Consider the following 72,089-nt stretch of genomic DNA (forward strand, 5'->3'; position numbering starts at 1 on the left):
TATGGGACGGATCGGGGTTGGGTTTGATATTTTCTCATCATTTGGTTGACGAGGGAGAGGTTCAGGTTAATGAAGCTTTGGGTCTGGTTTTAGTTGAACCAAATTAGTGTCGCATCAGACCCATTGACACCCCTAGTCTCCGCCATGGTTTAAAGTACCAATGCATTGAATATTGGGCGTTCAAAACCATATACATTTTTTTTCCCGTTCACTTCATGGTTTGATAAATTACTCAGGAAGTATTCTAATGTCATGCAAATGCTCTTCGTTAAAAATAATTCATACAAACCCCGTAAGTCAAAACAATTCATACATCTTGTCTTGCAAATCAAAACAAAATCTATTTTACACTAGGGATAGATTTTCCTCATTCCCGACGGGGACTTGACTTCCCCAACTCCATTGGGTAAGGGATGGGGATTGTTTTGGCAAGACGGGGATTAATAGAAATCCCCGATCAGGATCAAGATTGGGGATGGGGATTGAGATCTCTTGCAAGGGTTAGAAAATTTTTTGAAATTTCACCCAACCATATGGCATGGTTCATCCATCCATATGATAAATTCTAAATCCTTCAAACATTATAATACCCAAAAGACATGATATAAAAAAAAAATTACAGCCAATCAACCAGTAATAGGTGACCAACATTCACCAAAATTCACCGAGGTGATTTGATTTGTCAAAGCTCTTCTAAAATCCTGTCTTTTCATTTCAGTACAATAGATTTTCTCATTAATATATTATCAATTTGCTTGTATTTAAATTTTAACTAAGCAGGCTGAGCATGTTACCTGGCCTAGCCTCAGTGAGCCGAGGTTGTAAGTGTGTCTCTTAGGTTTAGCAGTTTAGCTTATTGATAGCTAAGCATTTCATAATTTTAATTGGCTGTAGTTATGCATGACTGATAACTTCATATATGGAGCCGTTTGTTAATGGCTGAAATGACTAAACTGAATGATTTATTGTTTTGTCTTTTGGTGAAATACACAAAATGATATACTATGATTGTAACATATTAATTTGCTCTTCCATTAGTTAACTGTTCAGAATTTGAAGCTAACTAATTTTTTCTTCAATGTCATTTTATAAATGCTATATTGTCTTTGTATATATAGAACCTTCCCTTTGAATTTGTTTACTGGATAGTAAGCCTTGCTGACATTATTATGCTTATTTTCCCAAAAAGAAAACACAAGTTAGGACTAATGCCGAAAAGACGTGATACTGGAAGACCTTAAAAACTTATAACCAATCAACTGGAATCTTAAAAGTGGCAACGAATCAAGTGGGTTTTCACCCATGTTTAAAACCGAACTGTTCACGGGTCCGGTTCCAGTTTGAATTGTCTAATCGTTCAGGTCGAACAATCGGCCCATTTTGACAAAAAAATAAAAATTTAAAGAAATTTGAAAATCGGTCAAAATGGTTCGAACGATTAACTGGCCAGTTCAACGGTTTACTAATCAAAATCAACAGTTTTGGGGAAAAACAGAACCGGTTGAATGACCAGTTCCCAGTTTTTCTGATCCAACCATCTGGTCCGGTCCGATTTTGAAAACCATGTTTTTATCAAAATTTCACTTGGGGGTATTGATTTATCAAATCCTTTTCCAATATCATGTCTTTCTGGCATTATAGATTTTTCCTTTCAAATATCAAAATGGATACCCTTTTAAGCTTGTTTTAAAATTTCATCGAAGAAATGCTAGTAAGTAATATGCTGTTGCGTAGAAGGTAGAAACTGCCTAATTTTGTTTTGTAGCCTTTTTTCATGGGCTTAGGGCCTTTAGGCATCTGAAAATTTCATAAATTCATTATTTATTAAAATTCCTCCACTTATACAAGGAAAAAATAAGAAAGAAGTTTTCATTGATCTTGGAATATCATCCGGTATTTTTTTTGGCATTAATATTACAGATTATATAGTGTGGTGCAAGTCAGTTTGGCCCGAGGTAATAGTTTATATTGTTTCGGATTCGGGTTTCAGTTTGGACCCAATGGAATTTTGACAAAAAACTAATTGCACCACTATTTTAAGGGGTAGGAATCAGAGTGTACGTAACATCCACTGTCCCTACTATGAAGTACATGCAACTACACAGGTTTGATCGCATGCCTCCTTATTCGCTAGCAATTTATAAATTCTAAACAAAAAAAATGGAATACAAAGGATCCGTTTGGTTTATGAGAATAAGGATTTGAGATCAGTCCAACTATTTGACTGAGCAGAATCGGAATCCGATTCTCATTTTTGGTGGAATGGTGTTCTTTTGAGGGAATGGTCATTCCCCCCCTCCCTCCGAGCAGTCTGAATCAAACAGGGGAACAGACCATTCTAATTCTAATTCCAACTATGAATCAAACGGATCCTACCAAAAACAGTTGACTTTTTTTTTTTTTTTTTGTTTCTAGTCAAATTGCTTGACTGTGTTCTATTCGACTCTTACTCCCTGCTTATTTTGTGATGATGAAAGGGAAGGGAGAAGATTTATCATATTTGTAGTTACTTTTCAAAAAATCTAACAGCTTTTTTCTATTCTTATCTTCTTTAATTTATGTTTTTCTATTCCAAATACTTGAACCAAAATTGCTTTAAATCTGTTTTTTTCCTTGTCGCATATTTGTTAAAAGTGATCATGATTAATGAGATACCTAGAGGTGTAAATCGGGTGTGCCGGCACGATTTTGAGCCAGCCCGGCCCGATCTAGTGGACCATGGGCCGTGCAGTGGCCCGGCACAATTGTATGGGTTGATGGACCATGTCGGGCCAGCACGACCCATATATATATATATATATATAATATAATATATAATATATTATATAAATTATAATTATATAATAATATATAGTATATAATATATTAATAAAAAGCTTTTTTTCAATTTTATTATACTATTTTATTTAATTATATATATAAGCAATTGTATGCATCAAAATTCATATAAAATTAAAATTTTAAGTTTTTTTTTCAATTTTTTAAAATAAATAACTTTGGCCAAATGCACGGTCCAGCCTTGCCCAAGGTTTGGCCCACGGACCAGCCCGAGCCATCCCGACCCAACACAGGCCCGTGCGGGCTCAGGTCATGGGCCATGCTAGGCCGACCCCGAAAATATCATATGGGAGAGAAGCACAGCCCGAGATGACCCGTGGCCCGACCTGGCTCAACTTGCACTTTACACAGGCCACAAGAGGGTCATGCCGTACCAGCCCAGCACGACCTGTTTTACACCTCTAGAGATACCTCTAGGCTTTAATAGTTCCAGTCATACAAAGAAATAGGATTTCATTGCTAACCATCCACGCAACTTACATTGTGCTTGGATCGGTGTATCCAATGAAAATGGACCAAAATAAAATAAAGAGGAAGAGAAATAGGGGGGCATTGAAAAGAAATTTCTTTTTCTTTTCTTTCAGATGAAGGTGGGTCAATTTTGGTTCCTCTTACTCTCTTTCTTAATTTCTTTACTTTTTTAAAGAAAAGGTATGAAATGCAAATGAAAGAAATAGCCACTTTTTTATCAGATTTTCTACTACGGCTCAGTTTGGAAAGAGTACAGATGCAAATATGTACAGTGCAAATATATATAAAATAATATAAAATATAAGGTTTTGTACTTTACATATTTGCATTTATACTCCTTCCAAACTGAATTTGAAATGAGTATAAATACAAATATACAAATATGTATAATATAAATACATATAAAATAATACAAAATATAAAATTTTATACCCTACATATTGTATTTGTACTCCTAAACTGGGAATTGAAATCCTGCCATAATGAAAATGCAAAATAAAAAAAAAATGCCATTGGAGGACAAGAGACGTTGAGATTCTGATGGATCCAACGCCAGAATGAGATTGAAAAGATACCACAATCCGATGGGATATGAGAATCCATTAACAACTCTAAGCTTTCACATGTAGCATGTGCGGCCACTACAACAACATTGGACCTATCCAACAACTTATTACTCATAATCGTACCATGAGATGGGATTAATTTATTGGGCCAAGCAGATCACGCAATTGGGACCCATCCATTCCATCTGATTTCCATTGCCCTCTTGTGGGACCCATGTAATTGTGGGTCCATCTGCTTATGTTAGTGCACGTGGATGAGCCTATTAGACATGTCTTATTGTCTAAGTGTTACTCTAGAAATATAAATGGTCATTTGCATTCACACCCTTACAGTTTCCCATTAAAGCTACCTCTGCGTATTGCTATCATATGAATAAGGTCAATTAAGTAAAGCGGTTGCAAAGTATAGGGATGTTTTAATAACACCCTAAACTATAGTGTAGGAGATATAAAAAAAAAAAAAAAAAAAAAAAAAAAAAAAAAAAAAAACTTTAGGGGTGTATAATAAGTAAGTGGCCCCTTTTGAAACCCTTGCAATCGTTTGATGAGAATCGATAAAAAATAGGACCCATTACTTTACACCAATTAGATCCCTTCTTGGCAGAGATGCTCTCTTAGTGGGACCCTTACTACATGAACATGGGCAATGATATTATTAGACTTGAAACATTTCCCCTTCCAATTGATTCCAACACCTTTCCACAATGATGAATGAAACGTTTAGAGGGTGGGAATGGGATTTGCATAAGGAATGAGCCCCCAGCCCATGAGCCCATGTGGGAGCTCCTATCCTTCACTTTCCATGGATTCGGAAACAGTCCCAAAACATCACTAAAATATTAGAGAGACTGTAGCTTGGCCACGGCCACAGTACACCCTTAATAATGGGGCTGAGGACCTTCCCTAAGAAGCTGTCCTTTCACATGGCCCCCATCTTCTTTTAATGGACCATTGCACCATTTTTCCTTTCTATCTGAACTCCTCACATTTTAATAAGTTCCTAAGTCACATGTGAGCATGTGAGAGCAAGAGGTTGTTTTTTCTTTTTCTTTTGTGTGGATCAATGGCGGTTGGTGGGCTCACAGACTTTAGCCCACCCCATTATTGTATAGGGTTAGGGGATCATTTGCCCCATTTCTCCCTATTTGCTTAATCTCTATTTTTTCATATCCCCTCTCATTGCATTAAACAAATATTTAACAAGTTAAACAAACTTGGGTTTTTTTGTTCTGTTTCCATTTTGGGTGTACCATACAACATGGAAAGATTCTTTCTTGTTCATCCATGTTCGTTTTCATCCTAGCCCTCTTAATTAATGGTAAATTAGTGTCCTTTTGATGGGTAACCAACCTACTTACTGGGCTAGATGGGCTGGGAATAGGATGTTTTTAAATCCCAATATGAGATTTTGGGGCCCACATGGTCTGCATCTACCAGATTTTTGTTCAATTAAGGACCAATTAATCACTTAATTTGCTAGCCTCGTTTGAGATTTGTCATTTTGTCCTTACGGGTTCTTGGTTTAAGGCCCATAATCATACCAATCACAATTGATAAAAATCATTTGATGGTGTGGTTAATAAGTTGAGGATGTACATGACTCATGACTGTCCAATGATGTCTCCACACTTGGGTATGATTGAATGGTGGTGGGGCCCTCCCTAAATCATGTTAAGATCTTGACTTGAGAAGCCAGTGATGAAGTAAAATAGAATTTAAGTTGCAACAGTTTATCAGTGTTTTACTTAGAACTGATTCTTAAATCTTCATTAGTGGGACATATTACTGATTGTCACTTAGCTTAATCAGAAAGAATAAGCTTATACACCTAAATCATTTGACCTTGCAACTTTGGATTCTGCACCCATGTAGAGTGCTTAACTAAGCATTAATAATAATAATCTTCTAGACAATTGAAGGCTAAAGGTTTTTGCTGAGAGAAACTACTTCATTGACTATATATGGTGCACACCTTCCTCAACCGTCCATATTTCAGATGATTATCAGATCCATCCATCTTGGTTGAATGGGTGGCCCACCAATTAGAGAGAGAGAGAGAGAGAGAGAGAGAGAGAGAGAGAGAGAGAGAGATTATCTCATGAGTAACTTAAGGTTGACTATTAAGCATGGAAATGGAAGGAGGAAGAGAATAAATGAATCGGTGAGTTAACACATTCTCCCCATGCTTAATGTCGGAGGAGTTTTCAATAAGTCCAAAGTTTTCCCAGTCATTAGATGCAGATTAACAGCTGTTGCAGAACCCGAGACCTCACGAGCTTATAAACTAATCCCTTTTTAAATCACCATCAAAACTCTCATAATTAATCTTCCATCTCTCATTTCTGATCATATATCACTAACTCCTTTCCTCTGCGACCCACCTCCTTAGCAGTTAGCACCTCTTTTCGTCCCCACAGAAAACATGGCCCGAGGCCGAGAATAAGCCCAAAAACAGAGAACGAGGAAGAAAAGCAAAATGCAGACTCGACTGGAGGTGTTTTTCTTCTGTTTCATTTGCTTTTCTCTTGTTTATGCGAAGGCAACTGCACCCGGTGCATCGATCGAGCAAGTGTCAGCCTTGTTATCGATAAAAGCGAGTCTCGTCGACCCGTTGGATTACCTTCGAGATTGGAAATGGCCGATCAATGGGAGTGTAAATAATCCCAGCCATTGCAAGTGGACTGGAGTTTGGTGCAACTCCAATGGCGCCGTTGAGAGGCTCGATCTCTCCTACATGAACCTCAGTGGCCGTGTCTCCGATGACATCCAAAGATTACCAAGTCTAGCAGTTGTCAACATTTGCTGCAATGGGTTCTCCTCGCCATTGCCAAAAACGGTATCCAATCTCACTCAGCTGAAGCATCTCGATGTCAGCCTGAATTCTTTCGTGGGTGAGTTTCCGGCAGGTCTTGGGAGGGCAGCAGGATTGACTAGTATCAACGCTTCAAGCAATAATTTCGTGGGCTTGTTTCCTGAAGACCTTGGGAATGCAACGTCACTTGAGAGCCTAGATTTCAGAGGGAGCTTCTTTCAAGGTTCAATTCCTACGTCTCTGAAGAATTTGCAGAAGCTTAAGTTTCTTGGTCTTTCCGGTAATAATTTCACTGGTAGAATACCACCAGAGCTTGGGCAGCTTTCATCTCTGGAGACTATCATTCTCGGATACAATGAGTTCGAAGGTGGAATTCCGGTGGAGTTTGGTAACCTCGCCAATCTTCGGTATCTTGATTTGGCATTCGGCAGTCTCAGTGGCGAGATTCCGGCTGAACTGGGGAGGCTAAAGCTACTGAATACAGTGTTCTTGTATAAGAACGAGTTTGAAGGCAGGATTCCACCCGAAATTGGAAACATTACATCCTTGGTGTTCTTGGATCTCTCGGATAATCTGTTTTCAGGTGCAATCCCGGCCGAGTTAGGAGAGTTGAAAAATCTTCAGCTATTGAACCTGATGTGCAACCACTTGACGGGTTCAGTTCCTAGAAAACTTGGTGAACTGACCAAGTTAGAGGTCCTTGAGCTATGGAACAATTCGTTGACAGGTATTTTGCCAGAGAGTCTCGGCCGGAACTCGCCATTGCAGTGGCTGGACGTATCGTCGAACTCGTTCTTCGGTGAGATCCCGGCTGGTTTGTGTGGTGGCCGTAATCTCACCAAACTCATTCTCTTCGACAATGCTTTCTCAGGTCCAATCCCCATTGGTTTAACGACATGCCTCTCATTAGTCCGAGTTCGTATGCAAAACAACTTCATTTCTGGGATAATTCCTCCTGGATTTGGCAAACTGGCCAAACTGCAACGTCTGGAGTTGGCAAACAATAGCCTCACCGGCGACATACCGGAAGACATTGCCTCTTCGACGTCTCTTTCGTTCATCGATCTCTCTCGTAACCGCCTCCAATCATCTCTTCCTTCCAGCATATTCACCATGCCCAATCTTCAGACTTTCATGGCCTCCAATAACAACTTGGAGAATGAGATTCCTGACCAGTTCCAGGACTGCCCATCGTTATCTGTGCTCGATTTATCGACAAATCATTTCACCGGCAACATTCCTTCAAGCATTGCGTCATGCCTGAAGCTGGTGAATTTGAACCTTCGGAACAACCGGCTTACAGGAGAAATCCCGAAAGCACTTGCAACCATGTCCACATTGGCCATTCTTGATCTATCCAACAATTCTCTGACTGGAGAGATACCATGGAATTTTGGAAGCTCACCAGCCTTAGAAACGTTCAATATTTCCTACAACAGGCTTCAAGGTCCTGTTCCCGCCAATGGGGTACTGAGGACTATAAACCCAGATGAACTCATAGGAAATGCTGGCCTGTGCGGAGGTGTTCTACCTCCATGTTCTCCGAGTGCTGCCATGGCATCTTCCAGGCAAAAGGTCCACATCAAACACATTGTTGCCGGGTGGCTCCTTGGAATTTCAGCTTTAATGGCTTTAGTTTTCGCAGTTTTTGCTGGACGATTGCTATACAAGAGATGGTACTTGTTTGGTAGCAGCTGCTTCCAAGACCAGTTCGACATGGGCAACGGAGAATGGCCATGGCGACTGATGGCCTTCCAGAGACTAAGCTTCACAAGTAGTGACATACTGGCCTGCATCAAGGAATCAAATGTGATCGGTATGGGCTCAACCGGGGTTGTCTACAAGGCGGAGATTCAACGCCCACACGCAGTTGTGGCAGTGAAGAAACTGTGGAGGTCGGCAACCGATATCGAAGCTGGAAGCAACGAAGATCTGGTGGGTGAAGTCAATCTCCTAGGGAAGCTACGACATCGAAACATCGTTCGATTGTTGGGTTATCTTCATAATGATTCCAGTGTGATGATGCTATACGAGTACATGCACAATGGCAACCTTGGGGAGGCTCTGCACGGGAAGCAAGCAGGGAGGCTGTTGGTCGACTGGGTGTCACGATACAGTGTAGCAGCGGGCGTGGCCCAAGGGCTCGCCTATCTGCACCATGACTGCCACCCACCCGTCATCCATCGAGATGTCAAGTCCAACAACATCCTGCTTGATGCAAACCTTGAAGCTCGGATTGCTGACTTTGGGTTGGCCAGAATGATGCTCCGGAAGAACGAGACTGTGTCGATGGTTGCTGGGTCGTACGGCTACATCGCACCAGGTGAATTGATCTTACCTAAAGTTGATTGTTTCATTTCACCAAACTATTTAACTGATTTGGGTTGTTTTTACAGAGCCTGATTAATTTATATATTTGGAAGTAACCGTTGCTCGGATCAGTACTGATGAGCAAGTTGGCTGTGGTGTGAATATAATAATTTAAGTATTTAAAAACAAGGATGGCTGTCTGTCATCACCTTACAATTTTAAGACAAACTAGGTGAATTATTGATACCCAGAATCAATGGATCTATCCTTGAGTAGATTTGCTCAGGCTTAAAGTCAATGTGACCCATTATTTTAAGCTTTTTTTAGTTCCTTCTGCCTTCCATTGGATGGTTGAGATCTGCTAATGGGTTTGGGATGAAGAACAGCTTAGTACTGCTTAATCAGTTGCAAATAGACTTACAGGAACATATATGGTAGTTTATTCACAAGTAGCAATTCTAAATTTGCATTTTTGTGTGACAGAATATGGATACACGCTGAAGGTAGATGAAAAGAGCGACATCTACAGCTATGGAGTTGTAATTATGGAGCTTATTACTGGAAGAAATCCATTGGACCCAGAGTTTGGAGAATCTGTGAACATAGTTGAGTGGGTTCGTGGAAAGATCAGAGACAATAAGCCCCTGGAAGAAACACTAGACCCCAGCATAGCGGGTCAGTGCAAGCATGTGCAAGAAGAGATGCTCCTCGTCCTTCGAATCGCACTCCTCTGCACTGCTAAGTTCCCAAAGGACAGACCTTCCATGAGAGATGTCATAACAATGCTGGGAGAGGCAAAGCCCAGGAGGAAAAGTAGCAGCAGCAACTCTATCAAAGAGAAACCAGTTTTTAGTCCCTCACCTGTAACAGGCCTTCTGTAGGAACAAAAATGTGTTCCCCTGGCCAATCTTTCTTTTTCTAATTCTTCTTTTGTATGTAATTTTTTTTTCTTGTCAAATTCTGTATCATGGTTCAAGATGGTTCTGTTCAGAGAAGGATGAATATATGGAAAATAGTTTTAGTTTTTTTCCATGATTATCAATAAAGCTCCATTTTTTTATGGGTTCAAGTTCTTAAAGTTTAAAGTTAGACTTGAGGCGAAGAATTAAAATCAGAGAACACAAATAATATTTGGGCGCAGTTATAATAGAAGAGTAAACTCTATCTTAGATAGAGTCCTAGATAACAACCAACAAGGATAACAAACAGATCTCATCTCATTAGGATGACAATTATCCTAAGGATGGAGTCCTAAGGATATACACAATTGGGTATACTAGATATACTCTAATACGCCCCCTCAAACTCCATGCTCATCATGAACATGGAGTTTGTCTCTCAAGAAGCAGAAGTGATCACCGGCAAGAGGCTTGGTGAGAATGTCAGCAACCTGATCTTTGGAAGAGATAAAACGGATAGTAAGCTGTCGTGCAAGAACCAGATCCCGGAGAAAATGGAAGTCAACCACAACATGCCAAGTCCAAGCACAGAACACAGGGTTGGCAGCAAGATAGATGGCACCAATGTTGTCACACCAAATTGTAGGTATCCCAGAGAGTGTAACTCCAAGATCTCGAAAGAGAGATGAAATCCAAAGCATCTTAGTGGCGGATGTGGCACAAGCACGAAATTTAGACTCGGTGCTGGAACGTGCAACTGTTGCTTGTTTGCAGAAGCTCCAAGCAATTAAATTAGGGCCTAAATAGATAGCAAAGCCTCCGGTAGATGTGCGATCATCTGGACACCCTGCCCAGTCAGCATCAGAAAAAGCATGAAGAGTAAGAGAGGTTGAGGATGTCCGTGAGAGGTTCAGACCATGCATAATGGTATGTTTAGGTAAAGCAAGATGCATTTCATAGATGCCCAGTGATCATTAGTAGGAGCCTTTAGGAACTAAGAAACTTTGCTTACTACAAACAAGAGGTACAGACAGGTGATTGCCACATACTAAACAGTGCCAACAATACTTCAATACTTGGTATGATCAACAAGAGGAGAACCATCATGTCGAGCGAGCTTGGGATGAACCTCCATAGGAGAGGAAATAGATTTTGTAGCATCCATGTGAGATTGATGCAGCAAATCAGTGATGTACTAGCGCTGACTAAAAAGACCCCATTAGAATGCTAAATAAGCTGAATACCAAGGAAAAAGGCAGCAGAACCTATATCCTTAAGAGAGAAATGGCAAGAGAGCTCCTGAATGAAGCTATGGATAGCACTTCGGGAGTTCCTAATAAGTAAGAAACCATCTACATAAATAAGTAGATAAAGAGTAATGTTCTTGGAACAGAACACAAAGAGAGAAGTATCAGTTGTAGAGGCTCTAAAACCCATATGTGCTAACTGGTGAGTGAGACGAGCATACCAAGCCCGTGGTACCTGTCGAAGTCCATATAGAGCTTTGTGCAATTTGCACACATGGGTCGACTTGGAGGGATCTTCAAACCCCTTGGGCTATTTGATATAGATATCCTCTCGAAGTACCCCATTCAAGAAACAATTATCAAAATCAATATGATGTATACACCACTAATTCATCATAGCAAGAGAGGTAATGGTACGGATGGTTACGGGTTTTACAACGGGCTAAAAGTAGCTATAAAGTCAACCCCGAGGATTTGAGTAAAACCTTGTGCTACCAATCGTGCCTTGTATCTGTCAATAGTATCATCTGCCTTTTGTTTTACCTTATAGACCCATTTGCTCCCTACCACATTCATGTTAGATGAGTAGGGAACAAGACTCCAAGTACCATTAGAAACAAGTGCATTAAATTCCCTAGTCATGGCATCACACCAATGAGTAGATTTGACTACTTCTGAATAACCAGAGGGTTCCATAGTATCATCTCAAGACTGAACTAATACTGATTGTGGTAAGGGATACCTGGTCGTGAGATGAGAACGGGGAGGAAGAGATCCATCCATGGAACGAGTGACCATAGGATGTTGGCAAGAATGCTAAGAAGCAACTTGGACTATTACAGCAAGAATATCCTGCATAGGACGGGTCCCACGAGGTTCGACTTCAGAAGAAGACATACCTATGGAGGAAGCTACCAAATGGTGAGGGCTGTCAGTCGGCGGTGGAAGATTTGAATTATCCTGTAACAGTGACTCAGAAGTTGGGGAATCTATAGTGGAAGCCAAAGGCGCAGCTGGAGGTGCAGGCGGCGGTTGCAAATAAACCTCAGTTGGCTGAACCGATTCGGTGGGAGCAGTCGCAAATTATCTTGGGAAATGATGTTCATCAAAGATAACATGTTTAGAGATGTATTCTTTCCCAGTTTCAAGGTGCAGACAACGATACCCTTTGTATTTGTTGCTATAGCCAAGAAAGATGCATTTCTGGGAACAAAAATCGAACTTGTGCCAATTGTATAGATGAAGCAAAGCAATGGATAGCAAGTACACCCAAAAATTTTGAGGAACCTATAATCTGGAGGGGAGACGAACAGAACTTCATATGGAGACTTGTGCCGGAGAGTAGCAGTAGGAAGTCGATTAATTAAGTAAACTACCGTAAAGGCGGAATTTGCGCAGAAGGAGAAATGGAGTGACAAGGAAGCCAATAGAGACAAGGTTGCTTCGATGACATGACAGTGTTTCCGTTTAGCATAACCGTTATGTTCATGTGTGTGAGTGCAGGTGAGTCGATGAGCAATGCCAGCGGACTCCAAGTAAGAAGAAAGTTTCCGATATTCTCCACCCTAATCAAATTGCAGAGCCTTGATTTTTGTATTAAATAGATTTTCAACATGACACTTAAAGGATAAAAATACATCAAAAACATCTGATTTCCATTGCAATAGAAATAACCAAGAAAATCTACTATAAGAATCAATGAAAATTACAATATCAAAACCCTACATTAGATAAAATTGTGGTTGGCCCCATACATCTAAAAATATCAAATCTAGTGGACAAGAAACAACTGAAGAAGACAAGAGGTAACCTATGACTCGTACTGACTTGACACGACTCACAAGGTAAATTAGAGCTGAAACAAAATTGACCTTCATAAGGTAGATTGAACCGAGTAACAACTTGCTTCACAATTCGCATGGTTGGATGCCCAAGACATTTGTGCCAATCATCAATAGTAGCACTTTCGCCAATCAATGTAGAAGACCGATTTGTATTGATTACCTTGCCCGGAAACTGATACAACCTACTAGTTCCTCGTAGCAGGATGTTCCCCATATAATTCTTCACAAGAAAATAATCACCATGAAATTAAAAAAATAATTTGTTATCCCGAGTAAATTTCTGAACAGATAACATATTTTTGGAGAGCTCTGGTAAATGAAAAATATTATTTAAAGAAAATTGACGAGTAGCAGTACGTAGAATTGAACCAATATTCTTAATTTCCAAACTTGAACCATTACCAACTTTGACTTGATCTGACCCACCATATTCAGATTGAGTTTACAGATTGTCGACATCATGTGTCATGTGATGTGTTGCACCACTATCCGGGTACTAGGTTGGACCGAGTGTAGACTGAGAGGGAGCAATATTGTTATTGTGGGCTACTGGTTCTGCCTCCTCATTCTTGTAGTTGAGATCATATCGCCGATGACATTTAATCACTACATGTCCTGGCTTATTGCACAATTGACAGACAATTGTATTTTCACGTCCTCTATCGCCATTATTCATGTGGTTTTCTGAAGAATCATGCCTCCTGCCTCTCCTGCGGGTGTTCCCGGAAGGGGAGTATTGATTATTAGCCATATTGGCCGCATGGGGTGAATCAACTGTGGTAGCATTCTATTCTAACCAACCCTCATGGCCAAGAAGAATGCCTAAAACATCATCAATATCGAGGTCCTCTATATCGGACCTATTAGTAATGGAAGTAACAACAGATTCATATTTGGATCCTAATCCAGCCAGTATATAAAGAATCAAGGCTATCGGCTATGGATTTAGCTTTTTGGACATATTCAGAAATAGACATACCTCCTTTTTTGAGACTTTGAAGTTGTCTTTTGTATTGCATCAGCCTGGACCATGAGTAATTTGCAAGGGATTTAGTCAAAGCGTTCCAGATGTTACGAGAAGATTGATGTTCTACAGCTTGAGTGAACATGTTCTCCATGAGCGATGCAACGATCCAGGATAAGATCAATTGATCTTTCTCAAACCACTCTATATGTGCTGGATTGAGAATCATCCAACTTCCATCTGTCGGATCTGGTATATACTGAGGAGGTGCAACAATAGAACCATCTATGTACCCCATTAGTATGTTGGTGTAGAGAACTAGCAGGAGTTGTGCCTTCCAAAGCAGGTAGTTGTCATTGGTGAGCTTGATAGGAAGATAATGAATCCCACTATGGGGAACTAAATTGGAACCTGGTATGTTGTTGGAGGCTGACACACCTGTTGATTGTTGTGACGTAGAACTAAAGCCGTTGGAAGCCATGGGATCAGCAGAGCTTTGATACCAAGTTAAAATCAGAGAACACAAATAATATTTGAGTGTAGTGAATTGGCCACTGGCCTTGAACTGTATTTATAATAGAAGAGTTCTACAAAGAGGAAACTCTATCTTAGATAGAGCCCTAGATAACAACCAACAAATATAACAAAGGGATTTCATCTCATTAGGATAACAATTATCCTAAACCTGTAAGGATAATTGTTATCCTAAGGATGGAGTCTTAAAGATATACATAACTGGGTATGCTGGGTATACTCTAATACGCAGAAAGATGCACATCAGTTAAGTGAGATTAATTTACAGAGATAATGATTGATCACCTCAGCCTATGGCTGGTAAACCTAAGCCGGGATAAAAATGCTAAATGGCAGCACTTGTACACAACCAGACTCTTAGGCCTGGTTTATTTGCAATCTAGTTTCCTATGCGTTGGTGCATAAGGAGGGACTATAAATGATTTGAGTAAAATAAAATATGGAGCAAAAAATGAAAGCAGGAGCAAGAGTGGACCAGAATTTGCATTCAAACCATCTTCTAGTGATTGTGATGTCCCAGCTTAACATTCACATAAAGAACATTCCCACATGATTAGGGTTGGGGCATATGAAAGAGATTTTCTCATTTAAATTAGTTGAAAAAAAAACTCAAGAGAAATTCTCATCTTCCAATGATCTGCATTTACTTGTTTAAGGCTCAGTTTGGAAGGAATACAAATACAAATATGTACAGTGTAAATACATATAAAATGATACAAAATATAAGGTTTTGCATTCTACATATTTGTATTTGTACTCCTTCCAAACTTAGCCTAAGGGAAACTGGGGTGGGGAAGAGCAGGATGCACATGAATCCCACTAGACATACCACACAGAGAGCCCGAGGTTCCATAGATTTTATCCCCAAGTGACCATCTCGACTACTGGATATCAATTGTAGAAAAATTGATCATTAAATAGTTTGGCTGTGTGGATAGTTACCAAATATGCTAAGAGACACAGTAGAGTAATAATAATATATCAGGTTTAAATGGCTAAATTGATTATTTTGGATATAAGTTCCTAAAATGGACTATGAACATGTGTTTCCCTTTTCAAATCAGAGGGTGAAATATATTATGGACCATAGCACTCCATGTATCTTGCATTGTGTGGGTAAGTTGCAGAGCTTGCACACTGAGCTTGTTATTACACCAAACTGTTTAGCTACTGGCCCAAAAGAACAGGAGGGTCAGCTATGAACTATCCTAAGTAAATCAACAGGGTTTCTCATGATGAGCCAAAACTTTATTTATTCCCCATCTGAGATGTAGGCTACCCCAATCAAGCATTCCATATAGATTGAACCTACAAATGGTTTATGAGGGTTTATTCCCCATCTGAGATGTAGGCTACCCCAATCAAACATTCCATATAGATTACTGGATGAACCTACAAATGGTTTATGAGGGTTTATCACATAAACCATTGTCCATTGGTTTTGGACATTGGTTTCCAATATACAAGGTTCATTTGTTAGATTAATGAGCTTGTTATTGATAATACAGGTTTAGGTTTAGTTCATGAGAAAAATATTGGGTCCTTGAATTCACAAGTAGATGAAGAATGTTACTCGCTTGATTAACCCAATTTGCCAGTTGATTTATATATTAAACCAAGGATCCAATAACTCTGTATTAGTCATGGAAGTGATGATGAGAAGCTGGCCAATGATGTCCCAATACTTGGTTAGCTTCTAGAATCCGTGCTATGAATCATTTATATGAAAGAGCTAATATGGATTCGGACATTAAAAGGAATATACACATATTGGAAAGCCATACAATGGGAATGTGCCCCCGAGGGATGGATCAAAGTCAATGCTGATGGAACTAGCAAAGGAAACCCAGGGAAAACAGAAAACAGGTGCAGGACTGTTGCGAGATAATCAAGGTCATTGGACAATGGTAGGCCGATTCTCAATTAGGGGTGTCAATGGATCAGTTTTGGGTTGGACTCTGTCTAAATCAGAATCCATTTGGACGGATTGGATGGACCAATAAGACATTGAATTTGGATGGACTGGATGGACCAATATGACATATTGGATTGGACCTGGTCCATCCATAATGAATTTATATTAGATTGAGCCAATATCTAGTCCATTGGTAGAAGATAAGAACATAGGTGTCTCTGGACTGGTCCAAAATTGTCCAGAACATTCATTGGACTGGAATGGACCAGGTCTATTTGTAATGGGCTCACATTGAACTGAATCGGATTGGACCAAATCCAGTCCAATTGGCACCCCTATTCTCAATTCAGGTGGGTACCACACTACCACCACCATTGAGATTGCAGAACTATGGCCAATCACACAAGGACTGGAACAAGCCTGGAGGCAAGGACACCATCACGTAAGGCTGTCAATAGACTGGATTTTAGTCCAACTCAACCCAGTATGAGTCCATTACAGATGGACCAGGTCCAATCCAATCCAATGAATACTTTGGACCATTCTGGACTGATCCAATTCAAAGTCTGGACTATCCAGTCTGACCCAGTCCAATATAAATCCATTACATAAGGACCAAATCCAATTCAATCCAATAAATACTTTGGTCCATTAAGTTTGGACTGCTCCAATTCAATGTCTTATTGGTCTGTGCAACCCGTTCAAATTGATTTTGATTTGCACAGGGCCAACCCAAACTCAGTCGATTGACATCCCTACTAACATGTCATCCTCGAATCTGACTCCAGGCGATCATGCTTCCAAGTCTAAGCAATTCAAAAGAAAGAAGCCCCAAACTGGAGAGAAACCCACATCTTTCAGAAGAACATGAAACATTTCCAAAGACCGGAGAGTCACACCACGCACATCTTTTAGAAATAAAGACTTTGTAGCCTTCAAAAAGAAGTTAAGACTTTGTAATAATAGTCAGTTGCTTAGCTTAATATAATATCGGTTCAGATCAATAAAAAGAAAGAAAAGAACAGAAAAGAAAAGTGATGATGAGAAGCGTAGGCAGTCAAAGATTGAAATTTGAAAATATTCCAAGGCATGCTTCTCTTAAACGGAGTTAAGATTTCCCGTCAAAAGAAGCTTCAGAGTTGCAGAAGATGTCCCCAAACAAATGGTACCTATCATGTTTTCCACTGTGATGGTGCTGGTCCCATTTTGAATGATAATTGTTCTACCTAAGGTCATGCATAAATATATAAAAAGAGTGAAATTTTGATGGTGGGCTGCTTTCAACTTTCATCAATGAAACGAGTAGATGGGAAGGTACCAAACAAAACTTGTCCCTTCGTTTAAAGTGAAGCATGAAAAGTTCAAGGAGACCTTTATTTCTGGGTTTGGGTTTCCCTGCCAGCAATGAAAGCCATGCGCCAGTAAAAGGAAAATTATATCAGAGGACAAGAAACCGTTGGCGGGGACCAAAGGAGTCAAGCACTAGAATTGATCTTTTTTTTTTCTGCAGACTTCAGGAGCTTCTTCATCAATACTGACAATGCTCAAGTTCCTAATTTAGAAATTGACCAACCTGCAAACTGCGAGGAGCTGGGCCCAGCATTCAGTGGTCGTACAATCAAGATATATTTCTTCTCAAGTTCTCATATCAACTGATGAGATTTGTACGCCGAAACAATCAAACCCAGACCATGAAAAAAACCCAGAATCAGAAGTTGCAGGCTCTGAATCCTGACCTAGTGAATTTTCTTAAAAAATTGCAGGCCCTGGATCCTGACAAAGGGGACACTAGTGCAATTAAAAAGGGTCAGTCTACTTTCATACAAAGGCTAACAGATCATAAAAATTGATCGATCCATGGTCACAGACCCACAGCTACAGTAAAGCAGCAAAGTCCAACCAAGAATACACGAACGAATGGGTCTTGAAGAAGCTAGTGCCACTCTGCCAGAGGACAAAAGCATTGATGTCACAGCTGGAGCTGTACTTGGTAGCTCCTTCAAGTTCCACAATCCAACTCAGTACATGGGTTGCTGCACTGTTCAGTGGTTTCACAGGACCCTTGGGAGTCTCTTTAAACCATCAAAAGTGGTTATATATATACTACAAAACCCAAACAAAACGACTTAACTCCCACTGTTGTATCATCTATTTCAGTTCACACTAGTTTCCTCACTCTGATATGGCGTCTGTGCTTTTTTTCCTACAATTAGCCATATCTATTTCCTTTGACCAACAAGAAAATGTAAATAAAGAATGGTGACTCTGATAGTAGTGGGTAGCTCATCTTTCTCCAGTCAGAACCATGTAATATAACATAAAAACACACAAGACAATGGAAATCCCAAGCATTAGAAGCTATGCAAACTTTTTTCATAACAAGGAAATGCTGAATACACTCGGGTTGAATTAAATTCAAAACCTTGAAATCAAGCAGTCGCATATTTACAGTATGAGAAAGCAGCATTCAGCCAAGTGTGTATGTATAACAAAGACACTACATAAGATATGCGAAACCTAAGACAAATATGCCTTACAACAAAAAAAAAAAAAAAAAAGCTATAATTCACAGAGAACGGGTAAAAAGAGACAAGGCAAGCAAGTGATGGCAGCTGACTGATCTTTACTGAGCTATTTTTTTCTTTTTGATTTTTACTTTTAATTGTGGGTTTTTCTCCATGTTACTGGGGTTTACCAAGATAATTGAAATGACTGCTAGATGGGCTTGGAGCCTCGAAGCCTTGGAGCTGGGGTTTGTCTCTGATCCCTTTCTTGAAACCTTGGAGCTGCAAAAGCAACAGCTAACTCTTATTTTCAAAAAAAAAAAAAAAACAAAGAAAAAGAAGCTAACTCGTAACTCCTATCTTCAGAAAAAAAGAAAAAAAGTAAATCTTAACAATAAAATGTGCACTCAAGGTTGATATGATATCTACACACCAAGTCCATTGGCCTCGGAGGTCCTCATGATTCTAAGCCTCTTCACAGTGTTTAGAAACATCCTGGACACAAAACATAACAGTCATATACATGGCAATAATGGAGTATTAGTTAACCGTGTCAATAGAAAAGTAAAACGTGAAATTGGTGATATATATCATCTACCCTTCTATTTTTTCACCTTACTATGATTCTAAAATTTACTAATTGGATTCCCTATATGATGGGGGTTTTATGTATATAGATGAGTCCCCTGGATTCCAAAATAGTGGTTAACCACTTCCCTAGGAGTAAATAAGGTTAACTTTGGCCATATTATCCAGGTAATCCAGGGCATTCAGTTGGAGGGTTGTTTAGAGACCATGAAGGAGACATTATGGTTAACTTAAGTCCCACTAGAGGGCATTCTATCAGAGGAGATTCTGTCCTTATATAAGGCCTGATATTGATGCATTCTCTTGGCTCTAAGGTGGAGGTAGAGGGGAGGTGGTTCAGGTGGTTCACTGGGTGGACAAGAATGTAGCTTGGCTGCTTCAACATCACATCAGAAAGATTAAAGCATTGGCTACTAGAGTGAATACCATATAAAGAGTAACCAATTTGCTAGCTGATAACTTGGAGATAGGAATTAACAATAAGCATAACTGCACATTCACATGACCTTTGCCAAGAGATGGGAACATTCAATAGAAGTGGTGAACTACACTTGCTTCTGGATAGATGTGCGGGACAGAGGGCATGTGGTACCTTCTGCCCACCCTTCCTCCTCTGGTTTGAGAACCAAGTGAGAGAGTGGGCAGAAGCCAGAAGGGATGGAGGTCCTCATATGGAGGACCATACAAGCCTAAGCAATGAAAATACATTGGGAGTCAACACGACCAGGTTTCAGGTTATGGGATTTCTTGTCATATTTCTCCTAAAGTTTAGGTGGCAATAACAGATTCTTGACCATTTAAGTTTTTATGGTCTCATCCCCTTTATGTACTCTTTCTCCTTGATTTTTATCTTCTAAAAAGAATTTCTTCACCCATCCAATGAAATAAAAAAAAAAATAACTTGATTTTGTAACCATATACATATGAATGCCCGTAATTATTTATCTACAGTCAGCAACAGGGGCCTGAGGACAATGTATGGCATTATTTTCTCCATGCTATCATAATTTTCATACATCATGCTACATCATTTGCATTTTTTTTTAATCCCCCCAAGCAATTATTTATTTATAAGGATCCCTTTGTGTTTATCTGATTGTTTAAAGGTGCATATTTCTAAATTTTATTGATAAACTGAAAGGATGTTATGTGAAAACAAAGCCGGATTTTTTGAAGATAAGCAAGATAAAGGCAGATCTTAAGGTATTGTAGACAATGGGGCGTGACAGGTATTAAATATGCAAAATAAACAAAAATGTTGTAGTCTATAAAATAAAATCTAACAGTACCACCATACTAAAAACCATAAGACTGTATTTGGATTAGGCTGAAATTTGCAGGTGAAGACAATCAAAATGCATCCAGAAACCGCAGATTAGTGCATACAATTCCACAAGTATCTGGACTCTGAACAACATTTTTTGAACCCAGCAGCAGGATATAGGAACTGTTCACAATTGGGCTACTAATTTATTCCCCATTCTGTATCCACCCTAATCCAAACTAGGGATGATCATTTCTAACCTGGCCTGCAAATTTCCAGGCTTGGGCCTAGGCTTTGTGCCCAGGCCCAACTTGAGCCTGCATGTGGCCAGGTAACTTGCAGTTCAGGCCTGGGTCTGACACTTTAAGACTGCCCGGATTATAAATGTGCACGTATTATATATTATATTACATCTTATTGGTCTGGGTTTTGTTGTATTAGTTCTCATTTTCTGTGTTGAATAAATTACCTTACCTTATTCCAAAAAATTATATGTATAAATATTGTAACATGATACATATAATATGCGTTATAATATTAAATGTAATATTTTGTACTACATTAAGCAAACATCATCACCATCATCGAAACTTATCTCAACTATGCGGGGTCAGCTACATGAATACTGTTATGCCATTCCATGGGCTATGACCCTTATAATAGATGTAAATGCCTAAGCCTGGACAAGCAGTCCGAGCCCATGATTACCCCTAAATACACCACTATCAGTGCAAGGCACATAATGTCCTAAACCGCTACAAATGTCATGTGGTGTCTACTGTACAGAGTGTTTGTCATGAACTGAATGAAAGGGACACATACCCCCAAGGAACATCTCCGACAAGCATCCAATCACCTTCCTTGTCTTCATAAGTCAGCACAAACTCAGATGAACCATCCAACAGTCTGGAGGATTTTGCTGCTTCTACCATCAAGTTGTGTTCCTTTTCTCCACTTGAACCTAATTATACAAAACACATTACAATAGCCATATATGAATAAAGCAGCATCAGAACACCAACTGATGACCAGTCAGTAAATCACACAATCCGCACCAAGATGCATAAATATAAATAAAAGAAATCAGGTGACTGAGCAAGATAATTCATGTGCTGATAGTGCCCAAAAGAATTAAATCCTTGGTCCACCAGTCATTTCTATAATCAAAGAACAAAGAAGAAATGCATGAGAACTCACGATTAGCATTAACAGTTGTGGTGGGTCTATGGAACATATCCTCCAATGTTTGTGCAAGTGACTCATAGCAGGAATGAGCATTCAGATCCACCTTTCTCCCAATTGGTACTCCATCCATATTCACCTTCACAAATAGGGAACTCCTCCGACACCCTTTCTCCTGAATGTTGCTATTGTTCTTGTTGTTACTATTGTTAGTATCCTTTTTGGCAGAATTCTTGTTTTTATCATTCCCAAATATGGAATGATCATCTTCTTCAGCGGTGGATGCCTTCACCTGGCTAGCCAAGCTGTTGATCCTATAAGCCCTTATGGGTGGCCACCCAACAACCTGACTGCTTCCAAATGGAAAAAAAGAAAAAAAAAATTACATAGATGAAAACTAAGACCAACCAAAAATTGCAGATTGTCAAACACCAATCCTCACTAAAAGCATAAAATTCGAGAACAAGATATGACAACGCAAATCAGGGATTGAAATGGTACTAAATAAACAGCAAAAATAATAGTATCCTAGGCACAAACTTAGAAAGACTGAAGGAGTGAGTGCAAAACAAAGAAGCAGAAACTTATCTACCTTAATCTATCATAATCATTTCAACCCAATTAAGGTTCACCAATTTTCGCCTGGGAAAAGAGAATAAATAAAATATATACAAAAGAATGAATAAAAATAAAGATGAAAATAAAGGGAATAACCACACCAGCAATTACTGGGAGAGGGGAGAAGCTAAACAGCACCCAAAACGAGGAAATAAACCCCACTCAAATCATCAAACCAAATAACTAATATCGATTCATAACTAACAATCAGAACTCGAGAACCCCATCAAGGAAAATCATGTAAAATGACTGCAATCTCTGATCAAAATCCACTAACCTCGATAAAAGATAATAAAACCTCACGGAAAAAGGGAATAAAAACAAACTAAAACAAGGAAGAAAAGAATAAGAAAACAAACACCTTACCCTGCCGAAGAAAAAGGAAAAAGTAGAGAAAACCCAAAATGAGGAAGTAAAATTTCATTCATACAATGAAATTAAATCACCAATCCGTTGATAACTACTAATAGAAAATCAAGGAAACATAAAGAAAAGTCAACTCATGAAACAATACCACGATCTCTGATCCAAATCTATTAACCTCAATAAAAGAATAGAACTTCACAGGGAAAAGGGAGGAAAAAATCAAAAACAAGGAAAACGAATAGCCTGCCAAGGAAAGACAAGGTAGAAAATACACAAAATGATGAAATAGAATCCCATTCACATCATGAAACCAAATCACTAATCCATTTACAACTGATAATATAAAGCATTAAACACATCAGAGAAACAGGGTCAAATCATGAGATACCATAGCCAGAAATCCAAAACATAGAAAACTAAGAATACATTAACATGGGGAAAGTCAAAGGCCTAAATTTCTATATGTTCATGTCTTACCTAGCACCATTAGCATGCCCAACATCCTGAGCAACAGTATCAGCAGTTCTCTTGGTTCCAGTAATAGCAGTCGTAGAAGTACCTCTACCAGAAGAAGAAGAGGAAGAAGCAGAAGAACCACGAGAAACCACAGAAGGGAAATCCTTAGCGGTCAAGATCCTACCATACTCCCTCCAGGCACAAGGCTTAGCTTTCATTGCAACACCAAGGCTCAACCCAAGACCCAACTCAAGCTCAGCCTCAGCTGGGTAAGAAGACACCTCAGACATCAACCCCACATAGTCCTGCTCCACCACCTCCGCCTTCGACACCGTCGACATCGACCCATCCGTCGAGCCGCCCGACGAACCTCCTCCACCACCACCACCTAACAGACCCATAGCACCGTCCATTAAAACTTTCTCTGATAACAAAACAGCACTTAGATGCTAACCGAGATACTGAGAAAGAAGAGGAAGATGTCAAGAGAAAAAAAAATGTTTATGCAAGTCTTCCGAGAGAGAGAGAGAGATTTGAGAGGTTTAAGGGGGGGTTAAGGCTTAAAGAGAGGCGAAAATGGAAGAGGGAGGAGACAGGGAAAGAGATGAGAGGGCGGAAAGAATGTATTCGGGGGGCGGGGGAGGGGTCTGTATTGGACAGCAAGCATTAGAAAGGTAGGTTGTGTGGTGGAGGTAGTGATGATGGTGGGTCCCATGTGTCCGGTGTTGGGGTACATTATTATCAGCTTCTCGACCGTTTGGTTCGTGTCTACCCGTCATCTCTCTCTCTCTCTCTCCAATTTCTCCAGTCTTTTTGCCTTTTCGGTATCTGATTTTCTTGGTGGTTAATTAACTATCAAGCTTAGGTAAATTTTAAGTGATTACTGATAATGATAATCATTGAGCAAAGAATTACAAAATTAAGACTTGACCCGACGCCGTCAACCAACCCTTGACGCAATGTTTGTTTGCGGTGCAAATCTAAACTGGATACAAATTTTCTACTCGGTTCAGTTTTGCATTCTTTGATTTTCACTCTTCTGTGTAAAATTTGCATATTTTATCCCATTTTCAGTTCAAATATTGCTTCTAAAAGATTGATGAAAATTTTATTCTACCTTTACTCTCATATAAAAGTGGCGACCACCTCATTTGCTTAGGACCTTGCTCCTCCCAAATAAATAATCTTTTTCATGCCTCCATTCTCATTTATGTAGAAAGAAAATGTAAAATAGGGAGTTAGTGACCACATAGTTTACTTCCTTTTCTACTTCTCATATGCAAACAAGACAAAGCCAAACCTAATTACCTAAAGCAAATGTAAATTAGAATTTACGTTGAGCCCATTTATTTGCATCAATGTAAATTTTGTAATGAATAATGGTAAAATGCCCAATCCGAATCAAAACCAATTCAAATCCTTTTTTTCTTAAATAATAGAACGCATTTTCAAGGTTGTGTGCTTTTTATGTGATTAACTAGAAGAGAAAATAAATCAACCAACCCTAATTTGTTTGTTTCCAATGCAATTTTGTTTGCCCTACTACAAATGGTTGGGAATGCAAATGGGAAGACTGCAATTTTTGGTTCACTTTTGTTTCAAGATTCTTTTTGCTTCCTTCTAGGTTTTATGTTACTTCATTTACACTAACTATAAAACAAACCAAAGTAAAACTTTAAACAAAAGAAAGTCAAAATTGCACTTCCTTCTCCACTGTGACACACTCTTGTTTCAGTCTTTCAAAGGAAAAAAAAAAAAAAAAAATAGAATAAGGAGCACTAACCATGAAGATTCGGTTGAACTTATGAAAGATAAAGAGTACTAAAGAGTGAGGGCTCATACTAGGAGAGTGGGAACTAACTGGAAGAATTCTTTAAGGAAAATTTCAACACTAGGGATTATACTTTTTTTTTTATTTGTTTTTCATTTTCCTTACCAGACCCACTAATTGTGACTGTAAGATCTTAAAAGGATCAAAACTCAACATAGTACATATGTATCAAGCATGAAATGAAACTAATTGTTCTACATAGAAAGCCCTATGCAAGTAAGTGTAGTAATTAATTACAGTCTACCAGCTCAATTAGAATATATTTCATATGCACTGTTCTCATTTGCATTCCCAGTCTCCAATGCATTTGTACTAATACAAATAAAATTGCACTGCAAACAAGGAAAGCAAATTAAGAAAGCAATTCACTATGGAACCAACTAGATGAATAGATGAATAGATGCAGGCCAAAAATGGATGCAGGCTACCGACCAATAATAGCTTGTGTGGAATTGTAAGAAGAAAATCAACACTAAGTGATTTACATTCTTATAATTTGCAATCCTTAATCTATACCAAACACTAGCCCACTTGGGTGATTCAGACATCCAATCAGTAGAAATAGTCTTCATATTAGGTATATCTAATCACTGGACTATTGGGATCATTTGATATAGATGAATGTTGGATCAAACCCAATAGTCCCAATAGTAGGGATTAAGAAAAAGTTGATATAGATGAATCCAAGGAGGTGCAATCTGACCATCACAAGCTAGCTAAGCTATATGAATGTCAATTCATGTGAGACTCCTATGCCACTAAACACACCTTCCTAAGAAAGATGACCTGCAGTCATAATGTTCCAAAAGGATTGTTCATATCATATATAATATTTTATAATCTGCATTTCAGCAGTTCATTCATTCATTTATCAAGAATGTATTATTGAAATCCCTCCCAAACTACAAGAAAAAAAAAAAAAAAAACTTATGTTTGATAAGACTAATAGATACATCAGAATTGAACACTGACACAGACCCCAGTCCTGATCAGCATTGTTGCCTTTTTTTAATCCATCAAACAAAGGGAGACATGAGATTCACTTGCTCAACATCAGCATCGACCATTGAACTCTGGTAAATTTATGGGTCATCCAACTGTTGCTTTTTTTTTCCTGCTTGACATCTATCAAAACATAAAAAGGACCACAGCTCCCTTAATTAGCAATTCAGCATGGGACATTAATTCCATGTCTTCCTTCTTGGTTGTTGTGTTTCTGATTCAACTTGCTATCCAACTGCTATTTAGGCCATCAACCTTTTTTTTGTTGCCAATACTTTATTAACATTTAATAAATTTGCTTAGTGACAACTTTATCTGTACATCAGATAATGGAGCAGATATTTTGATGTTAAGTTGCAGAATCAATATCTGATCTGATAAGTTTATGGGGGATAGGAAGAATAGTTGAGAATGACCCACAAAGCAATATGTTGTTCATAGTTTATTTGATCTTGGGTTTATCTCTATATGTTAAAAGAGCTAGAGCAAAATCCCCATATCAAGGGATTCTGTCAGCCAGTAATATTCCTCCAATGCAATGATAATTTATTGTGCAAACTACAAGGCTGTACTGCAGAAAAGCAATACAAATGAAATTATGATGGAAATTATGAGAAAATAGGACAGGAAACATCGCCTCAATTGTTGAGGGGAATATCCCTAAATCAATCTTAGAAAAGGGTTTTGGCTGCCAAGAACTGAAATTGCTTTGGTCTTACAATTTCTAATCATGCCAACTCCCAATAACCTAATGCTTGATCAGTGTTAACACAGTCTAAGTTGTTAAACCTTCTCCAAACATTTAGTAATTAATAGTGAACCAAATTAAAATATCCCTAAAGAGAAGAATGGACCTCCTATCTAGTTGAGCTAAACCAAAGTGGTCCACAAAGTGCATTTCGTATTGCCTTGGAAAAATGGAGACAAAACCCAATAAATTAAAGAAAAAGCAACCTACTTGAGGTAGCATCCAAGGAAGCTGAGGGTTGAAAAATACTTGTATTATTTTTGGTAGGCCTGCCAAACCATGGAAAAGTAATAAGGAGAAATTAATTCATAGAAAATGCTTTTTTCCTTCTTTTTGGAGGGTGAAAGAAAATATAATTGCCAAAAAAACTCCATCACGCTTTAAGGCTATGTTTGATTTGATAGAAAATAAGAGAAACAGAAAAATGAAGAAATTTTCTTACCAAAATTTGTAAAAGGGATGCATAAAAATGTCAGCTTACATGATTTCTATGTGCCAAAACTGGATTGTCATGTCTCATGTGCTGTTTAATCAAATCATATATACAAAAAAAAAAAAAAGGTAGAATAATTTTAATAAAAAAATAGGTGCTTGTAAAGCATCGAATCTTTGGGGGATTTAAGTGTCTCTAACTTTAATGGAAATGTTACTTAAAGTATAAAGGCCGTGTCTTTCCATATAATAAAATATATTTTAATCTTTGCTTTGCTTTTGTTTTGTGGCTTGTCTGCTTTTAATGGAGGAAAAAACCAGAAAACCCTGTCTTAGAAAGTTGAGAACCTAAAAGATATCAAATCGTACCACTTAGCAATTGCTTCTTGAGACGAGCATTACACCCTTGACTGTTTTCGTCCTGGCAATGGACCTAGTTGGTCCCGTTTTCGGGTCCTAGTTGGAAAATGACACCCTAAAACCAGCTGGAGCTTAAAAATTAAAATCGATTGAAGAAGGAGGAAGCCATATATAGAAGAAGAAATGAGACATGTAAGCCTGGTCAAATTGGCCAAGAAATGGCAGGATCCCATGTTAGGGTGCAAGTGAGGTCCATTAATCTTACCACAAAGAGCCCACAGTTTAGAGGGACGCCGAGTAACCATCTCGATGATCTGGTAATTGAAATAGTCATCGGACATTACTCCTCCCAAAGCAGAGACATGGGGTCAGGCAGTTCGAAGGCGCTCCCCTATGGAACCCATATTTCCTACTCACACCTCACCCATAATACACTAAAGCCGCATATCCCACAATACAAGATGGTAATGAATGGCTGTAATTCAAGGCGGATAAAGTGTGGGTAGGAAATCCAATTTGCTCCATGTGACACATTAGTCCATACAGCCACACTTCCAACACTAGGTCCATTGCATGACGTTCATATTAACTAACTTGTCATTACAGGGGAAATACCTGTGGACATCACAAGCTAGACAGCCGATTCTTTTTTTCCTGTAGAACTGATGGAACCGCAAGCTCTATGATATGTGAAATGATGGAATTTTCTACATGCAAAAAGTTTGCACACACTCTGCAAGTATAAGAATCTAGTCGTATATTGGAAACATCTTCCATGAATTTAGCATATATGTATAAGAAATATTCCCAACATGCAACCGTCCAAAGCTTTTGTTTGCATCCTACTCTATACTCAGTCCCAACTGACCTCTACTAACTGGTAGACCCGACTATTATAGTACTATAGAAATAGAAACTTCTATAATTAACTGGCCAACATGTATTGAAGTTGACAGGTTGGCAACCAAACCAACAACACAACTCTAAATTCAAATTACCATCTTATTTCACATAAATAATTGAGGATGAGACTTGATCTAGATCAGATTATAAAGTTGTAATATTTGTTACCAAGGATGGATTTAATGGACAAATTACCAAGCATCTTGGTGAACCAAGAACTTCCCACATAGTAGCCTAATTGTCAGCCAAGAAGGCTCTACATGTTGAGAATAAGGGTGTTAATGGACTGGTTTTGGGTTGGACTCCATCCAAATCAAAGTCCATTCGAATGGATTGGACGGACCAATAAGACATTGAATTTGGACGAATTGGATAGACCAATATGACATATTGGGTTGAACCCGGTCTGTCCATAATGAATGTATATTGGATTGAGCTAATATCTGGTCCATTGGTGGAATATAAGAATATAGTTGTCAATGGACCAGGTTTTAGTTGAAACCAATCTAAATTAACTGGAATTTGAACAAACTGAACAGTCTCTGGACAGATCCAAAGTGGAACAAAATATTCATTGAACTGGATTGGACCAGGTCCATTTGTAATAGACTCGCATTGGATTGGACTGAATTGGACCAAATCCGGTCCAATTGACACCCCTGGTTGAGAATAGTGCTTTTTCCTCAAGAATTTATAAATTAAAGGATTGAAAGCTCAACAGCTAGTGTTAATTGAAGGGTCCCCATCCTATATACCAGACCAGAGGTTGTCTAGGGTTGTATTCTAAGATTGTGTTTGGATTTAGCAGCAAATTCTTGTTGTTGATTCAATGAATATCTTGATTCCATCATTTCGGGTCTATTCTCCCAACTTGGTACGGTAAATTTAGTGTTTGTCAATATATATGATTTTACTTTTCAAAACAAAAGTAAATGTTACATCAGTAAAATCAAATATAAAACTCAAGTGAATTGGAAGCTAGTCATTTCACTTTTCCAAGGAATCCAGGCTGACATGGAATTCAAATCCAATTTCACCCTGACAAATTAACTGCGGCCTACGAGGATTTTAAAATACCAAGAACTGAATAACTTATTCCCTAATCGCGGAAGTAATTCAGACTTTTTAATTAGAATATCCAATTATCTAAATAACCCATTATGTGTCATGATCATCTAGAAGCTGCCTTTGATCATAACCCCCAACCCGGTAATTAATACCTAACAGACTTGTTGATCACAATTCACAAAAGTAGCATTTGCCATAACAATATCGCGGGAATTTGAAATTACCGTGATTTGAGATTCTGGCCTTTTTAATTTTTTCCTTTTTTTTCTCCCGGGACCCACCTAACTGTCCAACATAGGCGCGACAGGCCGACAAGGTGGAACCCAAAGTCACGTGGCTCGACACAATGGGGCTGGGGGGCCAAGTAGGCCGACCGGCTACGCGGCAGATGCGGGCAAAGCAAAGGGTGGGGACCACCGGTCACGGTGGTTTGGCCCGAGACAGCTCGGCGGTTGAGGGAAAAAAAAAGATTCATAAAAGGAGAGAGCCAGAGACGGAGAGGTTTTCATTTGAGGGAGCGTTTGGAGTCCGGAGTTAAGACCGCGCTTTGGAGTCCGTGATGGCTCAGTCTCTCTCTCTCTCTGAATGGCGTACGGCGCTGTTCTGCGCCATGGGGACAGCGCCACCGCTCCCTCTTGAGTGGGGCCCGCTCAAGTGGATATTCCTCATAATTAGGTCTCTGAAGCAGTAGATACGTTGGAATGATTACATGTTTCCACGCCTCCTTACTCCTTAGGATGCTTGAATACCCCATTCTGTGCATCGAACCATCACCCATTTTCGGTGATGGAACATCAACAACCGCCAGATTAGAATCCATCATCTTGATAGATCACAGACGTCATATGATACGTCATGTCATCCGTCATCATCTACCTCACCACGATGAACACAAGATTCCAATTTAATGGATGCCACTAGGTAGCTAATTTAGTCACTGTGGAGATGATGTGATGTGGTCATGTTCACAATTTTTGCGTAGAATCTACGGTCGAGAGTCCTGAATTGGAAAAACCAGGTCTGGATGTACTAAACTTAATGTACTCTACGTCTGTATATATAGGCAGTAGGGTTGTAGGTGATAGCACAGGTGTACACGTACGTTGGACAGTTACAACGAATGAAGTTCAATCAATCAATCACTGGTTGGATTGATTTTGCACGTTTGGTGGGCCCTCGGTGGTATTTGTCAAACAAGAAGTTGAAAGAACGTTTGCTCCCTGGGACGGTAGATGCCAAATCCACGTTGAGTAAGGTGATGTAATTTCATTATCCACAATAGTTCGGGTCTGCTGCCATAAATTTGGTGATTAATGCTTGTTCCTCCATCTATCCCAATGCTGTAAGAATGCTTTCCACGTGTATTCATTGATGTTTTGTTTGTTCTTCCCTCCTCGTCGGTCACGATTCACATGAAGCAGCAAGAGAAAAACATTTATTATTTATTTATTCATTCATTTGATTTGGATTTTTTCTATGCTCTCCACTTCCGTTTATTAATGATGGAGAGAATAGTTATATTGTATAATTAAATTTAGGGATGTTAAGTTTTTTTTTAATAAGTGTGTATGTGATTTGCATGCAGAAGTTTAGATGATGAAAATGATATTAATAATGTTTTTAATTTTTTAAAATTTTATCTATTTTTAGTTTTTAGTTTTTTTATTATTAATTGTATGCGGATTGTAAAATCCAAATTTGATTATATAAATATTCATCTAAATATGTGATAATTAGATCGAATTGTTAAGTTTAAAATATTATTGACAAGTATATCTTTACTTTTTATTTGTAATGTTTTATCTTTTTGGAGTACGGACAAACCCATTGCAGATTTTTTATTTCCACTGTAGAGCTACAAACATTCAAATTGTCAAAAACCCCCACTTTGCACACCAATGTCCGCCCGTGAATTGGCTTCAATTCCGAGCTGACACCCACCCCAACTATACTTTGGGCCTAAAAATTCCGATCCTGGGCTGAACTGTCATTCTCCCTTATCTTTTTAGTTTATTTTTTTTTTGTTTATTTATAAAAAAAAAAAACTTATAATATTTAAATAGAGAAAGTTGAATATGGTAAAAACTAGTAGTTCAATTTACAAATTAAACCTTACAATTAAATAGAGACTAAATTAAAAATGAGTATTTTAGTTAAAAGAAAGTTCCAATCATATTCGTATAGTGTAAATATAAAATTATAGACATGTTCAAAATTTTCTACATTTTTTGGTATGCAAAAATAATTTTGATGTCACACTTGCTTTTTGTTTAATATGATAAATATATAATATTATACATGTACCTAAATGTTTTTATAAAATTTATGTATTTTATATTTTTATATTTTATTAATTTTTATTATTTATTTATGACATTAAAGGTTAACACATTTAACCCAAAAGTTGAATTATTTATTATTAATTTTTATATTTCATTTTTGGTCAGTTCTAAATTATGTATTTCATTTTCATTATCAATAAAAATAATTATTGTTTATTACGTTTATTTTTTAAATTTAATTAATAAAAATATCATAAATGTGTCTAATTTTTTCTATATTTTTGTAATTTTTTTTGTATTAGTTTCTATTTTAAACATTTTATTACCTAACTATGACTTCATAGGTTAATCAATTTGATTTGAATGGTTGAATTGCTTAGCCATCATTTGGATAAAGAATAGTTTTGTTTTTTAGTCAAATTTAAAATATATGGGTTTATATTGTTAAAAATATTGATATAGATCTATTTTAGTAGCATTTATTAGTAAAAATAACTCAAAATGTATGATTTAATAAGAGAAAATGGGATTTAATACCTTAAGTGTAAGACTTAATAAGAGATGATTAAATAAGGTGAAAAGTAATAATTAAAGTTACATTTTCAACCCTTACAATTAGAGATGGACTAAATACTTAAATATGAGCATTTTAATAGCCATAAAAGATAGCATTAAATCTATAATAAAATGACTTCTATACACTTTTTCTAAAACAAAGAAATAAAAAGTAATTTTAGTCCAAAAAAAGTTTCACACTACATCCATACTTTTATATATAGTATAGATATAGATATAGATCTTATTCTTAACAATCGGCTCCTCTCTAAATTTGTACCCACAACAAAATAAATGAATACAAATCTTGCTTAGTATTAGTAGTTTCTTGAAATGTACACTTGTTTAGTGATGAGGATGAAAATTGGGCCTTGGTTGACTGCCATGTGGATTAATATGTGGTAAGGATTGATAAGCCTCAGACGAACAAGACAATGTCAATGTGGCACGCTTCTATTTGGCACGTTGGCGAACACTGCATGTGTGGGATGATATAAGGACACGTGGTGAACTTCAATGCAACTTGGCCTTTATGAAGATTGGCGCCAATGGCCCTTGAACACTGCACATCTGCCAATCACTCCACTAACGACTCAATCGTTGGCCACCTCGAAGACTAACACATATTCCATCCACGAGCCTATTCTCACTTGCTCAACATAGTTGACCACCACACTTGTTTATTGATTTGAGCATCAAAGTGCTTCTCTCCAATGAACCACCTAAGGACCTCTAAAATAATATGCATGCAAGTCATCAAAATGCATTTGCTCATCATCATGTTCATCTGCTACTCGTCCATCTCGACTTAGACAATATCACTAAAAAGACTTAGATGTATATGAATTGTACTGATTTACTAGTAAGTAGTAACAAATAAAAATATCTTCATGTGAGAATTGTGAAATTAAGTCTTAGAAATAAAAAAGAAGGAAAAAACACAAAATATTTGTGTGAAAACATGGTGAAAATATTATTGCACCTTTGAATGAAGAAGAAGAAGAACAACAACATCATTACAAATGTGTCTCCTACCTCTTATGATCTTTGAGAAAGCAAAGTATTACATAAGGGAGTACGGAGAGGTTAATACCGTATGAATTGAGAATAAGAAATTAATTGTCGAGTAGTATCTTGGTTCTTCCAAGAGGTGAAGTTAAGATTAATTCTGTTGCCTCTAGGAGTGATGATCAATTACCATATGGTATTGTATCTAGAAATCATTTGGGGATAGTTCTTAGGAAGATGAATACAGATATTGGGCACATTACCATCAATGTAGGTGAAGCTTGGGCCTCACTGTAGGCCCATTTTACGGAAAGGGTGTTTCCAAGACATAATATCATCAAACGAGATTCCAAACTTGTGGTTAATTATCTGAGAGGGAGAATCCAACATTCTTGGAACATAACTTTTTCATTGAAGGCTACTGCAAGTTTGTAGAAGATTTTCATCTCAATATCTGTTGCATGCACGTGTTTCATGATGGGGAACACGTGCATGTAATTCAAGGCAGTTAAAGCGTGGGTAGAGAATAATGGGTAGGAAAACCAATTTGAAAGAGAGTTTAAATTGATTCACTAATGCCTCACAGCTCATCTTGATCATGTATTAGAAACATCTCCCAATGGTAAATACAAAAAATATGCACACTGAGATGTACATGTCCACAGGCGCCGATGTAATTTATTTAAAAGAGGTTTGGATGGACATGGTTGGAAATGTGCCACACTGTTAAAAATGTTCGTTTGACTGATGTGTGGTACGTTTCCAACCACACCATATTGTGGACAAAGGCTGAATATATCATGGTAAATATTCCATGCTTATTTCTCGTTGTTTGTTTTGCACCACACATCGACTAATTTAAAATAGTTCTTGATGTAAAACGAGCCTACCATAAGAGAGTAATACATCTTGGTTATTAATTTTATATGAATTTTGTATTTAGTATTTACATATTTTAATAGGTTTTATTATTTTCCTTAACCCTTTATTTAAATTTTAATGATATTTATTTTATTAAATTTAAAATTTAATTTCAATTGTGACGTTTTTTTATTAATTCTTGAGGTTATTAAAAAAATTATTGTACTGATTTCTTAATGACTTTTATTAAATTTTATCAATGTTAGATATTTGTATGCTTTAATTTTTATTAATTATTGATAGATGAATTTGTTTCATCTTTCGCTGTTTTTATTAGCTAACTTTATAACAAATAATTTTATAATTTTTCATTTTAATATTGGTTAATCTGTATTATTTGTTCACTAATTTTCTTACTTATAAAACATTATAAGTTTTATACTAAATTTACAATATAGATCATCTCACATAGGGCTGTCAATGAACTGGTTTTGGGTTGAATCCCATCCAAACAAAAATCAATTCAGACAAATTAGACAGACAGATAAGGCCGGGCTGTTCTGGGTTGGACCCCGTCCAAGCCCAGCCCGGCCCTGTTCTGCCTAAACAAAAATCAATTTGGCTGTCAATGAACAGGACCGGGCTGGGCTTGGAAGAAAAACTTGTCTGGCCCCAAAAATTATCAGGATGGACTGGACCAGGCAGAAATAATCAACCCTGCTGTAAGTTACTTGAAGCAACTAAACCGTTACTCTCCAAGCTAGTGGCGCACTAGTTTGCTTTAATCGTGGAAGCATATGTTTCTAATGCGTGGACCAACTTTATTTAATTTAGGGTTGTCAATGTGTCGGATCTAGGCAATGTTAAGGTACATTTAGTCCCAGTTTTGATCCAACTGGGTCTAACAGTCTAAGTATTAGACCTAGAACCGACCATATGTCTGACTCGATTATAACCCGAATCCCATTATATTTGACAAGTATTTTGACAATAAACTTGTTAATTCTTTTCTTCAAACCCAGATTTCTTATTCACTTTTTTTACCCACATTTTACCCGCCATGAATTGCAGTCATACATCTTCAGGCTCTGTTTGTTTTTCGGTAAATTATTTACTTGGGTATCCAGGTAATTGCATTTATCCATGTTCTTTTATTTGTCATGTAAATAAGGTAATGATCATTTTAGTCATAAAAATCCATTATTAAAAAGGGCATTTTTGTCCCATTCAAGTATTGACAACTTTCCCCATGTGGGAAAGTTATTTACCCACATAGGAGATGGGTATCACATAAGTGATACCTAAGAAATTAAACTTTCCCTAATCCCCTCTCAAAATCCAAAAAAAGAACGCCCCCCCAAGAAAAGTGAGTAGGAAATCCCTTTTGTTCTTATTCTTCTTATAATATTGTGCAAATTTCTTGAGTCTGTGTTTGATTTGAAGGAAAAAGTAGGAAAAAAGAGAAACATGTGCAAATTCCCTTATATAGGTTTTCATTCAAACCGAATACAGCCTAAGAGAATAAAAAAAAATTAGGTATTTTGTATCAAGTTATTACAGGTAAACTATGAGAAATATGTATAAAATGTAGTGGATATCTATGCCACTGCCATGTAGTAATAAGAATATGTATTTACATAATTCAGACTATATAATCATTTCTCAAAATGCATACCTAAACCCTGTATAATACAACTAGGTTGGTTATGGTTTATTGGGTTGATCCGAACCATTGATTTCTGATGGTGCGCGATCTGGTCACTCCTAGCTGGAAGTGGATGCGCTCCTATTTGACGACGGACGCAAGATACCTGTGAGGAAGAAGATGAAGGAACCCGAGTGCTCACCCGGTGGGACACTTCTGATGCTGCGCGATCCGGGCACTCCTAGCTGGTTGGAACCTGGCTCCTAGTTGTGATTGTCGGCACCTGAGATGAAGAGGAAAGCGAATAATTCCCGGGTAGCTCTCTGGCGGGAACACTTAGATGCTTAAGTTAGAATTCTGAGAAAACTTGAGGAAATGCAGAGAGAAAACTAAGAGTGTTGATTGTGCTAGCTTCAATACCTTTCTCCTCGAGGGTCTGAGGTCTTTTTATATTGAAGATCTCTCAAATCAGGTGCAACCAACTCTACCACAGCCGTTACTGCCAGAGCCGAGGTGGCGGATGTGGGTAGCCATTGCAGGGCACGGACCTGTCAGGCGTGCTACATCTGGCAGAAGTGGTAGGCACGATGCCGCCAAACAAGAGACATGGGTACAACCTCCGTATTCGGCAGGAAATATTGTCAAGCAGATCTTTTATGTAGGTTGCCGAGCTACTTTGCACCGAGCTGCCATGTTTGAGCTACCCTACACCGGGGTGCCGGGGTAGTCGAGGTGCAAGTGCTTGAGTCAAGCCTTAGGCAAATATGGGCAGGAGCGTTAATGGGACTATCCCAAAGTGTCCTCACTTCAGGGTACTTCCCGTAGACTGAGGTGTTCCCTTTTCAGGAAGGAAAAGTTCGAGGCCCACCAGGGGGAGTTCGGGTCTCGTGAGGAGCTCGGTAGTCCTCCTCCCTTTCTGCTGGATCTTTCTACTCGGTGAGCTGTTACATCCGTCGAGCTACATTGTTGGCCTCTGGCGAGTTCAGTACACCGAGTTATGGTCAGGCTGCCATGCTGACTTGTCACTTATGCCAGGTTGTACCCACGTGTCACCATGCTACGAGGTCAGACCAAATCACCCTCCATCAATTGCCCCCCACTCCCCGTGCTGGGGGTTCTAACCCAGTGCGGGGAGTCCGCGGTGTGCCGGGTGGATTTGGCTCGGAGCTCTGGCCTCCTGGTCAGGCGGCTTATGGGTCAGACCAGTTCAATGCTTGGCTCGATCAAGGGCAATCTGAGTCACGTACAGCTGCTTTCCTTGGTGAGTCTCATTTGCTATTCTTTCAGATTCCTTTCCTTCCAGTTCGTTTCTTTCCTTTACTATGTCTAGTTTTGATAGCCGATTGGATGAGCCCGAGGTAGGTACCTCAGCTCAGGGTGACCCCACCAAAGTCTAGTCTCATGAGGCGCGGAAGGCCTCGGGTAATCTGGCAACCACCTCTCACCGAGGTCGGATGCCGGATAGGTTCGGTCCCTCCATTATGACCCTGGAGAGGCTCCGATACCTCATACGGCAATACAATTTGCCTAGGGAGTATACCTACAATCTTCTTGCGGAAAACTTCCCATGGGAGCACGGTCCTTACGAGATCGTGATCTTTCGGGAGCGGCTTATAGCTAGGCTCTGTCTTCTTTTCCACCCTCTTATCGTAGAGGTCCTGAACCACTTCAACATCACAATAGACCAACTTCACCCGAACTCCGTTCGTAACGTAGTCGAAATCATATCCTTGTGCTTCGAGTATGTCCTTCTTTTGAACCTTTATATTTTCTACTCAATCCTCTCAATAAAGAAGAGTGCTTCAAGCATTCTCCCCGAGCACAGGCGGGCTTACTACCTATCCTCTCACCCGGGTTTCAATTTGCTGCACAAGCTTCCTAGCAAAGTCTCGGCCTGGAAGCAGGACTACTTCGTAGTCCGAAACACTACGAGGTGGCCTTTCCCCACTCATTGGAGGGCATCCATCCAAGATCCCGGCATTATCCTGGACAAAAAGACAAGGGAGATGCTCCAATCATGGGCCGAGCTCGGGTTTAACCACAAGGATTATATCACCGAGAGCAAGCTCATACAGGCCGGCTTGAGCCCGGGTAGGTTGTCTTACTTGTACCTTGTTTAAATGATTGGTACTTTGGAGTTATGTTGCAGGGCCCAAGGAAGAAGAGAAGCTTAAGGGGGAGAGACTTTTCTGCTAGAAGAAAGGGAAGAAGAAGTGAGCTGCCAAGAGAACTTGCATCGAGCCTCCGTAGGCCCCCACTTTCGAACCCGAGCTTCCGCGGCTCCTACCTCTGAGCCCGAGCTTGCTGACGTACCTCCAATCATCGACTTGGAGGAGATCCTACCACCTCGGGAGCCCGAGACATCGGTAGAGCCTGCCCCATAGGCAGCGGCGGAGCCTGAGGTCGCCACCGAGGGCGTTGATGCAGCGGCTGAAGCTTCCATCAAGCCCATCCACACAGCTGAGATTGCCATTTCCAGCTCGGGGAGTCAGGAGAGGGAACAGAGTATCCTGATTCCTCAATGCAGCCTTTGAAAGAGCAAGTGGGCTGTCTACATTGAAGCGGTCTCCCTTTGGGCCAACCTCACTCCAGCTCAGCTTGGAGCTCGGGCTGCCACTCACACAATGGTGCTAAGTTATAAAGACCCTTTTTCTCTCTTCTCTTTTGTACATCTCTTCGATGCTAACCAATCCTCTTTGGTCAAGTGAACTCCGTTGTGCACGCCTTGACTCTTCAGTTCGAGAGGTATCTGAAGCAGGCTCTAGCTGCCGAGGACTCAGCTTGCACAGTCCACGCCGATCTAAGGGCAGCTCGCGACCAAATTTATCTGCTGGAGAGCGATGCTTCAGCTTGGAAGAATGTCATCGAGGCGCTGATGGCAGAGAAGGAGGAGCTGGCACGCAAAAGGGATGAGCTGAAGAGCGAGGAGAATGCCCTCCAGGTAGGAAAGGGGGCTTTAGAGCTCGAGGTGAAAGGCCTTAAGGAGGATCAAGGGGTCCTGAAGCATGAGGTGAAGTTCCTCAAGGCCAATATTAAGGAGAAAACCAAGATCTTCAACCAAGCCATAGAGGAGACCAAGGTTAAGGCCATTTTAAACTATGTTAGATCAGACAAGTTTGATGTCGTGCTGACGGAGGCCTATCGTAAGGGCTTCAAACTGAGTAGGTGATTGATAAGGCACACATACCCCGAGCTCGATACGAGCGCCATCACCACCTTGCGGATCACGGACGAGATAGCCCGCTAGGCCACAGAGGACCCGAATTCTGAGGAGGAAAGTGGCAACAAAGAGGCAAATGCCACTGACCTGGTAGAAGCTCCTGAGGAGGTCCCATGTAAAGATGAGTCCCCCAAATAGTGTAGCCCTTGTATCTTGAGCTTGCGAGCTCAGTTTTAGTTTCCTTTCTTCTTCTTTTTTTATTATTTTTTTACCGAGCTCGTTGTATGAAACTCTCAATAAATTTTGCTTTTTTTCCGAGTATTCCGCACTTTATACTTTTTCCAGTGACTACTTTATCCGAACTGTTAAGTGTCTGAAGTAGGATTTTTCGCCCATTGCCACCCCGAACTGTCTCCCAGTACTTTTTAGGAGTGGTCTTTATAACGTACACCAAGTGGAGCGACATAGTAAGGCATATGCCCCACCTGTCTACTCCTATGTTACTTGGATTGATGGTTGTCCCTAGTGGGTCGAACCTGTCGTATGCCGAGGTGGGCTATGTACTGTAGGGTCCACACCCGAGCTGCTTGCATCCTTGGCATACTAATCTTACGCTGATGGGGTGGTTAGGTCATATGTAGTGCCGAGGCCTTAGTCAGTTCGGAATTTTATCCCTCTGGCTTGGGGAGTGACTTAGTCACACCTCTCCTAGAGTCTGCCCATGCCGAAGAGGCGATTGGGTCTTATAGTGCCAAAGTCGTCATTAGCTCGGCATTTTGGCCCTTAGGCTCTGGGAGTGACTCGTGGTCTACTCAGTAGTTCGCCCATGCCATAGAGGCGATTGGGTCTTATCACGCTGAGGTCTACGTTAGCTCGGCATTTTGCCCTTAGGCTCTGAGAGTGACTCATGGTCTACTCAATAGTTTATAGGTCATATTACCTTAAGTTGACAATATTCCATGCCCGAGGTACTTGTTTCCCTTCTAGGGTTTCGAGCTCATATGTCCCTTCTCCGAACACTCGCTTTACTCAGTAAGATCCTTCCCAGTTCGGACTGAGCTTACCTACACCGATCTCAGGCACCATAACCTTACGGAGAACTAGATCACTGACAGGGAGAGTCCACTTCTTGACCCTGGCGTTATAGTACCGAGCTACTCCTTGCTGGTATGCCGCGGTCCTGATGTATGCAAGGTCCCGTACCTCGTCAAGTAAGTCAAGGTTCGTACGTGACTCATCTTCATTTGCCTTGTCATCATATGCTTCTAGTCTCAGCAAGGGAACTTCGATCTCGACTGGAATGACTGCTTCGGTGCCGTAGGTGAGGTTGAAGGGGGTCTCTCCTGTAGTGGTCTTTACCGTGGTATGATAAGCCCATAATACGCTGGGCAGCTCGTCTGTCCATAGTCCCTTAGCTCGGTCCAGGCATACCTTTAGCCCACGGAGGATAACTCTGTCCGTGACTTCTGCCTGTCTGTTTGCTTGAGGGTGCACCACTGAGGTGAAGTTCTGTTGAATTCTCATGTCCTAGCACCAGTTCTAGAATTTGATGTCCACGAACTGCTTACCGTTGTCGGAGATCAGTATCCGAGGTAGTCCGAAATGACACACTATGCTCTTCCAAAAGAAGTTCTTCACATTTCGGGTTGTGATTGTTGTGAGAGATTCAGCCTCGACCCACTTAGGGAAATAGTCAACTGCCACCACTAGGAACCTTCTTTGCCCTGTTGTTGGTGGGAATGGCACGAGTATGTCCATCCCCCACTGTGCGAATGGCCACGGGCTAGTGAGGTATTTAAGATCAACGGCAGCAGGCCGGTGGTGGATGATGGCGTGCTTCTGACACTTGTCGCATTTTTTGATGAGCTCGATCGCGTATGCCTTCATTGTTGGCCAGTAATATTCCTGTCGCAGTGCTTTCTGGGCGAGGGCCCTGCCCCCCAAGTGTCCACCGCACAGGCTCTCATGAGTATCATGGAGGACCAGCTCGGCCTCAAAGGGTCGTAAGCAGCATAGATAGGGGAACGTATACGATCTTCGGTATAGCCACTTGTCTATCATGATGTATTTGGTTGCTTGGCGCTCTACCCTTATGACGGCATTACGATCTGCATGGAGGGTTCCATATAGTAGGAAGCTCGCGAGCGGATCGATCCAGCTCGGCTCTGCTTGAACGACGGGAGTGACCTCCTCTGCCCCCTCCCCGAGAATGCTAGGCCAAGGTAAGTTCTCATGGTGTTATTGCTAGTGCTGGCTAATCGAGATAGGGCATCGGCCCCAGCGTTCTCTGATCTTGGGATCTACTGGATGAAGTGTGACTGGAAGTTGAGCAGAGCCCCTCTTACTTTGGCTAAGCTATCATGGTTGGCTCGTCGGCTTCGTACTTACTCGTAACCTGGTTGACCATGAGCTGAGAGTCACTGTAGACGACAATGTTCTTGGCTTTCACCTCGTCTGCAAGATTCAACCCGGCTATTAACGTCTCGTACTCTGCTTCATTGTTGGATGCCACAAACTCAAAGTGTAGTGCGTATTCCAGTTTTACACCGCTTGGCCCATACAGAACGATCCCAGCTCCACTGCCCTGCTGGTATGACGAGCCATCTATGTGAAGGATCCAGGGCTCCTCATCCCAGTTTGCACTTGGTCTGACTAGAAGAGATGCCGCTCGGTTGCTACTTCATGGTGCCCGAGCTCAACCGGCCTGGGAACCTCAGGCTCGCCCGAGCTGGGGGCCTCATGTTCGACCGACCTAGGGACTTCGAAGCTGAAGGTGCATTCTGCCACAAAATCTGCCAAGGCTTGGGCCTTGATAGCAATTCGCGGTTTGTACTGGAGCTCGTACTTGCTGAGCTCAATGGCTCACTTCATCAACCTTCCGGAGACCTCGAGCTTGAGAAGGACTTGCTTGCCTTAGAGGTTTGTTGGTAAGGACAACGATGGTGTGAGCTTGGAAGTACGGACGGAGCTTCCGAGCTGCAATGACTAGTGCATAGGCTAGCTTTTCTATCTCTGGGTACCTCATCTCTGCTCCCTGCAATACTTTACTAACATAGTAGACGGGCCGTTGGACCCGATCTACTTCTCTTATTAGTACTGAGTTGACCACCTCGTCACTTGCTGAGAGGTACAACGCTAAAACATTACCCTCTTCGGGTCGGGTTAAGATGTGGCGAGGTACTTTTTGAGCTCGTCGAACGCGAGCTGACATTCTTCAGTTCTTTCGAAGCCTTTGCTTTTTATTGCCTTAAAGAAATGTAGGCAATGGTCTGCCGACTTGGACATGAAACGGCTCAGAGCGGCTAAACGGCTGTTCAACTTCTAAACCTCTTTCAATTTCAAGGGTGGTCTCATTTCTAGGATAGCCTTAATTTTGTCCGGGTTAGCCTCGATGCCGCACTGGTTAACGATGTACCCTAGGAATTTACCCGATGTGACACTGAAGACACACTTATTCGGGTTCAATTTCATATTAAACTTATGCAGAATTTCAAAAATCGAATGCAAATCTTGTATTAAATCATGTGAAAATTGGGTTTTGACGATCATATCGTCTACATAACACTCTATTTTCCTGCCAATTAATGGCTCAAACAGTTTATTTACATGTCTTTGGAAAGTTGCCCCAGCATTCTTCAAGCCAAAGGGCATGACCTTGTAAAAGTACATTCCGAGCTCGGTTATGAAGGCAGTCTTCTCTTCATCAGCTGGGTCCATCCTGATCTGGTTGTAGCCCGAATAGGTGTTCAGAAAGCTCAGCAACTCATGCCCCGAGGTCGCATCCACCAGACGGTCGATCCTGGGAAGTGGGAAGCAGTCCTTTGGGCAAGTTCGGTTTAGGTCGGTGTAGTCAACGCAATTGCGCCATTTACCGTTAGCCTTTTTAGTTCCATGATAAAATCAGTTGCAAGGAGCTTCCTGACCTCCTCATCGACTGTCCTCCATCGCTCTGGGGCTAGGTTGTGTTTCTTCTGTCTAACGGGCCTAACTACAGGATCAATATTAAGTTTATGAGCTATATTGCTAGGGTCTATGCCGGGCATTTCTGCCGCGGACCATGCAAAAATATCCAAATTCTCGAGTAAGAAACTTACCAGTTGAGATCGCAGAGGCTCTTCAATAGAAGCGCCGACCTGAAGTGCCTGAGTTGGGTCCTCTGTCGAAGCCAGGATGGAGATGGTCTCTTCGGTGGGTGCGGCACGCTCCGCGCACTGATCCATGGGTCGCTCCAGCTCGAGGTCGTCTGCAACCTTGGCTTTTCCTTTGCGGGCGGCTACATAGCACTTGCGGGACTCAAGCTGATTGTCTCGTGTCACTCCGACCCCGAAGTCTGTAGGGAACTTCATTGTCAGATAGTAAGTAGAGACTTCTGCTTGTAAGGTGTGGGTGATGGGCTGACCTACTATTGCACTGTACTGGGAGGGAGTCGCGACCACCAGGAAATCATGGTTGAGCCTCACCATGCTAAGTCAGGTGCCGACCTCCATAGGTACAGTAACTCTTCCCAAAGGTCTGACCTCCTCTCCGCTAAATCCCGCCAGTGGAGTGCTTGCGGGCTTCATGTCGTTTTCTTGGAACTGAAGTTAGTCGAAGGCTGCTTTGAATAGAATATCCACCAAGCTATCCGAGTCGACAAGGACACGTCTGACTTCAAAGTTGTTGATTTTTATCTTTATGACGAGTGCGTCATCATGGGGATAGTGGACCCCTTGTGTGTCGTCTTCTGTGAAGAAGATCGGTTCCTCCACCCTTGGTTGCTTCGGGGGATTCTGTTCTTCCCTAGCGGCCTCGCGAGCTGATGAATGAGCTACGGCTAAAGTGCTGCCTGCGACAATTGATCTTCCGACAATTACATGGATGGTTCCCCAGACTGGTCTCTCTTCGGGGGGCTGCCTCTACGGATGTTCTGCTTGCCTGCTGGACTCGGGAGCATCTCAATTCTACTCCCCCTACCGACCTGCTTTATTACTATTATTGTTTTGTATAAAATTTCTTAGATATCCACGACGGATGAGTTCATCTATCTCGTCGCGAAGTTTTTTACAATTCTCGGTACTGTGATCGTGATCTTTATGAAAACTGCAATACAAATTTTTATTTCTAACATTAGGGTCGGCCTTCAGCCGAGGTAGCCACTTCACATACAGGGCATCCTTGATTGCCATGAGGATCTCGGCCCACTTTGCGTTGAGGGGTGTGTAGTCCCTTTCTGTCGTTGGAGCTCGGAAAGGCTGATTTGGCTTTGCCCCCCGAGCTTGGTCCTTCTTCTTCTTGTTGTCGCCATGAGCTAGGGGCTCTGGTTCCCTCATTCTTTTCTCAAGGGATTGCTCGCCCTTCTGGTGGATCTCTTCCTTCATCCCTATGAACCGATCTATGAGCTTGAATAACTCAGTCATGGTCTTCGGCTGATTGACAACCACGTGCCACTTGAACTCTTTGTGGGTGATGCCTCGCTTGGCCACAGTGAGCCAAACTGTGGGGTCCATGTCGGGTATTTGTAAGCAAGCATCATTGAATCACTTGAAGTAGCTTCAGATGGACTCCCCTTCCTTCTAGACTATGCCAAGGAGGCTCTCTTGAGTTCTTGGGCACCTCTTGCTGGTGGCAAAGTGGGAGGTAAAGACTTGCATGAGCTACGCCCAGCTTCTTATCGAATCGGGTGCGAGGTTTCGGTACTAGGTTTGTGCTACCCCTTTGAAGGTGGTGGAGAAGGCCATGCACATGCAGGATTCATTGGCTCTTGCTAGGTGCATCTGGGACTGAAAGGTGTCCACGTGATCATTCAGATCAAAGGATCCAGCCAGTGGGGGGAGCTTGAAGTCCCTTGGCATGGGGACAACAAGGAGTTCTAGTGATAGAGGGGAAGCAACTGAAAGAAGCGGAGTAGCATTTTCCTCCCCCGTGCTTACCTCTTCCTTGCCTTTGAGTTCGGGCAGATCGTGGGTGGCAGCTTGGTGAGCTCGGTGATGTCTCCTCTGCCTCTTAGCCGGCTCGGTGTTGGAGCTACTGGCTTCGGTTTTACTGAGCTCAATGGGCCCAGGGAAAGGCTTGGACTACTGTTAGTAGCTACAAACGGAGGGACCTTGTCCATGGTCAGCGGCTAGCACCTTGAACCGATTTTCGGCAAGTGGGAGCTCGAACTGCGGATGCTGAGGCGGCATGGGCCTAACTGGCTAGGAAGCCCCCGACCTAACTGCAGACTGTAAGGCGGGGGTAGGTGGTCTTTCCTTTCTCCCGTGAGACGATATCGAGGTCTCTCTCTGGCGGGAAGAAAGTTCATTCTGGCGGCGGGGCCTGGTTTGCTGTGAGGTTGGATGCCGAGGGTGGAGTAAAGGAAACTGTTGCTGATACTGGTATTGGGAAACCTGGTGCAGCACTTGCTGCTGATAAAGTTGAAGCTGCTAGAACCATTGCATCTGAGCCTGCATGGCTCGCATGCACTGCATCAGATCCTCAAGCTGACCTTGGTAGGCCACTGGAGGGGGGATGGTGGGTTCAATGAAGGTTGTTCCAACCATAGGGGGAAGTGGAACAGTCATGGGTGCCACTGTCTGAGGCACATTCAGACTGGGAACTCCATCCGCAAAGAGGGGGATGGTGAACTTTATGATGCAGACAGTGGAAAGCTGGGGTTGTTCCTCAGAGGCATTTCGACATCAGGCATTACTGGAGGAAGTCATGAGTGTTGATGGTGCTGATGAGTTCTTTGGAGAAAGTTACACAGAAGTTAGAGGAAGGCCTTTTGAAGTGCTTCCCACAAACGACGCCAAATGATGCTACACGATCCGGGCACTCCTAGCTGTGATTGACGGCACCTGAGACGAAGAGGAATGCGAAGAATTCCCGGGTAGCTCTCCGGCGAGAACACTCCGATGCTTAAGTTAGAATTCTGAGAAAACTTGAGGAAATGCAGAGAGAAAACTAAGAGTGTTGATTGCACTAGCTTCAATACCATTCTCTCGAGGGTCCGGGGTCTTTTTATATTGAAGATCTCTCAAATCAGGTGCAACCGACTCTGCCATAGCCATTACTGCCAGAGCCAATATGGCAGATGAGGGCACCCATTGCAGGGTACGGACCTGTCAGGTGTGCCACATCTGGCAGAACACTACGCCGCCTGACAAGAGACGTGGGAACAGCCTCCGGATTCGGCAGGTACTATTGTCAGCCAGATCTTTTCTGTAGGTTGTCGAGCTACTTTGCACCGAGCTGCCATGGTCTGAGCTACCCTACACTGGGGTGCCGGGGTAGTCGAGGTGCGAGTGCTCAAGTCGAGCCTTAGGCAAATATGGGTAAGAGCGTTAATGGGACTATCTTGAAGTGTCCCCACTTTGAGGTACTTCCCGTAGATCGGGGTGTTCCCTTTTCAGGAAGGATTAGTTCGGGGCCCACCAGGGGGAGTTTGGGTCTCGGGAGGAGCTCGGTAGTCCTCCTCCCTTTCTGTTGGATCTTTCTTCTGGGGGTCAGGGTCTTTATATATTGGTACCCTGACCTGTCAAGTGCAACTGCCTCCAAATCTCTATTGCGGCGATCTGCTATCAAATAACGACTTGGAGTGGCTAGCCGTTATTTGTCAGAGCTGAGCTGGCGGGCAAAGGTGATCGCTACAGAGTACGGTCTTGTCAGACGAGGAACAACCTCCAGGGTTGGCAGGCATGACGCTGCCAAGCAAGAGACGTGGGTGCAGTCTCCAGGTTTGGAAAGCACGATTGTCAAGCAGAAAACCCCCTGTGATACGCCGAGCTTCTCTACAGCGAGCTACCTTACATCAAGCTGCTGGTGATGCACCAAGGTGCTTCTACCCGAGGCAAGTCTCCGAGGTAGCCTACTTAGGTTTGGACAGGAGCGAGCTTATTCTAGTTAGGGAGATGACGAGCTTAACCCAAAGTGTCTTCAATTTGGGTGCTCCGTACTTGGGAGAATCTTAGCTCGGGGTGTTCCCTACTTGGGAGAGTCTTAGCTCGGGGTGCTCTCTACTTGGGAGAGCCTTAGCTCGAGGCAACGGTGTATTATCTTGTAGCAAGCTTCCATTTGCGGTGAGCTGTCAGGCTGGGTTATAGCGAGCTCGTTACACTGAGTTGTAGCGAGCTTGTTATGCTGAGTAGTCACTTATGTTGAGCCACGTCCACATGTCCCCTTATTATGAGGTCGGGCCAAATCACCCTCCATCAATTTCAGTCCATACAATATTAGTACATTCTAAGGCTATGCATATATCTAACAACCCACTTGGTGTTTTGTGCATCGTGTTTATTGTAGCATGGCCGCATAGGTGAGGGCATTGTCGTCTAATTCAATGTTAAAAGATTTTTAGCTTTAGTTTTTTTTTTTTTAATTGCAAGGAATTTCCTTCAATTAGACCTCGCAAAAAGTTGACCCAATCTGTAAATGCGACCCAACTTAACTCGAAAAAAAAAACAGAGTTAGGGTCTCATATTTAGATACTTGAGTGTGAGGATGACTAACCCGACCCAATCAGGAAAAAACTGGGTTGAGTCATGGGTTAACCCGTCAATCCGATGGTTAGGTCTAATTGAGACTATTTATGTATTATTATAAGTTTTCATTCTTTAATCTTTACTATTTAGTATTTACACTTTATCGTTTACTCTTTGAATTGTTGAATGTTCCAACTTCCAAGTTTTTAATTTTACTTTTAGAATTTTAAGGCTAATTCCTATAATTTTGGTGTTTTTTCTGTATTTTTCTTTATTTTTAGGGATGACCTGAATTGACCCGTGGGTCAATCCTAAAACCAAACAGTTAGGATTAGGGTTTTTAGCATTTGCCAACACAACCCGAAAGCAACCCGACCCGAGATTAACCCTAAGTGTATTGACCAAACCCGAACCCGACCCACCCAACCCAATTACCAATCTACCTTCAATGCATTACCTCTTCCTTTACTGATTTCGAGCTAACGTGCTTCATAGAAAATAAGAGAGAAACAGAAAATTTGATTTTTTTTTTCTTTTTTGCTGAGGAAGATTTCTTCAAGAATTTTGTGATATTCCTAATAATTTTCCTTCAATTGTCTAATTTTCACCTTTTATTTCAAAAAAAAAAAACACAGTGTTATTATTGTTGCAATAGTAGCCACAGAATATCCCAAGCAATTTGGGCCATACATTCTTGATGATTGCTCAATCTAATGAACCACACCATAGGGGTGACCATGGGCCAGGCTAGGCTAGGCTTAGCGGTTAGAACCTGTGTAATAAAAGGCTATAGCCCAAGCCAAAGCTCAATCTAGCATGGGTTCCGGGCCTATGACTTTTACGTATAAAACTAGCTGGGCTTGTGTGATGTACGGGATGGGGCACCCCTTCTTGTCCTTCGCCCCCATAAGTCAAGACATTCTACTCCATTCCACACCTCAATGGTGGGGGCGGGTTTGAGGCAAGGCACCCATTTCCCGTCTGGGATGGGGAATCCCCAAATTTTTTCCACCCTGAGGCAACCACCTAAAAAAATCTAATTTGTGGATATTTTACAAATAGGATTATGGGAACTTAGGGTATTTTAGGAATTGGATTATGACAATTTGGAGGTATTTTATAAATGAATTATGGGATCATAGGATATTTTGCTTAATTTATCATCGAATTCGGGGAATTATATGAAAACCCCATCCCTAATTTTGAGAAAAATTAGTTTCCTCGTCCCCACCCCATCCCTAATTTTGAGAAAAATTAGGGAAAATTTCCATCCCTACAATCCTAATAATTTTCTATAACTAATTAACTAGTAGTAAATTAAATAACAATAAAGTACAATATTTTATGATAGTTTCCAAAAAATTATTGAAATTGTTATTAATTAGTAACAATGTATAAATTAATTATCTACAATAACAATAAACTAACATAAATTATTTACTTTTTTAAGCCTAAATTATTTACTATTAATCAAAGTAAAATTAATTATAGTAAATTAATGTAATTATGGTGAATTACATTATTTTTAATTAAAAGTAAACCATTTGTTGTTAATTAATGTAAAACCAAGTATGGTCAAAGTCAACCAAGTGATCTAGATCGGTGTGGATACACTTAATAATTTTCCTAAATTATATAATAATTATGTATTGAAATAATAATAATGGATTGTTATTTAAATAATTATGAAACAATTTTTATAGATTGATTTCTTAATTAAATTTTCCTATTTTTTTAATAATTTTTTAGTTGAATAATAATAATGGATTATTATTTAAATAGTTTTGGAGAATATTGTTTTCATGGATTATTTTCTTAATTTTTTAATTACTTATTTAAAAAATAATTCTGGATTATTAGTTAAAGAGTTTCCCTAAATTGTTAGATAATTGTTAACTATAATTATTGGTTTTATAGAAGTTAGTTAATTACGCTAATTAGTAATATCTTTTATCAATAAATTATTTTTGTAAAAATTTAATGAAATTTTATTAAATTATAATGATCAATGTAAATTATGCTAAACGTTGAAATTTTGAACATTTATTAATAATAAAAAATTATTAAATAATGGATTGTTCATTAATTTTTGGTTGAATATTAAATTATTTAATATTTGTTAAACGATGGATTATTTCTGAAACAATTATTTCATAATTTTTGGTAGAATGTTTTCCAGAAAATTTTAATAATTTTCATAACTAATGGATTATTTAACAATAATGGAAGATGCCATGAATATTTAGGAAACATTGAATTCTCCTTATTCCCCTCTCATTTCTTGATTTGGAAAACAAAATCTTAATAAATTATGATCCTATTTTTATGGGAAAGCGGAGAGAATAGAGTGGAATTATAGATAGAAGTGAAGGAGAGGATAAAACATATATTGAGCTAATTAAGGAGAGAAGTTAGTTTGTTATAGAAAGTGAGAGACATGAATTGGGGGGGGAGAGAGAGAGAGAGAGAAAGAGAGAAAACCGAAAGGGAAAGGACATGAATGAAGAGAGAGGATGCTAAGATGTCAAATTTGGGTAATGGAGCAAGGAGAAGCAAGGTAACATAGACCGTCTTGCTATATATTGTTACTAATTAATAACAATTTCAGTAAATTATTTGTATTTTATATACTATTTTTAATATTTTTTTGAAATACAAAAATAAAAATAATTAATTTTGGCTTGGGTTATTCATCAAATCGATGAGCTAAACAAACTAACCAACTTTCGATCAGCTTTAGTTTAGCAATTTCCCAACCCAAGCAGGTTGGGTTAGTTTTGCTTTGGTCATTTGTAAACCAACCAAAATCAACCCGACCCAACCAGAGATATATATTAATATTTTATATTTAAAATCTATTTGTAATACTAAAAAGTGAGAAATTCTCATATTTGTTAGTCTAAAACATTTTATTTAAGTTTAAATTTGTAAATTATTTTTTTAATAATATGGTTATAATATTATTTTTAATAATATTTAAATCTAATTTTTTAAGTTTAAATCTTTTGAACCGACCGACCCAAACCTATACCAGTGTTTTCAACCCATTGTTGACCCAACCCGTTGAACTATTCGAATCGCCACTTGGCCTTGATTCCGGGTCAGGTTTTATCAGAATCTGCCCTTTGGGAAAGTGGAAAAATTCCCATATTTCTTAGACTAAAACATTATATACTGTACAATTAAAATTTTAATTTATTTTTTAATAATACCATTGTGATTTTTTAAAATTTAAATTTAATTTTTTAAGTTTAAATCTTTTAAATTGATTAACCAAACTGAAAACCGACCCAAACTGATACCGGTGTTTTAAACTCGTTGTTGACCTGACACTTGAACCGCTCGAATCGTCACCTGGCCTTAATTCCGGGTTAAGCTTTATTAAGACCTACCTTCAGTCAAAAACCTTCTGACCCGGACGATTCAACCATTGACATGTTCAACCTGGTCACTTAATCCACTTGTTATGAGCTTTTAAAAGCTTTATAAACATCTGGGTCCTTTTTCAATCTCAAGAAGTAACTTTGTAACCTGGTGAAAGTTAAGCATTTGTGTTCTACTTTGACTATTTATGTGAAATTGGTAGTTACCAAAACCAAGTTATAGAGAATGGATTTAATCATGCAAGAAAACACATCCCAGTTTTGAATGTATTGGCTAGTTGAATTATTGAAGAGAGAAGTATGTAAGAATGAACCAACCCAAGTCGTAGAAATCAATCTCATAGAAAAAAAGGAACCACGATAAATGGAAAATAAAGCATGCATGCAGAGATCTCTATAAACACAAAGTTTACTCAATCCCTTCAAAACCCTGCAATCGAAAACTTCAAATGCATGTGTATTGAAATTAAAATAATGACGCTTGCTTGATTGAACATTTCCATTTAATCATTTTTATAGTCAACCCATGAAACTTAAGAAAAAACTCTATAATGCCACGAGTTATTATCTGTTGAAATTAAAATAAGGAGCCTTGCTTGATAGAATATCTCCATTTAATTGTTTTTACAGTCAATCTATGAAACTCATGAAAATGCCCTATAAGGCCACAAATTATTTCTGTTGAAATTAAAATAAGGAGCCTTTCTTGATAGAACATTTCATTTAATTGATTCTATAGTCAATCTATGAAACTCATGAAAATACCTTATAACACCATGGTTAATTTGAAACTGTCAATTTTGATTTAAATGTCCAAAGTTAGTAAGGGCTTTGTAGTGCTAGACAATATTGGTGACAGACAATAAGACCTTAACCTCTAGCAATGTGGACACCGACTGGTAAGGGCTTTGTAGTCATTGGTAACCTCCTAGAATCCGATTCCTGGCATGTAATTGGCAATATGAGAAAAAAAACCAATTAAATCTTTTCATTTTCAAATCTAAAACTTTCTGAGTCAAGCATAAACATGAGAAGAAGTTCCAAACAAAAATCGGATTTACCTGTTTGAATACAAAAATGAAGTTACCATTGTTTCCAAACCAATTTCAATTTGTTTTCAAAGCATGAAATAAAAAGAACAAAGAAAGTCATGTCTTACCACAGTGGGGCTGTTAGTTCTCAAAAAAAAATCACAAAGAGCGTTTCTGGTATTGTGCATTATCAAAATAGGAGAGAAAAAAAAATAAGGAGAAATTTAAAACCGAATTTGAGACATTTTGGAGCATGGGACGAAGTGGAATAAAACCGACTCCCAGTTCATTAATTAATAGAGAGTGATGCATAATTACATGTCTTGTTAAACTGGCCATGTAACTTCCGACTTATTCCAAAACCCCAAGGCTATGTTTAGTTTGAAGGAAAATGCAGGGAATGGAAGGGAAAGGTAGGAAAACCTTTAAAAACCTTGTATAAGTTCCCTGCCTTTCTTTTCCTTTCCCTACCATTTCCTTCAAACGAAACACAGCCTAAAGGAAGAAGGTCTTTTGGCAAGTTCCCTTTTCTTGTTGATCACTTGGCAAGTTTCCACTTCTATTAGGATTGTGAATTTTTAAAACTGTGATGATGTGGCCTAATGGGAGAGGCTTAGAGTCTTGATGACTTGGCTTAATGGTAGGGCATAATGAGGAGAGAGAGTGAATGAAGGAGAAGGCTTGGTTGGGGTAATGAAGCAAGGAGCTAGAGGTATGGTGACGTGGACTATATATATATAACATGTGTATAAAATTTACTTTTTATATAATATAAGATATTATATGATATTTTTTGTATTTATATTCTATAATATTAGTAAATTTGCACATTCTTTGCATTAGGCACTTTTAGATAATGAAGATAGTAATATACATCCAAATTATTTTAAATTTTGTATATACTTCTATGTTTATAAAATAATACTATATTAGAGATGTCCCAAGTGTTTTTTTTTTACAAATATTATGTATTTTTTATGTTTTTGTCCTTCTTTAATTTTTATTAATTATTTATGACAAAATGGCTTGACCCATTTGACATAAATGGTTGAATTGCTTACCCACCACCTACATAGAAGGATGGTTTCATTTTTTCGGTTCAATTTTGAAAAAGAAAAAGAGATTTATATTGTTAAAAGTATTGGAAATAGATCTAATAACAGAATTTATTGGTGAGAAAATATCTTAAATATATCATTTAATGAGAGAGAATGGGTGTTATCACCTCATATATGACTTTAGGGATTTTGAATGAGGTGAAAAATAATAGTTCAAATTACATTTTTTCCTTCACAATTAAGAAGGGACTAAATTTAAATTACATTTTTTATATTTCCATGTGTATAAAAAATCCTTATTTATGGAACTTATTTTTATTTAATATGATGAATATACAACATTAGAGATGCACTCAAATATTTTTTTTTTTTGCAAAACTTATGTATTTTTAAAATTTTTATCTTTTTTAATTTTTATTACTTAATTATGACATCAAATATTGACACATTTGACCTAAAAGTTGAACTGTTCAGTCGGACCAAATAAGAAATCAATTTCATTTTTTGGTTGGTTTTAAAATTTTTTATTTTGTTTCCATTATCAATAAAAACAATTATTGTTTATGACATTTACTTTTCTTTAATATGATTAATATAAAATATTAAAGAAATGACCCATTTTCTACATTTTTTATTTTGTGAATTTGTTTCTATTTTAAAATTTTTATTATTTAACTTTGACATCATGGGTACACCGAATTGACATAGATGGTTGAATTTTCTTACACACAACATGGATGGAAGAATGGTTTCATTTTGTTTTTGTTAATTTTAAAATGGATAAATTGCTGAAACCTCCCCAATAGTTTCTGGTTGTTGCTAAAATCTCTCTTGAAATTTGGTAATTGCAATCACCTCCCTTGAACTTTCTAATATAGTTGCAAGTATACCCCCTTTCTTAGAATCCTCTAACAAGAGGCACACAAATGTCCAAAATACCCATGTAGTTACTATTGAGGTTGATTTTGCATAACAAACAATACAAGCTTCATGAATAACAAAAAATAAAAAATAAATAGAAAGTTTAAAATTCCAGCTTTACCTCTGGGAGATTCATATAAAGGGAAAATTTTACCCTTTAACCCTTTAAAATTAACAAACTCGGGGGAGGTTTCAGCAATGGTAAGAAATTTCAGAGGAGGTTTTAGCATTTTACCCTTTAAAAAACATGGATTCCATATTGTCAAAAAGTATTTGCTAAGGATCTAATTATTATAATTTGTTAAATAAAAATACCTTAAATCTAAGATTTAATGTGAGAGAATGACTTAATATCTTAAATATAAGACTTAATGAGGGGGAATTAAATAAGGTGAAAAATTGTAAATGATATTACATTATTAAAGAGAGACTAAATTAAAAAACAGGGGCAGTTTAGTTAAAAAGAAAGTTTCACACCCTTGTTATTGTTTAATATGTCGAATATATGATGTTAAAAAAGTTCTCAAAATTTTCTTCAAATTTTTTTTTTTGCATTTTATTTATTTTTGAATTTTTATTGTTCAATTCTGACAACATGAGTTAGCCCATTTGACCAAAATTGATTTAATTTCTTACTACCATATAGATGAAAACACTATTCTTTCCGCTTAGATATTAAAAGTATAAGTTTTTATGGTATTAGAATTATTAATTTATTATGTATGAATTTAATTAGTGGAATTTAATGACAAGAATAAATAAAAATACTTTAAATATATGATTCAATGAGGATGAATGGAAGTTAATACCTTAAATGTGGGATTTAATGAAAAGGAATTGAATGCATTGAATAATACTTTTCAAATTACATTTTCTACCCTTACAATAAAAGAATCATATTTCAAAAAAAGGGATATTTTAATAAAAAAAAAACTTTAAAAATTTTAGAGACTATTGAATATAAAATATAATATAAAATAACACACATACAGCCCATAGATTTGCGGGCCTAGGCCCACCTCTACCACGCAACCTAATCAGCAAAAACTGTCCACCTCCCTGGATATTAAGTATTAATCTCTTGATTCAGGCTTCAGCATGTCTGACTGAAGGGTTTGACTATGTACCAGAAATACATGATATCCAAAAAAACTTGGACTAATCAACCGGTATCATACATGTATTAACTAACCAGTGGTAGTTATCAAAATTTACCGGCCGATTGTGATTGGTCAAAGCCCTTTTGCCGTCATGTCTTTGAACGAGTCTCACACCAACCTTACAATATGTATTGGCTGTACTTTGGGAAAATCTCTCATACTTGTCTTTATTATTTATGGAGAGATATTCCAATACAGTGTGAGATGTCACTGTGAGATTGGTGTGAGGCACATTTTGTGAGGAACAGATCCTAATTCTCTTTGAGCCTTTCCATATCATAGATTTTCCCCTGATCAAATCACCAACTTTGGTGACCCAACAACCAAGCAACCTAACTTAAGCTGTAAAGCATTGGCTATTAGGAGTATTCTTGATTTATGTGACTTCAGGCTTAGATCAACAAGTTCTTAAACTTCGGCTTACTTATTTGTGGATGATGCTTTAACAAGTGAAACCTAAATACTACTCTATACTAAGATCAAAATGTCTATAGAAAAATGGACTATTCATGATAGACTAAAAGGCTCGAAATCATAAACCTAATACGAAAAATACCAGTTTGAAATTCCTTTAAAAAGAGCATATCTCTACATCAAAACCAAAAATGCTATGAAAAGGGGATTTAAGATTTTCAATCCAATGAGCTTTTGAAAATGTTAATACCAAGGTTTCAAAAATCGATTTAGAATTAGAATCATTCTAGCCATTGGATTATGGGTCAACCATTTGAATGGATGACCGTTCAACTGTCCAGGTTGTTGCCCTTGGTCAACAGTTTTTGATCAAGGACTGGATTCAGGATGAAACAGAACCCGTTGCCTGATTCGTGGGCTGAACTATCCAACTATCTGGGTTAATGACGATTCAAAAACACTAATTTAAAATGTACAATGTTCAAAAGATTGTAATGTATGCACTGTATAATACTATCCATTTTTGAATCCACTGAAATGCTATTTATTACGAGTTTGGAGATTTCTATATGTCTAAACATTAGAATCTCTTCTAATGTATCTAAATATGAAACACAGAACTGACCATTAAAAACCAAAGAGTATTGCCTTATGGTAACTCAAATTAAGTGTTTTTTTGCGTGTCATGTACTTGTGTCGATACCATATAACATTAACTGGAATATAGTTCTATTCCCCTTTTTTTTTCTGCTCTATAAAATTGTTTAGAATACTGGTATTTGTATTGGGTTCAAACTCCAGAGCCTTGACTATGTTTGGATTCATATGTGTGTGAATGAATGGTGTCTCACATTGACAAGGAATAAAAGAGGTACAGGAATTATATACAAGATTGGCCTTCAACCTAATAATTTAAACTTTTGCATCAAATGTGGTGTCCAGTAATTTAGACCAAGGTTTTAAAAACTGATTTGGAATCAGAACCATTCTGATCATCAATTTCTTGGCCAATGAAACAATTGTCCGGTTCAAATGGATAGCTCTTTTCAATTGAAAATGAAAATTTTTTTAAATAAAAAATGGCCAAAATTGTTGAATGCATCGACAGTTTGATAGCTCGGGTCAATAGGTTGCTGATCAAACCAAAAGTTTTTTTGTTAAGGATTAAATTGAAAGTAAAATAGAACTGATTGCTTAAATGATTCTTGGGCTGAACGATATCCAAGTGTCCGGGTCAATGATGGTCCGGAAACACTGGTTTAGATCCTAATGAACTCACAATGCAGTAATTGATATAAATACATTGAAAGAATCATAGCAAGCATAAACGCACATAGAGGCAAGTTTTAGAAATGCTCAGCTGACTAATAGGGAACCTATCATGTTTTGTTAATTGTATCATGGTTTTCAAAACTGGACCGTTTTTCTTCAAAATTAGATTTTCTCCAAAAATCGTTGACCCGGGTGGTTAATTGTTCGAATGGTTTTGATCATTTTTTTAATTTTTTGTCAGAATGGGCCAACCGTTCAATTCGAATAGTCAGACCAGACCGTTCAACCCGGTATCCAGACCCCTGAGCAATTCAGTCTCCAGGTTGATTTTAAAAACCATGAATTGTATTATACAATAATCTAGGATTAACCGTGGCAATACTTATTGTAAAAAATACAAGGTTAATAAAAAAGTCATTAAAATGTGGAGTAATGAGTGTTCCAAAATAAACCTCTTCTATTAGACAAAGGGCATGCTCGTTTTTTCTTAATGCCTCTCATCTCTCATCTCTTAAATGCATTAAGAGCGTTCGGCTCCCATTTTATCTTTAGTCTCAATGTATTATACATCATGTACATTATCAATAAAGCACACTTTAATTTATTTTCCAAAATTATTCACAAAAGGTTACTCCTTTTATGTATGCTATACAGCTATAATAATAATGAAGTAGCTTCAAAAAAATTATTATCTAGATAGTTGACACTAATTAATTATTTAATTATATATTATTAATGAAGTAGTATTTAGAAGTTATTATTATTTTATTAAATATCTATGTATTATTTAATTACATAATTAATTAATTAATACTAGTTAATTCATTAATTAAAAATATGATGATGTGATTAATTAATAATTAATTATACAGATATTTAATATTAATTATTAAATAATCATTAATTTGTATTTTAATTAATAATATTAATTAGTATTATTATTTTAAAGGGAAATTGTCTAAAACTCATCATGAGTTTTCAGCATTTCCCTTAAATTTATCATAACTTTTCAAAATGTCTAAAACTCACCATGTTAAGTTTTTATTTTCCAGAACTCACCTTCTGTTAGTGCACCGTTAATGCTTCTTAACAAAGGTGTCCATGTTAGCATAAATAACAGTTTTCATTACCAAATTACCCTTGAATGGCGAGTTAGAAGAAAAATGGTCTTTTCAGCTTTCAATTTTCTTGTTTTTTGCATTTCTGTTGTTTTGCTATAGATTCCAATGTTTTTTTATAATTTCAGTTTTTTTTTTACATTTTCTATTTTCATCTATAGATTTTCCTGTATTTTTGTTAATTATTTATAATTTCTGTATTTTTCTATATTTTTTGTGTTTTTTCTACAATTTTTATTTTTTATTTTGTTTTTCAATTTCTATAATTTGAAAATATTTTCTTATTTTGTTTTCAATTTCTATAATTTTTTATATTTTTTGAAATTTCTATGTTTTTATGTATTTTATATTTGAAAATATTTTTTGAACTTTTCCTTTTTTTTCATGTCTAAATATTAAAATGGTAATATATTAACACCTGTTAATTTATTTTGTACATATTTTATATTTTTCTGTGAAGGTTAAAATGGTATTATATGAACACCTGTTAGTCTGTTTAACGTCAACTTAGTGATATGGTGAGTTTTTGACATTTTGAAAAGTTGTGGTGAGTTTAAGAGAAATACTGAAAACTCATGGTGAGTTTTAGACAATTTACCTATTTTAAATTCATTTAATGAATTGGTAATTAATTTGTTAAAAGTCAAACAAGCTTTTTCGTATTTAGGGTTCAAATAGTTAATTGCCATTTTTCAGAATTCAGTATTTAGATTTCAAAACAGCATCCTCTACACAAACTTCATAACCAAGAAAAGTTTGCCAGTTCCAATAAACTTTTAAAAGTAATTATTACAGTTTTAGAAGCATTTAGATTTTAGACTAAACAAACAAGCCCTAGAAAGTAAAATTTCAAAGACCAAAAAGTGTAACTGAAGCACTAATTGGCTTTGAACTGAGAAGTATGTTCATTTTTGTTTTAGAGCACTACATCAATGCCTGAAATGTACTGAACATATACAAATGTAGGAAACTGTAAACATGATATCAGTTAGAAAATGGATACTGAGTGACAGAGGCAGGAACTGAGTATGCTGTATAGCAGTGAAATTGGAGGAATTTAAGCCAATAATTATTTGATTCAAAATTACTACCTATGGCTTAACTTTTGACATTCTCTTATTTGTTTTCGAGATGTAAATAGTGAATAAAATGATGTACTCCCTGCCTTGTATAAAAAAGAACAAAGTAGGAGCAAAGAAATTATTTGTTTGAGAGCAAGGTAGGAAGCAACTGAATGAGAGAGAATTAGGGCATGAGGAAGGTGGTACAAAATTTGCAGATAGGAAACAATGCATAATTATAAATAAATGGATGTAAAACTGTACCGGGTACCAAATTTATATTCTCCATCAATTTAGATTTGCACTGCAAACACAGAGTAGCCTATAGATTTATAGAGTTCATTGTATTATAATGGGGCTGAATCAAGTGAGAAACAATATATGCCAAAATATGATGGTTTATGTTACAAGAATGAGAAAATTTGCCAAATTTAAGATGCTTTAATGGGGTTTTATGGACAATGAAAGTAGTATACATTTAAGTAGTGTCCTCTCACTGTGGAACTCTTATAATCTATATCCAACTGGTATTTACTTAACCCAAAAAATATCTTGTTTTGTGATAAGGAATGCTTCAAACTTTTGGGTCACCCCTTTAGGCTTCTGCGTTTGGTATGCAACTCTTAATTCAGTTTTGCATATATTTGTTTATAACTATAATTTGCACTCCTACCTGGTGAAAATTTTATACTTTGCATCTAAAAAAAACATTGTTGCCTTCCTCCTACCTCAAATTTCTCCCACATAAGGTGAAGGATTCCGTCATCATGCTTCTTATCTCAATCCCAAACAAATAGCCCTCCTCCTACCTCCACTATCTTGCATATAAGGTGGGACCATGCTTTTTTTAATCCTATTTTGCTTTTTACAAACAAAAAAAAATGTCAAATCTAAAGCAAAAGTATATCAGAATTTACATCTTGTTTGTATTCCCATTTTGCACCGTGACCAAATACAATCTTCATTTTGATTTTTTAACCAGGAAAAGAAAAGGTAAATTACAAATTAATACTCTATGCTTTGGGTTTAGTCTCATTTTGGCACCTGAATTTCAAAAACATGCCAATCTAGTATTTGAACTAGCAAAGTATTCCAATTTAGTCCAAAATCATTAAACCTCGTTAAGTGGCATCGAAAAGACATAAATGTCGTTTCAGTGTCATCTAATTTCTTTATCAACTATGCAAATGCCCAAATCCAAATGTCATTTGGGTTGTTCACCATTGCTTTGGTTCAATTTTGATTCTTGAGGAAGAATATGATGAACATTGTCTTATTTTGAAGAATAACTTTGACATTCTCACAAGTTTTAAGTTGCACATGTCATCACGTGATATAGATAATGGACGAACTACTAACAACAGAGACTAAATTAGAATATTCTAAAAGTTTGATTGAATAATTTTATTTAATATTAATTAATTGATAAATTAATAATCAAATTTTTTGTTAATCAACTAAAAATATTTAAAGTTATTGTTAATATTTAAAATTTTAATAATTGTATTTTTCATTTAATGCTAATTTACAAAAAAAATAATTATTGTTAATTTAACATGAACATGTTTTTATTAAATTTAATTTTATTAATCATTTGTATTAATTTTAATAACTGTTATTATTTTCATTGTTTAAAATGAAATTTTAATTGACTTTAAATAAATAAAAATAATTACAAAATTTAACATTTTCGTTGATTAACTTTTGTCAAGACACTCTACCCCATCCCCACCCCGTCCCCAATGTCAGGCGGGTTCAAGGCAAGGCACCCACTCCCCATTAGGGATAGGGAATCCTCAAATTTCCCTACCTCATCTTCAATGTTGGACAAGTTCAGGGTAAGGTACCCACTCCTAATCAAGGATGGGCAATCCTTGAATTTTCCCTACCCCATAGTCAACACACTCCACCCCATCCCCACCATGTCCCTAGTGTCAGGCGGGTTCTGAACAAAGCACCCTACTCCCCGTTAGGGATAAGGAATCCTTGAATTTCCCTGTCTCATCCTCAGTGTCAGGTGTGAGTATTAGGAAAACAATTCATTTGGGCTATAAATGGAGTCACCACCAATCAGATTAGGAAGTGAAGGTGATGGGACCTTTGAAAATGGTATCAAGATCATTTTGGTTCCATAGAGACTCCAGTAGCCCGAGGCATCGGTTAAACTAGTCTGGGTAAGATTTGAATGGGAAAGGGAAGGGGTAAGTTTTAAACATTTTCTCTTTCTTTTTTTTCTTTACTTATTTATTTACTTATCATTTTTACCACCTTTTTTAATAACCTTTTCTCCTTATGTTACCAAAATATTTCCGAGCCTAGTAATTTAGTTGCCCATTTCACCTTCGTCCTTATATTTTCTATCCACTCATTTCATCCACCATTTTTTCTATCTTTTCTCTATTTCTTATTAATTTGTTCCCCAACCGGCTATTTGCATCTCCCGTTCAATATTCTAAGAAATCATTCATTATCTTTCCCTTGACATCAATCTTTACCCCAATTCCCTCTTTCCTATTTCTTCCTATTGTTATATATGTATATATTTTTTATTTTCAGATTATTAGAATCCATTCAGCTGCAAAACAACCAGTAGGTCTAGGGTCTTTAATTCAAGGTCTAGTGAGAGTAGCCTAGAATATTCTAGACCTAAGTATACCTATCCAATATGGCTGAAACTTCCACAAACCATCATGCTTTACATAACAAAAATAAAACTATGAAGCTCATGCTAAGAGGACATACATTTTATTTGTTGACACAAATTTCGTGTATTTTGATTAACACAAAATATGGAGATAAATTACAAAAATAAATTTGTAATAAAGAAAAATACAAAGGATTTGAACTCTCTTTGATTTCTGTTTGATGATGTGAGCAATCTCTGATTAACGGTCGAATTCGGTAAAAATGAGGGACATTGGTGTGTTTCTCGTACTTCTTGAAGTGTTTATGTTGATTTCCTTACTTTTGGTACTTTTAAAGATTTGATGTAGATTTCTTCACTCTGGGCTTCGCGCTTGATTGGCTATGAAGGTTGTTTCTCTAAGAAGGGCCCTTTTGTAGTGGCTTAATCTTCTTGGGAGATCTTGAATCCAAGTGTGTTGTAAAGAACGATGAAATTTTTCCCTTCTTTCTTCTCTCTTGATCTTGCAGTTGCTAGAGTTTATAGGAGCTTTTTGCTTGCAATCTTTAGTGTTGGTGTTTGAGAGCTTCTTATGGTGTGTTTGTGAAAAAAAAAAAAGATGACCCTTTTTCTTTCTAGGCAACGCTATTTATAGCCAATAACTAAGATTGCCACTTCAGCCCACTTTGCTAACCAATTCCATGTGAGTGGAGTATTGAGTTAGGATTAACTCCCATACATGCACCATTATGGGACTACCCTATTAAAATAGGACATGGGCCATATTAAATTTAGTACACTTGGATCTTTGGGACACTAAGTCATATTTATGTAGACTAGGGCCTTGGTCCCATGGAAACACATATTAATTTAGAGGCTACCATGTAAATTAAGCCCATTTATATGTGAGAATTAATCTAATATGTTTGTCTTTTATGGGTGCCTTGGCTTCATTGGGTTCAAGTTTGATCTATTTATTAGAAGCCAAGTTTATTAATCAATTAATTGTATGAAAACTTGAGCGGACTGCCATGGCCACCCCTAGGATGGTTCCAAGACCAAGAGATGGGCTTAAGTAGAAATGGTCACATTTTCTTTTTGTGTATCTTCCTTAACCAACTACACCATAGTAATCATCTCCTTTGATCCCTTACACGTGCTGAACTTGGTCTTTTTTTCAAAAATTTGGCTTCTAACAATGCTTGTGAAGAAGACTTGGCCACACTGCCCTTTGGATTGAACTTGGAATCAATCAATTGTTGGCTGAGTTAAGTTTGTTCTAGTTTCAATGCCTTATTGGTCATGGTGCACAAAACGAGGTAGCTTGGCTTGGACATAAGAAGGATTCCCCCCACTGGCCACTGTTGGTAGATTTTAATTTATGATCTCCTCATATAAAAACTCGCCAGAATTTGATATACGAGTTCCAATTCGTTCTTAGTCAACTAGTTAACTGCCTTGTAGTTCCGGTTGCTTCATTCCAAACTTTCTCACATTGTATTTTTCTTCAAATCTCCTCCATTGGCAAATCATGGTTTAAGGCTCCAATTAAGAGTCACAAGCTTGTGGCCGCCGAGTTGGCATTGCAATAAGATATCCCCTTTTGCATAAAGACTTCTGAATGTAGTTAGAGATAATAGCCCTAAATTTCCTTTCCCCTTTTTTTTCTTGTGGAGTAATTTACTTTTTCTCTTCTTGCTTTGGCATGATTTAACTCATTGTGTGTTCATAAAATTGCAAAACCATTGGCTGGACCATCTTGATTGACATACGATTGAGCGCGATTACCTTCCTTCATCATAAGTCAAATTCCTTTCTTATTTTATTTACTTGCCGTCACTTTAGGCATTGTCTCTTTGTGTCGATATGGAATTTCATGGTTGTAATCTTGTTCATGCAGGACTACATATTTGGTACGTCAATTCTGCACAGCGTTAGAACTTTACTAGTTGGTACACTTGTTCATCAGTTGCAGGCCCTCACAGACTTTCAATGGTCTGAGGTTCTTAGGTTCAGGGCTTCATAGACTTTTGAGTTCGAAGTTTCTTCAATTTGAGGATTAATCTGCACCTTTCTTCACCCGAGAGTCATAGTATGTAGAGCTTCATCATTAGCAGGCCCTCACAGACCTTCAATGGTCCAAGGTCCCTAGTTGTTGAAGTGATGCATATGAATTGAACAAATCCTCTTCTAGTACCCAAATGATTCAAATCACAATTAACATGACTTCTGCTGACAACAAGAAAAACCCCACATTGATGTAATGTCTTGTACCTTTGAGGAGGAATGACAAGGAATAGAGGAATAATAATAAAAACAGGTGGAGCAACACTTTTCCTTAACCTCCAAAGACAATACTCTAGAAAAAAGTAATAGAAAGATAGTGAAGCACTTGTAGTGGAAAAGCTCAGCAAGGCGAGTTGAAACAATTGAAGGCAACCAACAAGCAAGAGATGCAAGTCAATGTTAATTGACAATACAACCTGTAAAAGTATCCATTACTCTTTGTAAAAGTATATTTAATTATGTAAAACTCCAAGAAGTGGTATTTTTCTTGTAAATGAAACAACTTCTACATTGTAGTCAAAGATTTTAGAAATGGATTTGATATTTCCTTCTTTTTCTTCTAAGAGAGAAATTCTCATATTTGACATTTGTTTTGCCATTCATAGTTTAGGCTCATGTGGGCCAGGAGTGTTATAATGCAAAACTTTTTTTTTTTTTTTGTCATTCACAATTTAAGCTCATGTGGGCCAAGAACATTACAATGCAAAAAACTTTTTTTTTTTGTTTTGTCATTCAGAGTTTAGGCTCATGCGAACCAGGAGCGTGAAAATGCAAAAGACTAGGAGTAGTATATTTTAAGGTATTTTCCATTAATGGGCCCAAGATATAGGCTCTCTAGTGTGACAAGGAGATAATCACCATTAGTGTAGACTTCTTCCACTACATTAGGCCCATCCCATTTAGGGTCAAATTTCCTCACTGAATGGTGTGAAAGAATGATAGGTCATCGAACAACAAAGACAATTTCCCCTTTCTAAAAGGAGTGAAGACGAACCTACTTGTTGAATGCAAAAGCCAAACGAGCTACGTAGCACTCTATTCTTTATTGAGCTTTTAACCTCTTCTCATCTTGCACATCGAGCTCAACTAGTCGTAGCTTTGCATTCTCATCTTCTGTAATCCCCTCTTGTATAGCCATCCTTAGGGAGTTCATTTGTTTCTATAGGGGGAGTACAACTTCTACACCATATACTAAAGAAAAATGAGTTGCATTTGTAGCAGTGTGGTAAGATGTCAAATACGCCCATAAGGCATCATCCAAGCGTTCATGCCAATCTTGGACTTGGGAACAATTTTCTCAAGTAATTTATAGAGGGTTTTGCTAAAGGCCTCCACATGTCCATTGGTCGTTGCACTGTACATGGTTGACAACCAATGCTTAATGCCAAACTTGTCACAAAAGTGTGTTATAGATGTAACTGAGAATGAATTCTCATTATCCGTGATTTTATGTTACAACCATTTGGAAAAGTAATATGTTACTACTAGGATGAAGAGATGTTGGTGAGAAGACTTAGGTAAAGGACCAACCACGTCAAGTCCCCATGCATCAAATGGCCATGATGCAACTATAGAATGTAAAGGTTTTGGTGGTTTGCGAATAAAATCCCCATGAAGTTGACATGCCCAACATCTTTTGGCATATTCAATTGAGTCTTGTACCATTGTTGGCCAATAGAAGCTCATCCTGATTTTTGAGAACCACAAATCCCAGAGTGTGCTTGTTCGAGTGCGCTTTGGATTTCGTCTCCATGGGTACACCTCATGTAGACATCATTAAAGGAGTGTCTATAGAGGTTGTCATTGTAGTATAGGAAATGGGGGGCTCAATGTCGTATCTCAGCTCTACGCTTTGGGTCTTAGGGAAACTTCCCAGGCTGCAAATAGTCAATGAAGGGTCATTTCCAATCCTCCACCTCCATAGTAAATAAAGAAACCATGGGTACACCTCATGTAGACATCATTGAAGGAGTGTCTGTAGAGATTGTCATTGTAGTATAGGAAACCGGGGGGGGGGGCTCAATGTTGTATCTCAGCTCTACGCTTGGGATCTTAGGGCAACTTCCCAGGCTGCAAGTAGTCAATGAAGGGTCATTCCCAATCCTCAACCTCCATAGTAAATATAAAAACCACATTGCTTTCCTGTTCTATCTATTCCTGAGGTGACTCAGGGGGTAGAACCCATTTTGCACAAATAGATATTATTGTTGCTTTATCACTCGTGAGTGCTAAGACTGCCGCTAGATTAGCAAGGGCATCTGGTTGCTTATTTTCACTTTTGGGTACATGTTCAATGGTAGCATGTTCGAACTTGTTTAGTAACTGAATTGCATAATGGTAAAGAACTAGGTTGTTCGTGCACACCTCATACTTTGTCTTCAATTGGTTGATTACCAATTTCGAATCCTCATATACAGTGAGGTGGTGGATTTCCAAATCAATGGCAATTTCTAAGCTAATGATTAAAACTTGGTACTCTACCATGTTGTTGGAGCAAAGCTCAGTTAAGACAAATTAGTAGGTGAGGACTTCTTCTGTGGCAAGACAAATACAACACCAGAATTTGCACCATCTTTGTGTGTTGCTCCATCGAAAAGCATCACCAATGCTAGTAAGATATCTATGTAGAAAATTTCTTCATCAAAGTCTTCAGAGAGTTCCCAATCTACTGGAATATGGTGATATGCAAGAAAGTTTTTTGGTTCTTGTCCTTTCACGACCTTCTATGAGACATAGGTGATGTCAAATTCTAACAAAAAAAGAGTCCATTTAGCCAATTTCCTTGAAAGTACAAGTCGTATCATGATGCACTTGAGGTGGTTTGCCCTTGACATAAGGTGGACAGTATGTGCCAACATATAATGTCGTAACTTCTTTATTGCAAAGATCAGAGCAAGACAAGTCCTCTCTATAGGTGAGTAGTTCAACTCATCTCCTATTAGTGTTCGATTGAAATAGTAAAGTGCATTTTCTTTCTTTTCCTCATTGACTTGTGACAATAAAGCTCCCAATGATTGCTCTTGTGTTGTATAGGATGAGTGGTTTCCCAGGAATTGGTGTGACAAGTACTGGGAGTTTGAGGAGGTATTGATTTATGCTCTTCAAAGCATTTATGTAAGTTTCATTCCACTCAAATGGAACGTTCTTTTTCATCAGTTTATTGAATGGTTGGCAACATCCTGCAAGGTTGGAGATGAACCGTTGAATGTAAGCCAATTATCCTTGAAGACTCTTAAACTCTTAAGTTATGTGGCTCTGGCATATTTTGGATGACATCAATCTTTCACTGATCAATTTCAATTCCTCAATAGTGAACAATGAACCCAAGGAACTTGACTGAGGTGACTCCAAATGCATACTTGAGAGAGTATGCACTCTCTGATGGAAACTTAAACAGCCAGTAATTGATTTCAAACATAAATATATTTTGCAAAATATATTTATATAGAGATATACATATAAAAATATATTATAGTTTCACAAAATGTTTGCAAAATGTTTTAATTCTCGAGATCCATGTGAGTAGAGAATGCAACACTGTACCTTGCAGCTATGGGAGATGTCCTATTTTGTCAAGCAGTGTTTGATCATTAAGGGCTGAGAGGTTAAGTGTAAGACCATTGAGGGTTATACCTGATGGGTTAATCTTGCATCTACCCACAGTCCTTGAGCCTTCAAAAAGTGGTTGGACCCAATGACCATTTAGTATAAATGTTGGGCCCATTAAGAAGCCCATGCTGATGGACTCAATGGCTCACTGTGTTCTATAGTGAATTCAGCCAGGCCTTGTAACAAAGGCTGGACTGAACCCATGTGGTTGATATGTAGATCAATGCTAAGGTTCTATGTCATAAAAAAAGAGCCAAACTAACCAACATTTAAAGGGAAAGTGAGCTATGTGACAAAATGGGCCTAAAGCCCATTTTGAACTGGGCTTCAGTGAGTTAATTAAAACGGGGCAAATTCTAGGAAATGGTTCACAATTTTTGGGCGTATGGTCTAAAAATTAATTCTTTATTTATCTACAATAATTATAGAATTGTTCTACTTTTATTTCTTGAATTTTGGGTTGTCCGTATGGTTGAGATCGAAATATTTATTGGCTCCAAGAATTTGCGCACCCTGCTATATTATTCTATTCAATTTGGTTGGTAAATAATTTTTTTTAGACAAAATGTATAGGATTTACTCTAATGTAAATTAATAGAGAAAATAGGTTTTTCTATTCTTTTTCATTGGAAGAGATGCCGGTACGCATGGAGGAAAAGAAGACCCATTCGTAGATACAAGATCTGCAATCTACGATTTGTAGAAAATGAACCCGCAAACTACAACTAACCTTTTTCTTGCAAGATTGCAGCCCCACGAACAACCCTCTGATTCTTGTTTTGCTGAATCTTGATTGTCTTTTATGAGCTTTAATTAATTTTCATATTGTAACCTTGAATTGGATCTTGCAATAGACACCAAACCCTAGGCCGATTTTACCTAGATTTGACCAAACTGGTTGGACCAAATCTGTGGTTCAATAGGGATTGTTTTCTGCCCAAAAAATTGATTATGGGTCAGGGGTTTGATGGCCCATTGCAAGATGCAATTTGGCCCACACTGTAAAACCCAATTTTATTAAGTTAAAACTATATCAACCCTAATTTAGCATAAATGTTGTATGGGTCAAAATTCTTTTTGTAGTTCAACCCATATACCTAGATAATGTTATATGATAATGTTATATGATAATGTTATAGGCGTTAATGGGCTAATATTGATTTAACCTAATTAATTTAGGGTTTTATAGATGATTTAATTGATTGGATCAATTATGTGATTGTTCCATGCATGTGATGTATGATGTGTGATGTGCTACGTACATGGGCCATAAGCACTTGGCCCATATTAATTTGATAGTGTCTCTTCCGCACACCATGGCTGAATGCACATCATTGCCATGATGTCCTTAAGATCATTGGATAATCTCCTTTCTTGATGGGCCCCACATTAGCTTTCTCCCCAAGAGGAACCGTACAAAACCATAGCTCGTTTAGGGCCCATCTAAATCTGACTTTAAGAAAGTCAGTGGTAACCACTTTTGTTTTACCTAAATAAGAACTAGGGTGTAGTTACTCGCTCCCTCCAGCAAAATATAAGTGCATATCATTGGGAGAGTCATATGATAAACTCTTTAAAGGCCTTCCATCATTAGCATGAAGATGGGCTTATCAATAACAAGGAGATGCACCATAAAACTGGGCTATCCATTTGCTGGTGAGTCTGCTAGATTGTTTCATAAGATGATAGGGGCGTCAAAGACCAATGTTGGAGGGGCTTATCCTAAAATGGAAGACTCTCTCACGGTACTTTGGCGTTCATGAATATGTTGGGTAAGCAATTACTGGAAAGAAATGTTTAATCTAAAATGGCAATGAACTTTGTTTAACTAAGGCCAAATGGAAAGTTTATAAAATGAGTGGATATAATCCTTCACAGAAGGTGGTGGGGTTATGCAGCTGAAACAGTTGGCTCCATGCACTATATATGGTTTCCCACATTTCTAGAGACATACATCGTAGTCCCTGTCACTGAGATGGGAAGGAAATCTCAAAGATGAACAAATGGAAATGGAAAATAGATTAAAAGTTATTTCTTTGTACTTAACATGAATCAATTTAGATTGTGGACTAATAATCTGCCTTGCCTTTATCAGAAATGGAAAACGGACAGTTCACCAAATTGTTGGACGACAATAAGCTTAAGGGCCCAAATTCTGTTGACTGATTTCATAACCTTATGCAGGTATTAATGTCTGAGAAATTGGACTAGGTTCCTAAAAACCCTGCATAGGATCATTCAGGTGATAGGGATTTTGAGGCCCATAGCAAGGAATATCAAGAATGGGAAGAGAAGAACTCTTTTTCCCGGTGCTACATCATAGCCTCCCTCGACAATTCGATACAGAGACAATTCGATCAGATCAAAGTATCCAATGATATCCTAGATAGTCTGAGGACAATGTATAAAGAGCAGAATTGTTCTACTCGACAGAAGGTCATAAAGTTATTTATGACCGCTAAAATGATTGAGAGCCAAATGGTTTACAACCATTGTCTAAAGACGATGGACCACATCAATGAACTAGAGGCTCTCGGGTCTGGGTTTGATTATATCACTAAAACTAATGTCATCCTAAACTCCTTGACTCCCTCCTTCAATCGGTTTTTCATGAATTATAACATGAATAAGATAAATGTTAGCCTTCAGAAACTCAACAATATATTGTAGAGGGTTGGAGAACTGATAAAGAATGACAAGCCGATAGCCATGGTTGTTGAAGGTGGCAATCCAGGTAAGAAAAAGATGAGGGCAAAGAAAAAGTCTCAAAAAAAGGTTAGCAAGCCTAAAAGGTAAAAGAAAAACAAGACATCGGATGTCTATCACTTTTACAAACAGACCGGCCACTAAAAGAGGAATTGTCCTCAGTACCTGAAAACCAAGAAACAAGGTAATTTCGAATCTTTTGTCATAGAGACCAATTTGTTGGTCACTTCAGCTTCCTAGTGTATTGACTCCAGGGCTTCCACTCATTAATGTAACACATTGCAGGGGTTCAATACAAGCAAAATACTGAGTGACGAAAAAGTTACGCTCTACTTGGGGACTTCTACAACAAATGCAGCTACAGCCATAGGAACTATAGAATTAATTTTCAGAAAAAGAAACATTGTTCTTAAAGATCGTCTTTATATACCTACACTTGGAAGAAGTTTAATTTTAGTTTCAAAATTGTACATGGATGGTTATTCTATTTTGTTTAATAATGTGATTACTATTAAATGGAATAACATATTCCTCGCATATGGAGAACTTGATAATGGTCTCTTTGTTTTCCATCCTTCTTTGGAAACAAACTTAACCGAAACTGCATTAAAAATAATCCCCAAGAAGAGAACATGAGAAATAGTTAATCCCATGTGCCTGTGGCATTACCTGACTTGGCCACATTAATATAGATTGTATCACAAAGTTGGTGAAAGATGGTCCTTTGGATTTTTAAACTATATAAGATCTTCCAACCTGTGAACTTTTCCTTCAAGGTAAGATGACGAAACAACCATTTACAGGTAAGCCTGAAAGATCTACAAGCACACTTGACCTAATATATACTGATGTATGTGGTCCCCTGAATGTTAGGACACGTAACCAACAAGTTTATTTCAAAACTTTGAGATAGGACACGTAACGTCAGTGGCAGAGGTGGTTACGTCTGATTTGAGAGATCCCCAATATAAAAAGACCCCGACCCTCGAGGAACCAAGGTACTGAACTTGCGCCATCTGCATTCTTTGCTCTTTGTTTGTATTCTTCAGTTCTCTTAGAGTTCTAACTTAAGCACCGGAGTGTTCCCGCTGGTCGAGCTCCCCGAGAATTCTTCTCCTTCGGTACCGTCCATCACCAGCTAGGAGCTAGGTTTTCGCCAGCTAGGAGTGCCCGAATCGCGCAACATCATTTAGCGTCATCTGTGGGAAACGCTTCAAAAAGCCTTCCTCCAATCTTTGTAACTCTCAGAACTCAACATCCATGGCTTCTTCCAGAAATGCTAGATGAGGTGCAAACCGAAACGCCTCTGAGGAACAACCCCAGCTTCCCACTGTCTGCATTGGACAGCTCACCCTCCCCCTCTCTACAGACGGAGTTCCTAGTCTGAATGTACCTCAGACACTGGCACCTATGAATATTCCACTTCCTTCCATGATCGGAACAACCTTCGCTGAACCCTCCATCATCCCTTCGGTGGCTAGTTAAAGCCAGCTTGAGGACCTAATGCATTGCATGTGAGCTACACAAGCCCAAACGCAACATTCCAGCAATTTCAACTTTATCAACAACAGGTGTTGCAACAAGTCTCCTAGTATCAGTATCAACAGTAGTTTTCTCCACTACCTCAGGCTCAAAAGCCACTCCCTCCTCGGCATCCGGCCACGCAACAAGCTAATCCCCGCTACCGGAACGAACTTCCTTCTCGTCAGGGAGAGACCTTGGCATTGTCTCACGGCGGGAAAAAGATACCTGCTATCCCTGCCTCGCAGCCTGCAGTAAGGTCGGGGGCCTCCCAGCCAGTTAGGCCCGCGTTGTCACAGCATTCACAGTTCGGGCTCGCACTCGCTGAAAACTAGTTCAAGGTGCTAGCCGTAGACTTGAGGCAAGGCCCCTCAGTTTGCAGCTACCAACAACAGTCTGAGCCCCTCCCTGGGCCCATCGAGCTCAGTAATACCGAAGCCAGCATCACCGACGTCGGGCCAGCAAGGAGGCAGC

The 72,089-nt window shown here is 38.5% G+C and overlaps 3 protein-coding genes across 4 annotated transcripts; 1 reads left to right on the plus strand and 2 right to left on the minus strand.

Moving 5' to 3' along the window:
* Positions 1–6,251: 6,251 nt before the first annotated feature.
* LOC148878664 (uncharacterized) lies at positions 6,252–10,055 on the plus strand. The gene is made up of 2 exons (XM_088965488.1): positions 6,252–9,010; positions 9,481–10,055. Exons 1-2 carry the CDS (start codon positions 6,352–6,354, stop codon positions 9,876–9,878), a joined length of 3,057 nt encoding a protein of 1,018 aa, XP_088821614.1. The 5' UTR covers positions 6,252–6,351; the 3' UTR covers positions 9,879–10,055.
* Positions 10,056–13,774: 3,719 nt separating this feature from the next.
* On the minus strand, positions 13,775–14,432 carry LOC148878665 (uncharacterized). Its single transcript, XM_088973013.1, has 2 exons — positions 13,967–14,432; positions 13,775–13,887 (listed from the first exon to the last, which is right to left on the minus strand). Exons 1-2 carry the CDS (start codon positions 14,430–14,432, stop codon positions 13,775–13,777), a joined length of 579 nt encoding a protein of 192 aa, XP_088829139.1.
* A 4,319-nt stretch (positions 14,433–18,751) lies between these two features.
* Positions 18,752–24,185, minus strand: LOC148878666 (auxin-responsive protein IAA12-like). Of its 2 annotated transcripts, none has more exons than XM_088958280.1 (5): positions 23,400–24,185; positions 21,954–22,288; positions 21,579–21,717; positions 19,338–19,399; positions 18,752–19,186 (listed from the first exon to the last, which is right to left on the minus strand). In XM_088958280.1, exons 1-5 carry the CDS (start codon positions 23,789–23,791, stop codon positions 19,116–19,118), a joined length of 999 nt encoding a protein of 332 aa, XP_088814406.1. In that variant the 5' UTR covers positions 23,792–24,185; the 3' UTR covers positions 18,752–19,115. The 2 variants fall into 2 exon arrangements, with proteins under 2 accessions (XP_088814406.1, XP_088814398.1); XM_088958272.1 differs by having other exon boundaries at positions 21,954–22,291; positions 23,400–24,018.
* Between the last annotated feature and the right edge of the window lie 47,904 nt (positions 24,186–72,089).

Source organism: Nelumbo lutea, chromosome 1, assembly GCF_056320005.1.
Source record: "Nelumbo lutea isolate HS-2025 chromosome 1, American lotus-T2T, whole genome shotgun sequence".
Taxonomy (NCBI): domain Eukaryota; kingdom Viridiplantae; phylum Streptophyta; class Magnoliopsida; order Proteales; family Nelumbonaceae; genus Nelumbo; species Nelumbo lutea.

What these genes read in the sequence shown, in the direction of transcription:
- LOC148878664 (XM_088965488.1), top strand. Translation starts at nt 6,352, where the DNA reads ATGCAGACTCGACTGGAGGTGTTTTTCTTCTGTTTCATTTGCTTTTCT. An exon ending in GTACGGCTACATCGCACCAG is followed by an intron (nt 9,011 to 9,480) that starts GTGAATTGATCT and finishes TTTGTGTGACAG; the next exon opens with AATATGGATACACGCTGAAG.
- LOC148878665 (XM_088973013.1), bottom strand. Translation starts at nt 14,432, where the DNA reads ATGGCTTCCAACGGCTTTAGTTCTACGTCACAACAATCAACAGGTGTG. An exon ending in TCAAAGTCTCAAAAAAGGAG is followed by an intron (nt 13,888 to 13,966) that starts GTATGTCTATTT and finishes TGGCTGGATTAG; the next exon opens with GATCCAAATATGAATCTGTT.
- LOC148878666 (XM_088958272.1), bottom strand. Translation starts at nt 23,791, where the DNA reads ATGGACGGTGCTATGGGTCTGTTAGGTGGTGGTGGTGGAGGAGGTTCG. An exon ending in CACAACTGTTAATGCTAATC is followed by an intron (nt 21,718 to 21,953) that starts GTGAGTTCTCAT and finishes TTGTATAATTAG; the next exon opens with GTTCAAGTGGAGAAAAGGAA. An exon ending in GTCGGAGATGTTCCTTGGGG is followed by an intron (nt 19,400 to 21,578) that starts GTATGTGTCCCT and finishes TTTTGTGTCCAG; the next exon opens with GATGTTTCTAAACACTGTGA.